Source organism: Liolophura sinensis, chromosome 2 (genome assembly GCF_032854445.1).
Source record: "Liolophura sinensis isolate JHLJ2023 chromosome 2, CUHK_Ljap_v2, whole genome shotgun sequence".
Taxonomy (NCBI): domain Eukaryota; kingdom Metazoa; phylum Mollusca; class Polyplacophora; order Chitonida; family Chitonidae; genus Liolophura; species Liolophura sinensis.
This window is the reverse complement of record NC_088296.1, coordinates 16,245,789-16,317,877: the sequence shown is the minus strand read 5'-3', so window position 1 is coordinate 16,317,877 and position 72,089 is coordinate 16,245,789. Positions and strand designations below refer to the sequence as shown.

At 39.9% G+C, this 72,089-nt stretch overlaps 4 protein-coding genes across 5 annotated transcripts; 2 read left to right on the top strand and 2 right to left on the bottom strand.

The window, feature by feature from the left end:
- Nucleotides 1-31,139: 31,139 nt before the first annotated feature.
- LOC135462701 (zinc finger protein 678-like) lies at nucleotides 31,140-37,026 on the bottom strand. 2 transcript variants are annotated; one of them, XM_064739924.1, is made up of 3 exons: nucleotides 36,903-37,026; nucleotides 34,453-34,714; nucleotides 31,140-32,995 (listed from the first exon to the last, which is right to left on the bottom strand). In XM_064739924.1, the coding sequence occupies exons 2-3, from the start codon at nucleotides 34,657-34,659 to the stop codon at nucleotides 31,991-31,993; spliced, it is 1,212 nt and encodes a 403-aa protein (XP_064595994.1). In that variant the 5' UTR covers nucleotides 34,660-34,714; nucleotides 36,903-37,026; the 3' UTR covers nucleotides 31,140-31,990. The 2 variants fall into 2 exon arrangements, with proteins under 2 accessions (XP_064595994.1, XP_064595993.1); XM_064739923.1 differs by lacking the exon at nucleotides 36,903-37,026 and having other exon boundaries at nucleotides 34,453-34,861.
- A 4,006-nt stretch (nucleotides 37,027-41,032) lies between these two features.
- LOC135463188 (antistasin-like) lies at nucleotides 41,033-49,601 on the top strand. Its single transcript, XM_064740504.1, has 4 exons — nucleotides 41,033-41,096; nucleotides 41,644-41,742; nucleotides 47,643-47,744; nucleotides 49,169-49,601. The coding sequence occupies exons 1-4, from the start codon at nucleotides 41,048-41,050 to the stop codon at nucleotides 49,204-49,206; spliced, it is 288 nt and encodes a 95-aa protein (XP_064596574.1). The 5' UTR covers nucleotides 41,033-41,047; the 3' UTR covers nucleotides 49,207-49,601.
- Nucleotides 49,602-51,854: 2,253 nt separating this feature from the next.
- Nucleotides 51,855-55,257, bottom strand: LOC135462532 (antistasin-like). Its single transcript, XM_064739758.1, has 5 exons — nucleotides 55,212-55,257; nucleotides 54,426-54,530; nucleotides 54,016-54,120; nucleotides 53,616-53,720; nucleotides 51,855-51,934 (listed from the first exon to the last, which is right to left on the bottom strand). Exons 1-5 carry the CDS (start codon nucleotides 55,255-55,257, stop codon nucleotides 51,855-51,857), a joined length of 441 nt encoding a protein of 146 aa, XP_064595828.1.
- An 8,193-nt stretch (nucleotides 55,258-63,450) lies between these two features.
- On the top strand, nucleotides 63,451-70,093 carry LOC135463197 (antistasin-like). Its single transcript, XM_064740512.1, has 5 exons — nucleotides 63,451-63,558; nucleotides 65,075-65,170; nucleotides 65,723-65,818; nucleotides 68,134-68,223; nucleotides 69,399-70,093. The coding sequence occupies exons 1-5, from the start codon at nucleotides 63,495-63,497 to the stop codon at nucleotides 69,410-69,412; spliced, it is 360 nt and encodes a 119-aa protein (XP_064596582.1). The 5' UTR covers nucleotides 63,451-63,494; the 3' UTR covers nucleotides 69,413-70,093.
- Nucleotides 70,094-72,089: the final 1,996 nt, after the last annotated feature.

Below are 72,089 nucleotides of genomic sequence, written 5' to 3'. Positions count from 1 at the left end.
TTCAGTAATATGATGACCCCATGTTAACGTATTGAAGTAGAATACAGACCTATCATGTCATAAAGAAATCTAATATTTTAACATCAGAAAGTTGAACATTCAAAATAAGAAAGTCGAAACTCTTAAGATAAAAAAGTCGAAATTTTACGACTAAAATAAAGAGAAGATGTCATCATTACTATTACCATGCTGGCAGACCTTCTCACGCACGAACGGAGTGGAGGCCAGCATGAGCTGAACTCGAACTCACAGCGAGGGTGTTGGCCGATGAAATAAAACACATACTACTATGATGTAGAGACTGTAAAAGGTTCCATTCAAACTTACCTGTGCAGAGTTTGCCCTCCGTGGTGAAACCAGTTTTACAGGAGCAGATGTAACTTCCCTCAGTGTCGGTACAGATGTGAGCACAGCCACCGTTCTTGAAGGAGCATTCGTCTATATCTAAGAGAGGACAGAGAAACCTACGTATAATTATGGTTTATTTGATTGGTGTTTAAAGCTTTACCCAAAACCTTTTCATTTGTATGACATTAGTGTCGAAGATTCAGGGTTGAAGAAACCGGAAGGTTTGGAGTAAAGCAATGAGCTTCGGAAGGCACCACACAAATCTCGTAACCTACAGCGGATGCGAAACTCGCAGGAGCTGAATTCGAGACAATTAATGGAAATTCTCATGTGAGGTAACATCAGGTAAATGCAGTTCGAAAATGCCACCATATTTTAAAATAATCTAAATGCTTTGTATGGCAGCAAAATTCTTTTAAAACGTTTAAAAGGACAGTTTTGTCTGTTATTTCACCGTTAATGTTCACTGATCCAGCGCGTATGAGGGTCAGATTAACATTTAATCGAGAATTGTCGACATCGAAAATTATTGATCTTTTCCTATAAATAGTTCTCTTTATTGGTATCGATAAATAACCGTATTTATCGATATCGATAAATGAATTATAGATATTATTTAATAAAAATGGAATTAATCGCAAGGGCACCAACACTACACCTACTTGTACAGGTAGGAAGTTGGAATCCCGGGAGACACGCACAAACCCCTGGGGATACACACGTCCCCCCGTTTGGACACTGGCCAAGGTCCCAATCTTGATTGCAGCGAGCTGAAAAGCCAAATGAAGCCATACATTTAATTGATTCACTGCTTTACAATGATACTGGTTTAATTCCTCTTTTCTCTAGTTTTCCAGATACCTTTGTGTGACCCCGATTTTAATATATTATTTTGATTTTATTATTATGTATTGTAGACGATTTCGCCCGGCTTAATGCTAACCGAGTCAGTTTGACCTAGATCTAGGTTTGTGTACATGTAAAAGCTTGCCTTGTTTTCCAGTACATTTAACTCAAGCGGTCTTTCTCAATACTCAGTGTAGATGTACATGTATATGCTTTCTGTGTATAGTAAATAGGTTGTCCATTCTAGAATCAGCTATGAGTAACAGGCTTATTGTGTATGTCCATGGAAACTAGAGGATTCCAAGATGATGTTTGAGCAAATATATAGCCCTGCTTGCTAGTGTTAAGTTGCAGTTTAGAAATGGGCAGAGCGCAACAGCAGTTTCGTCTGTCGGAAAGTCAGTTCTGAAAGATGATGGGATTTTGTTATTGAGAGCTTTATAGGCTTTTCTGCCCACGTACGCAGTCATTTTGAAAGCTATATTTTTACTGTACGATGACACATCGAGTGGGTGCTTCGTCGCCCACTATTCTTGTGTTTGGGATTTTGTTCCCAGCTTTTATTGCTCATCGTTTCTTTGCACTGTGAACTAACTTTATCCCAATGCCACTGGAGGTGACGTGGCTCTGGAGGTCGCTTAATCCGTGTAAAAACCGAGCAGGTTTTCCTCTACGATAATGATATTTTTTGCATTTTCAGAATATGTGCTAAGCACTGGTTTGGAACAAATCTGGTAAATTATTTGTTTGACTGGTTGTGTTTTTAAAGTATCCTTTAGCATCACTTGATATATTCTTAAGGTAAGAAAATGCTGATATATTTATTGAAAACAAAAAAACAGTGCAGTGACGACAATTTGATAGTTGGCAAATGGTCACAAGTAACCGGTGAAATAAAGCGTCGTGTCAATTTACCTCGGAAAGGTTAAAATAGCAACACCTTACACCCCCTCCTCCCCCCAGCACCACGGTCTAAGCAGAATTAGTTTTAAAAAACTGAAGAGATGTGTTTTATTTTCGCTTCCGTACTGTTACTAAATAAGTCTTCCCTCGGTATATTTGGGCTATCCGCAATAGCTATAGTAGCAGGTGTAATTTTGCAACATTGTGGTTACAGAGCTTTATTTCATCTGAGTCGGCAGAGGAAACCCAGGAAGTTGGCAAAGAGCACTCTCAGAATTGGCAGAGGAAACCCGATAAGTTGCCGGAGAGCACTCTCTTAATTGCCAGAGGAAACGCAGTAAATTGGAGGAGAGCACTTTCACAATTGGCAGAGGAAACCAGATAAGCTGCCGGAGAGCACTCTTTGAGTTGGCAGAGTCAACCCAAATTAGCGGAGCATACACCGTGAGAAACTCAGTAAGTTGGCGGAGAGCACTTGGCAGAGGAAACCCAGTAAATTAGTGAAGATTGTAGAATGTAAAAAATGACCTGGCAGGAAATGTAGAGAATGACCTGGCAGGGAATGTAGAGAATGACCTGACAGGGATTGCAGAGAATGGCCTGAGAGAGAATGTAGAGAATGACCAGGGTGGGAAGGTAGAGATCGACCCGGCAGGGAATGTAGAGAATGACCTGGCAGGGAAAGTAGAGAATTACCTGACGGGGACTGTAGAGAATGCTCTGACAGGGAATGTAGAGAATGACCTGGCAGATAATGTAGAAATTCATCTGGCAAGAAATGTGGAGATTGACCTGGCAGAGAATGTAGGATTGACATGGCAGAGAAAGTAGAGGATAACCTGACAGGGAATGTAGAGAATGACCAGGGTGGGAAGGTAGAGAATGATATGGCAGGGAATGTAGGGAATGATCTGGCAGGGAAAGTAGAGGATGACCTGACAGGAAATGCAGAGAATGACCTGACAGGGAATGTAGAAAATGACCTGACCAGGAATGTAGAGATCGACCTGGCAGGGAATGTAGAAAATGAGCTGAAAGCGAATGTAGAGAATGACCTAACAGGAAATGTAGCAGAAGAAGGGAATGCAGATAATGACCTACAATGATCTCTCTATGATGTTGGGAATGACCTGGCAAGGGATGTAGAGAATGCTCTGACAGGGAATGTAGAGAATGACCTGCCAGGGAATATAGAGAATGACCTGACAGGGAATGTAGAGAATGACTTGACAGGGAATGTAGAGAATGACCTGCCAAGGAATATAGAGAATGACCTGACAGGGAATGTAGCAAATGACCTGGCGGGAATGTAGAAATTGATCTGGTAAGAAATGTAGAGAATGCTCTGACAGGGAATGTAGAGAATGACCTGCCAGGAAATGTAGAGAATGACCTGCCAGGAAATATAGAGAATGACCTGGCAGCGAATGTAGAAATGGACTTGGCAAGGAATGTAGAGAATGATATGGCGGGGAATGTAGAGAATGATCTTGCAGGGAATGTAGGGAAAGACCTGGCAAGGAATATATAGAATGAGCTTGCAGGGAATGTAGAGAATGGCCTAGTTAACAGAGAATGTAAAGAAAGACGTGAGAGGGAATGTAGAGAATGACCTGACAAGGAATGTAGGGAATGACATGAAAAGGAATGTAGAGATCGACCTGGCAGGGAATGTAGAGAATGACCTGACATGAAATGTAGCGAATGACCTGGCAAGGAATGTAGGGAATGACCTAGCAGGGAATGTAGAGAATGACCCGACAGGGAATGTAAAGAATGGCCTGACAGACAATGTAGAGAATTGCCTGGCAAAGAAATGTAGAGAATGGCTTAGCTGGCAATAAATGTAAAATATGATATAGCTGGTAGGGAATGCAGAGAATGACGTGGCATAGAATCTGACCACGAATGACCTGGCGGGAAATGTAGAGAATGACCTGGAATGGAATATAGCTACGAATTACATGGCAGCCAGTAGTATCAGATTGCATCTTGATGATCTGGATCATGAAATCTTTAACCTTTTACTGATTTTGACATGATTCGAACCTTTACCTACGCATGACCTTTTATCCGGAAGCAACTCAAATCCGTTGCGGCATTCGCACCGGAAGTGACCCATCTCGTTAACACAGATGTGATCACAGTCATTCCCCTTGGCGCATTCGTCTATATCTGAAAGATTAAATTTGTCAAACATTTATTCATTTATTTTATTCAGGCAACAAAACTACAAGGGCTATCCATACATGTTTTTGATTAAGCTCACTGTTAATAGCACCTTTCCGTTAAAGTTTATAAACGCGTCCTGGTGTTCATTTGTGCTATGTTCAGCAATTAAGAATATGCGTTTATTATAGTGAGCATGTGAAATATTGACATAGTAATGTTGTAGGTATTTTCAATAAACACAGATAGTCCAGTAAGTATGATTTTATATTAATATGCAGAGAATGACCTGACAAACAATGCAGAGAATGACCTGGCAGGGAATGTATAGAATGAGCTTGCAGGGAATGTAAAGAATGATGTGAAGGGTTTATAAACACCAGAATGACCTTGCAGGGAATGTAGAGAATGGCCTGGCAAAGAATGTAAAGACTGACCTTGCAGGGAATGTAAAGAATGACCTAGCTGGCAGAAATGTAAAAAATGACCTAGCTGGCAGGGAATGCAGAGAATGACGTGGCAGGAAATGTAGCTACCAATGACCTGGCAGCGAGTAGTATTAGTTTGCATTTTGAAGATCTGGATCATGAAATCTTTAACCTTTTGCTGATTTTGACATGATTCGAACCTTTACCTGCGCACGACCTTTCATCCGGAAGTAACTCAAACCCGCTGCGGCATTCGCACCGGAAGTAACCCATCTCGTTAACACAGATGTGATCACAGTCATTCCCCTCGGCGCATTCGTCTATATCTGAAAGATTAAATTTGTCAAACATTTATTCATTTATTTCATTTAGCCAACAAAACTACACCTGCTATCCACATATGTTTTCGATTAAACTCACTGTTAATAAACACATTTCTGTTAAAGTTTATAAACGCGTCCCGGTGTTCATTTATTTGTGCTATGTTCAGCAATTAAGAATATGAGTTTATTATAGTCAGCAGGTGAAATGTTTACATAGTAATGTTGTATGTATTTTCAATAAACACCGATATCCCAGTAAGCATGATTTTATGTTAATATTTATGTTTATGTTTATGACCTGGTAAGGAATGTAGAGAATGACCTGACAGACAATGTAGAGAATGACCTGGCATGTATAGAATAGAATAGAATGTAAAGAATGAGCTTGCAGGGAATGGAGAGAATGGCCTCGCTGACAGGGAATGTAAAGAATGATGTGAAGGGAATGGGGAGAATGACATGGCAGGGAAGGTAGAGAATGACCTTGCTGGCAGGAAATGTAAAAAATGTCCTAGCTGACAGGAAATGTAAAGAGTGACCTAGCTGGCAGTTAATGCAACGAATGACGTGGCATAGAATCTGACTACGAATGACCTGGCGGGGAATGTAGAAAATGACCTGACGGGGAATGTAGAAAATGACCTGGCATGGAGTCTAGCTGCAAATGACCTGGCAGCGAGTAGTATTAGTTTACATTTTGATGATCTGGATCATGAAATCTTTAACCTTTTGCTGATTTTGACATGATTCGAACCTTTACCTGCGCATGACTTTTTATCCGGAAGTAACTCAAATCCGTTGCGGCATTCGCACCGGAAGTGACCCATCTCGTTAACACAGATGTGATAACAGTCATTCCCCTCGGCGCATTCGTCTATATCTGAAAGATTAAATTTGTCAAACATTTATTCATTTATTTTATTCAGGCAACAAAACTACACGCGCTATCCACATATGTTTTCGATTAAACTCACTGTTAATAAACACATTTCTGTTAAAGTTTATAAACGCGTCCTGGTGTTCATTCATTTGGGCTATGTTCAGCAGTTAAGAATATGCGTTTATTATAGTCAGCAGGTGAAATGTTTACATAGTAATGTGGTAGGTATTTTCAATAAACACAGATAGTCCAGTAAGCACGATTTTATGTTAATATTTATGTTTATGACCTGATAAAGAATGTAGAAAATGACCTGACAGACAATTTGGAGTATGACCTGACAGACAATGTGGAGTATGACCTGACAGACAATGTGGAGTATGACCTGACAGACAATGTGGAGTATGACTTGACAGACAATGTGGAGTATGACCTGACAGACAATGTGGAGAATGACCTGACAGACAATGTGGAGTATGACCTGATAGACAATGTGGAGTATGACCTGACAGACAATGTGGAGTATGACCTGACAGACAATGTGGAGTATGACCTGACAGACAATGTGGAGAATGACCTGACAGACAATTTGGAGAATGACCTGACACAGATATTCCAGTAAGCATGATTTTATGTTATCAATTGTAAAAATACGATAAACACGTAAAAACATGTGGCATGTTTTCCTTGTAAACATTTCACATTTGTTATGAAAACATGTCATATGTTTAGCCTATTTCGTCGGCCAAAATACGAAATCAAGATTTTGACTGGATAAGACATGAGGAGAGGACTTATAAATCTGGCTGAAGTCAGACTCGTAGACTATATCTGGCTTTACTCAGAACTGAACTCACCTTCACAGTGTGGTGGGGAGAAGCCGTCGGTACAGTTACACACCCCGGGCTGAACGCAGACACCACCATGGGGACAGACACCGAACTCTCCCTCCTCACAAACCGCTGTAAGATCATTGAACGATCAGCTGATTGATTGATTTATTAATTGAATGATGACTGGCTGTCGGGCAGGCAGACAGGTAGATTGAGTGATTCACTGATTTATTACTTGATGTGTTGATTCCTTGCTTGAATACTTGCTTGCTTGATTGAATGCTTCATTGCTTGCTTGCTTTTTTATTGATTGTTTGATGGATTGGCTCGATGACTGGCCACAACGTAGGCAGAGAGACAAGTAGACCGACTAACTCACTGGTTGGAGGATTAATTGACTGATTCTTTCATTTATTGACTGTTTGGACGACTGGATGTGTGTCTTCCAGGCAAGCAGACAGGCAGACTGACTCACAGACTCATAGATTCGCTAATGGGTTAATTGATGTTTAAAAATCAGAATAACGGACGTTGAAAATCTTTCCCTGAGAATACTTCCTTGGCATCACCAACCAGATTAATAATTGAGAAAGGTGCATACAAAGATAATGAAAAAGGAAGTCATTAATCTAAAAACAAAAACATGTTGATTTACGAAGAGAACGAATGCTCATTGCAGCAATGATGAAGTACAAGCAAAATATGAAAATTGTGGTATGAGACTGGATACAATTTGACACCAATAGAACGGTCTTTGAAATGTTTTCTTTAAAATTCAAATGTTCAAAACTTTCGTTGACTTTATGAAATGACAATGAGTCCACGTACTTTGGGTAAAGAGGTTTTATTTTGATATTTTGCCCATTATTGCTTTGAAACGCTAAACATATTATTTTCCCCTTAGTAGTGAAAGCAATCCTTGTCATGTGCTATAGCACGGTTAAGTTTGTATAGGGCTTTTAAAGATGGATATCACTGTTCTTGGGGACTTGGTAGCAATAACCAACAGACCAATTGCCTTCCACCAATGTGGTGTGCCTATCTGTACGTCATACGTGGAACAATTCGTCAGTGACCTAGCAAAGGTCCATAGTTTACGCCATCGTAAAAGAGAAAAAATCAACAAAATAAATAACATCAATAAAAAAGAAATAAACAAAAGAAACGTAATTTTGAATAATGGAAATTGAAATTGAATGAATGATACACATGTCTTCTTGCGCCTGTGTCTTTTCACTTACGTGCACAAGATAGTCCATCTGACAGGAGAATATATCCTTCGTCACAGGAGCAGGAGAAGGAGCCAATGGCATTCTCACACTTGTGTTCACATGACCCTACGCCACCCTCACACTCGTCGATATCTACAGACAAAAGCATATCCTGCGAAGTTAAAATCCGTCGTCGTGAACTTTTCAATTAAGACGGCAGCCAGGTTTATGGGTGGTGAAAACCCGATTAAAACTGATTTTGCAGAATTTAGACAAATCTCTTTGCTTTTGAGGTTGCAGCTCGAGCTGGGTCTAAAAACTACCTCAACTGTCAAGTCTAGATGCCTGGTCACAGCCAGCGAGAGCTTTATTATCTGAACCAGCACGTCAGGCTTGCAAATAAATTTCCTATAAAGTTTGTATAATTTTTTTTCATGTTTTCTCCTCCTGTGAAGTCACCGATTCAAACAATATGTTTCCTACCTCTCTGTAAGTTATAGAAGTGAGACAAAGCGGTGGATTTAACATTATAAGAAAAAGTTCGAAATTATTTTTTCGCTGCATAAGTCTGTGTGTGTGTGTTTGTTTGTTGGCACCTGAGTGTCTGTCTGCGTGTCTGTCCGTATGCCTATCTGTGGGTCTGTAGTTTGTGTGTCTGTTTGTGCGTCGGTCGGTCGCTTGGTCTGTCTGTTTGTTTATTTGATGGCCTGTCTGTCAGTCGGTCTGTTTGCCTGATGGGTTGTCTGTCGGTCTCTTTGTCTGATGGTCGGTTTGTTCGTCGGTCGATCTGTCTGTTGGTCTCTTTGTCCGACAGTCTGTGTGTCTGTTTGCCTGTTGGTTTGTCTGATGGTCGGTCGGTATGTCTGATGGCCTGTTTGTCTGTCTGTTGGTCGATCTGATTGATAGTATGTCTGTCTGTCGGTTTGTCTGGTGGTCTGTCCGTCAGTCCGTCGATATTAGTATATCTGTCTTTCTGTCGGTTTGTCTGGTGGTCTGTCCTTCTGTTGGTCGATATTAGTATACCTGTATGTATGTCGGCTTGTCTTGTGGTCTGTCCGTCTGTCGGTTGATATATCTGTCTGTCGGTCAGTTTAACTGATGGTCTGGTTGTCTATTTGTCGGTTGATCTGTCTGTCTGTCGATGTATTTGCCTGGTGGTTTGTCTGTCGATCGGTTGATCTGTCTGTCGGTCGGTTTGTCTGATGGTCTGGTTGTCTGTCTGTCGGTCTGTTTGTCTGGTGATTTGTTTGTGGGTCGATTAATCTGTCTGTCGGTCGGTTTGTCTGATGGTCTGGTTGTTCGCCTGTTGGGTGATCTGTCTGTCTGTCGGTCATTTTGTCTGTTGGTTTGTCTGTCGGTTGGATCTTGTGAGATCGTCGTTGTCTACATCAGCCAATCTGCGACTATGGAAATGTAATGTGAGTACATACAAAATGGAGGCTGCTTTTGATGTGACACCACTTTTTGGGGGCACATAACCCTGAAAGTATCATGTCATCGTCTTTCCCAGCTTGGATCTTCAAAAATGAACAAACAAATGTTGCTCGTTTGCAGGTAACCGGTATTCCGGATCAACTGACTAATTCATTAATACATTGACGGATGCACTGACTGATTCATTAATACATTGACGGATGCACTGACTGATTCATTAATACATTGACGGATACACTGACGGATTCATTGATACATCGACGGATACACTGACTGATTCATTGATTCACACATTGATTCACGACCTAACAGAACGCAATGTCATTTCACTCCTGGGAAAAGTACACTCAATAAAGTATACTGTAAAGTTAACACAAGTCCGATGTCTCAGTGATGATAGAATGAATTTTATTCTTATAGCATAACAGTAGTTGCATTTAACACAGTATCCTGTTAGCTAGTGTATTACAATTTCTATGTTAAATTAATAGAGAATGTGTACCGTATGTAACAGAATTATCAGCAGCTATGACAGGATAATCTATTGCAATAACGGAATACATTCTAGCATGAATCAGGCAACAGACTTTCTGTTAAAGTTGACGAGCAGTGCTTGGTTAGATAACTTGCGAACAACATCTGACGTACAAATCTTCTGCCCAAGAGAGAGAGAGCTTGCAAGCCAATATAGTGAAATGAATTCAGTGTTAGTCAAGGATCTTCTTGTACATGTACGCTTATGGGACAACAAAAAAGGACCACGCAAGCGCTGTGGAAATCTTTATGCTACATGTGTGTGTGCGTGTATGTGTGTGTGTTTGTTTTTCCTTAAAAGGATGGCAGTTTTCGTTCAGGTCACATTCAAGATCGTGTTTATTCAGGCACTGTTCTCATTTAACGATGAGGTGACAGACAGCATAGGAATATAAGAGGAAATGAACAACAAGGGAAGATATTCTGAGAACCATGTCTAATGATAATGAAACAATCTGCTCTGTGTAAGTAAACTCTGCCCAATTTTTTCTCACCATAATGGTGACCGGCGTCGTATAAATGAATTATTCTTGAGTACGGCGTAAACGCCAATCAAGTAAATAGATAAATCAATCAACAAAGCACACTTTTGGCCTTGAGTTTTGCATTAACGCCTACGTTACTTAGATAAAATTTTCACCACCGCCTGTGTGTCAAGAGAGTATGCAGACGAGTTAAACGGCAAATGCCCGGAAGTAGCTCACCTTTACACGCTTTGTTTTCAATCAGGTATCCCGGCTTACATTCACACGTGTAACTTCCGAGATGGTTCACACAATTATGCTCACAGCCACCATTGGCCTCCAGGCACTCATCGAGGTCTAAAACAAGCAGCAACAAATAATAGCAAATGCAATGGGACGCTATATGTAACACACGGGTGTGTTACACATAGTAAAAATAGACAAATAGACAAATAGAAAGAGTTATCTACCTTGCTTACAGCTTTGGCAAGTGAGCGAGTGTTTGGGGTAACTTTGGCCGGTAAAAAGCTTCTGGCAGACTCCACGGTCTCGCGCAGAACGTTCTATTTGCTTCGTTCTGAATTTGAAGTTCCTGTCACGCACCCATCATGGAATTCTCTAATCTGGGAGTTTTTATCGGCAACTTAATTCCATTATGCCCGAGAAGAATGCGTTAGCAGGGGTGTACTTACGAAAAAAAAAAAACATGCATCTAAATTAAATTGCACCAGTACACAGTTTAAGCAACAACTCGAATCGGGAATGTCCGTTTCCTTCCGGTGTTGAGTACGTACACATTTTTGTCTTTCTAGTTATGCAACACTTCTCACGAAAAGTTATGCACAGTTCTAACTGCGAAGCTACAATTTGGTTGCACATGTGCGCGGAGAAAAGTAGAAGTTTTACGGAAACGTCCTTTAGTCTGTCACTTTCTCTAACATTTAACCAATCACGGAACACGAAGAGCCTCAGTTGTCCTGGTACCAGAACACTCCACGGTGGGCCATATCACTTAGCTACTTAAGAGTAAAACACGTTCTACAACTTTATTTTGCGTGCTGGCAACGGTACTCAAACGAACATGTAAACCTATAAGCCTGCATGTATATATTTTTGGAAATGATACTTTCAGTGCTGCCTAGTGTGCGTTATTTATTTATTTACTAATTCTTTACACACTTACATTGTGTCGGCCACAGTTTACGTGGTACCTAACGCCAAGGTTAGGAAGGAATACAACGACAACAAAATGTTTCTGTTCATCTACATGTAACTTTGTCAAAGTAGAAATGTCATGCATCAAAATGTTCCTTTTCTCACACAGAAGACATATTTACCGTCATTTTCGATAAACACACTAAGATAATTATCTAAATGACAATGACAATGATTTAAATCTAACATTAGCACATAACATCTAGAAATCATTAGGCTAGGTAATCCGCTGCATTGTCACCTAGGTTCTGCCTATTTATTATTGTCTAGGCAGAGGGGTGAAAACAAACCTAATCTGTCACAGACAACTTTTCTGAAGTGCTTGGTTAATCAACTTGTAATAAGGAATTCTTCAGACAATGGATGCGCCATGTCAGAACAACCGGAAACGCGACGTCGACCAGAAATAACTCCTTCCTGATTGGATAACACTCAACTTGGCGGCCCTTTTGATTGTGTCAGTTTGAGTGATTTCGTTTACTATGAACCGCAACATCACAGAAATAAAAAAAAAAGTAATGCCTTTTTAAACTTTCTGTGGGATACTTTATCGATAATTTGGTATAGTGTTATCTTTTGTTTTAAATAGCTATGAAAACATCTTAATACTAGGTACTTATAAATTGTATTGGTTACATTTGATTTATTTATTGATTGATTTATTTACTGATTTATTTATCTACTTATTCGATCAGTGTTTTACGCTGTACTTAAGAATATTTCTCTTATCCGACGGCGGCCAGCATTATGGGGTCGGAGGAAACTGAACTAAGCCCTGGGGATGAATTTGTTTCACGATACTCAGGGCTGCTTGAGTAAAATACTGGAGAGGAATCATCAGCTTATTATCTGTCAACAAACTGTCCTTCAGATCCATACTGGACCTTTCCCCTGAAGTTGATGACAGGGAGACAGACCAATAAACACATCAAACACATGACCTCACTGGCAGGTATAATACATGAAAGCTAAGTTTGTCTCCCCCTGATCAACGATTTCCTATTATATTAATTAATGGATCGATTATTTAACACCATACTCAAGAACCGATGGCGGTCAATTTCATGGGTGGCGGAAGCCGCAGTGCCCATGAAAAAACACCAACTCTTGGCAAGTTACTGACAAACATTTCAATATGTTACGTGCAAAATGGCAGATTATATTGATGTCAGTAGTCATATTGAAAGTAGTCTTTTACGAATGTTGTACTGCGCTAACAATAACTGCTTACTAAGGCTTTAAAATCTCTCTCCAAATCCAGGTTTGACCCCGTATATCGTGTGTACTAACAACTGAAAGATCCCCAAGAGAATCATTTACCTGAACAGTGGAGGCCGTCATTGTCGAGGACGTGGCCTGGTGAACAGGAACACTTGTAACTCCCGACAGTGTTTGTGCAGGATTGCTCACATCCTCCATTTCCTTCAATGCACTCGTCTATATCTGCAAATGAAAAAAAATGATCATTATATGCTTAACATTAATCGTGTCAGGCAGAAACAGAGAGACAAACAGGCAGACACAGAGAGACAAACAAAAAAGACAGATAGACAGACAGACGCAGGCATAGACAGACAACCGATAGACAGACTGACAAAGACAGACACAGACAGACAGACAAAGACAGAGGAGAACAGACAGATACAGAGACAGACACAGATTGACTCAGACAGATGGACACACAGACAGACAGGCAGACACTTCCTGTGACGTCAGAATACCAACTTCATTGTTCATAACACCGCAGGTAGAATTCAGTCATTTCACTGCATTTAACTTGCTTAAAAATCTTTTATAAAGCTAAAAACAAAGATTTTTTGCGTATAGTTATTATCTGCTTTACCCTACTTCCGTCTTTAGCTTTCATTGACTTTAGGTGTTATTAGGCTAGAGTTGACTCATTTGGTCTAATTCGATTCGCTGTCAAGGTATTTAACGCAACACGCACAACTTGGTTTGGTTCTATCAGTTAAGGGGCCTCCGTGACTCAGTTGGTTAGCGTGCTACCGCAGCGTAATGACCCAGGAACCTCTCATCAATGCGGTCGCTGTGACTTCAATTCCAGCTTACTCTGGCTTTCTCTCCGGCCATACGTGGGAAGGTCTGCCAGTAACCGGCGGATGGTCGTGGCTCTACCCGGCTTCCTCCCACCATAATGCTCTACGCCATCGTATAAGTGAAATATTCTTGAGTATGGCGTAAAACACCAATCAAATAAATAAATAAATAAATCTTTAAGTTCACAGTACACCTTCCAGATAATAACTTAACGATGCACCGAAATATCAAAGTATTTACCATTAAAAACCAACAATACACATACACACACAGCTTGGTTTGGTTCTTTCAGTTTACGGTACACCTTCCTGGTAATATCTTTAGTTAACAATACACCGAAATATCTAAGTATTTACTGACATGAACAAACAATGCACATACACACACGGCATTGCATGATTCTTTTTGTTTACGGTATATATTGCTGATAATAACTTAACAATATATCTAAATATCTAAATATTTACGTATATTAACCATGGATTCCACATAAGCTTTCTATCCAAAAATATCTCACCTGCGCATTTCAAGTCGTAACCACCAGAGGGACACTCGCACGTGTCAGTATAAATACATGACCCACCATTTTGACACGTGCCCTCTACGCCGTAACACATGTCTGAAAAAAGGGGTAGAGAAAGTGACTGACTGATTGAATCTGCATGATTGGTTAACCCGCACAGACAACATGTTACCACAAAGGCTCCATGAACAGCCAGACTACAGCATAGAAACGCCATGTGTAAGCTTTCATAGGAATTCCACACTACAGTAGCCTATGTACATACAAGTAACACCATTAAAAAACAAAGCGCTCTAATTTAATGATGATACACGTTCATGGTTTGTGGTCATGCCATAATATCAGTTTATACGGCTAAGTTTTAAGAATTATATCTGTTAAAGATTTGCATTATGTGCACAATAATTTCACATTTCAATCCAACGATCTGGCATTTGATTGGCTAGGGCCGGGCGTAGAGTAGAATCTAATGAAACATCGCCTTATTCTAACATCATAGGATACTTTTTCTCTCAATGGATAGCGTGCTAAAACTTCTTGGGTTTTAAGAATTTGTGGGCTACGAATTCAAAGCATTAATCTATCTATTTATTTGTTTTTTGATTTGACAGTTGTTTAATAACATAAGAATAAATAATAAATAAATAAATCAATGAATCAAGATTTTCTTTCATGTAACGCCTGTTAAGTTCAAAAGTGGAGGGAACTAGCGTAGCCGGTGTAAAGCAGCAATCATGTGAACTCGCAAGGGAAACCCACGATCATCCGCAGGTTGCTGCCAAACCTTCCCACGTACAGCCGGCGTAAAGCACCAATCATGTGAACTCGCAAGGGAAACCCACGACCATCCGAAGGTTGCTGCAAAACCTTCCCACGTACAGCCGGCGTAAAGCACCAATCAGGTGAACTCGCAAGGGAAACCCCACGACCATCCGAAGGTTGCTGCCAAACCTTTCCATGTACAGCCGGCGTAAAGCACCAATCATGTGAACTCGCAAGGGAAACCCACGACCATCGGCAGGTTGCTGCCAAACCTTCCCATGTACAGCCGGCGTAAAGCATCAATCATGTGAACCCGCAAGGGAAACTCACGACTATCCGCAGGTTGCTGCCAAACCTTCCCACGTACAGCCGGCGTAAAGCACCAATAATATGAACCCGCAAGGGAAACCCACGACCATCCGCAGGTTGAAGCTAAACCTTCCCATGTACAGCCGTCGTAAAGCACCAATAATATGAACTCGCAAGGGAAACCCACGAGGATCCACAGGTTGAAGACAAACCTTCCCACGTATAACTGTTAAGAAAGTCAGCGTGAGCTGGACTCGAACTCACAACAACCCCACTGATAAAAAGCTCCAGAGATACTCATACGCTAAAACTCTACCACGGCGGGCCCATGATCTGCAATGGCGCAACTCACTAGCTCAATATATCACACTAATTGATGTCATTAAAAAAGTGGATCTCAAGTGACAGCAGTATCGATAAGAAGGATTAATATTTCTGAATGAAAATGCATGCAAATGAACCGCAATCTCTACTGGTCAGCTAGTACATGTATCTGCAATTTTGGTTGGAGGCTTGTTGGTCGAGTGGTGACAACATGTGCATGACTCTGAGGCCGCTGGTTCGAAACTCACAACAGCTTTCACAGATTTTCAGTTGTAGTATTTGCGCTATATAGATAAATTGTAATCCTTAATAACGATTATACTCCGAGCCTAGAAATTAGCAGCAGGACAAGGCCAATGTTGCGCACTTAATAGTATAGTGGCCGACTGTTTGGTGCAGGACAAAACAGCCATGCAAACAACATTGTCATTTTTTAAAATAATGTCAATAGCTGGTTAATTTGCTATCATGTCCTGCGCCAGATTAAAAAATATTCCAGGCCAATTTGCAGATTATAAAAACGTGAGAAACATTCACAATCCAGCAATAGAGCAAATCGGTTTTCTACTAAATATTGATTTTGAACAATTTATATTCATATGGACATTACTCACAAGCGCAGTAGTGTTGACTTTCCCGCGCACAGCATAGTTGGGGGATAAGGCTGCAGATTTGATAAAAAGAGAGAGAGAGAGGGATAAAGAGAAACAGTGAAAAAGAAAAAAAACATTCATATAAATGAAACTTTTAAGCATAATTTTAATAAATTATTAATATTAAAATAATATTATAATTATTAAAATAATAATTAATAATTATTAAAATAATAATTAATAATTATTAAAATAATTATTAATATTAAATAATATTAACTAATTATAATTTTTGTTCTAGAATGTAAATAGGCTACAACGGTTTGTCACTTAATGTACAAATCGTCTGGACAAATCGTCTGGACAAATCGTCTGGACATAGCCCAGTTGTTTGCTGGCTATAATCATACACTTCAAAGTAATACCCAATTGTTTGCTGGCTATAATCATACACCTCAAAGTAATACCCAATTGTTTGCTGGCTATAATCATTCACCTCAAAGTAATACCCAATTGTTTGCTGGCTATAATCATACACCTCAAAGTAATACCCAATTGTTTGCTGGCTATAATCATACACCTCAAAGTAATACCCAATTGTTTGCTGGCTATAATCATACACCTCAAAGTAATACCCAATTGTTTGCTGGCTATAATCATACACCTCAAAGTAATACCCAATTGTTTGCTGGCTATAATCATACACCTCAAAGTAATACCCAATTGTTTGCTGGCTATAATCATACACCTCAAAGTAATACCCAATTGTTTGCTGGCTATAATCATACACCTCAAAGTAATACCCAATTGTTTGCTGGCTATAACCATTCACCTCAAAGTAATACCCAATTGTTTGCTGGTTATAATCATTCACCTCAAAGTAAAATACCCAATTGTTTGCTGGTTATAATCATACACCTCAAAGTAATACCCATCTAAATGTAGAGGTTTTGATGAGGTTTGTCCAAAGAGTGGATAATTTCGACCACTCTAAATACAGGAAAGCTTTATCTCTGAAATTGACGAAACCTTATTTGCAACCTTGTCGGTTGAACAGATACGACGGCATATGATCATGGACCCTGATGACAACGAGGTATTGTACGAGTCCAAAGCCGGTCTTGGGCGGACAAATGGTAGATTCCCACGCTCTAACCTCTTGGGGACCTTGACCCGTGATAATAATTTATGCAGTCTATCGTTTGTTGAAGATTATTTGTCTTTCACCAGTATGGTATGTATATGTGCACCCCCCCACCCCCCCCACCCCACCCCACCCCCCCAAAAAAAAAACATGACATCAAAACATTATTTATTTATTTATTTCATTGGTGTTTTACGTAGTACTCAAGAATATTTCTTTTATACGACGTCGGCCAGCATTATGGTGAGAGGAAAGCGGTCAGAGCCCGGCGAAAATAAATAAAACAGTTTTCAACTTGTATGGTCATCAGCGACTTGAACAAGTTCCGTACGAGCAGATGCGTTGAGTTAAGCTCTCGTGTATGATAAACTTTCGCAACAGAATCCCAACACAGACGAAGGGATCCAGTTCAGCTGACAGGTTCGCTTGGTTCCCAGCTTATCCCGAAGGAAGAGTTCCGAGATCTTGCCTCAGGCCACTAAAACTGAAATTGCCATCTAGCAGAATGAGCGAGTGCATTGAATTTCCTTACTATTTATGTAGTAAATTTGTCAACATCAACCTCCAAGATATATGTCCCCTAAATTTCGCATGGTACCATGTCATACGTACACTTGCAGCGGGCACCTCTACAATATATCCAAGCATCAACATCTCATGACCACCATTTTTGGAGTTAATTGTGATGTCACCTTAGCAACCCTCAATGGGGTGGGTAGGCCTACATGTACCAACACCGGGCAAAACATTTTCAGTTTTATCCGAAAACAAACAAAATTCGGATATATTTTATCTATATGTGCAAAAAAGCTCAAAATGAATACAGTATCAACAATCTATTGTGTCTTGCAGCAACCTGCGGATGGTCGTGGATTACCCTCGGGCTCTGTCCGCTTTCCTCCCACCATAATGCTGGCTGCCACCGTATAAGTGAAATATTCTTGAGTACGGCGTAATAAACACCACTCAAATAAATGAATAAGTTAATAAAATAAAGAAATAAATCAGTGCTCCTTCACTCTTCAGTTTGGAAACAAATCTTGGATCCAATGTGGCACCATAGACACGGACACCGAGGTGAAAGAGGATAGTATTAAAGGCAATTTTACCTCCAAACACTGAAGATCTAGCACAGGGTCCTGGCAGGTTCCATTATGCAGATATCAAATGAGGCTAATCTCTTCACACTCAAGGCAAGCAGAATACGTCAGGGAACCAGAGGTTACAGCTAGCCGATCAATGAGCCATAAATACATGTATTTGTATCTCTAATGTGTCGCTAACACAAATCGCGAATACATCAGGGAACCAGACAGAGGTTACAGCTAGCCGATCAATGAGGCCTAAATACATGTATTTGTATCTCTAATGTGTCGCTAACACAAATCGCGAAAACGTCAGGGGACCAGACAGTGGTTCGAGCTAGCCGATCAGTGAGGCCTAAATACATGTATTTGAATCCCTAACACAAATTGCGAATAAACTTATGAAAATGATGAACGGAAAGCTTCAAGTATTCCTTTCTGAGAGTCAGATTCTATTCTTTCAAGAACATAGGGGTGCTGGTCTCGTATTTGTACTCACTGCAGTCCGCAATGCTTTGGGCAATCCCTGTGTTTTATTTGACCGTCACATTTTCTTTTTCTTCTGTAAAAATATGTAAACAATCAAAGTTGTTAAATGTTTTACTCCATTAATAATAATAACATTAATAATAACAATAACAACAACAACAACAATAATAATAATAACAACAACAACAACTTAAAAAGGAGAAAAAACAACAACCCCACCCTCAACAACAACATTTATACGAACATAGCTCAAGTAGTCAGGAAGGTTCGCAGAGGGCTTTGGTTCCCTTCACTTCGAAACCTGACCGCCGTTGTATAAATGGAAGAACAAAAAAGAATATTTATGTATTTATTTCATTGGTGTTTGACGCCGTACTCAAAAATGTTTCACTTATACAGCGAAGGCCAGATTTGTGGTAGGAGGAAAACTGGCAAAGCCCGGGGGAAATCCGCAGGTTGTTGGCAGATCGCATAGGAAGCCAGCATGAGCTGCACTTGAAAGGACAGGGACTGCGTTTCTGAGACGCACCTGAGTTATTGTGCTGTACCAGAACGCTAACCACTTCTCCAGCCCCAACGTGCGTCTTGTTGAAATCGATCTATGAAGGGCAGGAAAAGTATTTCACTGACTACGCAAATGCCAATTCACACAGCTTGACGCAGTAATACAGTGCTGGCCTTGAAATACACCCCGATAATGAAGTCATTTTAATGATTTATGAACTTTGACAACGGTCCAAGAATGACCAAGACACTGAGTCTTCTATATTACTGCACACCAAGTGGCAATGGAACTTGTCCCTATACTAAAAATGTACATGTGGAATTAAATACTACGTTTTCAATTCAATGACACCGTTATCCTAACTTAATACACACTTACTGAACCTTTTCGTGACGGCTTAAATTTGTTGACTTTTTTGGTTTGTACGTAATGTCCCTTGCGAATATAGGAATAAAGAGGCATCAGTGTGATAGCCAGCAATTAGTCATATGTAACGGATGAAATGTGGCCTCCTCTCAATTTACCTCATTTATTTATTTATTTATTTGATTGGTGTTTTACGCTGTACTCAAGAATGTTTCACTTATACGACGGCGGCCAGCATAATGGTGGGAGGAAACCGGGCAGAACCCGGGGAAAACCCACGACCATCCGCAGGTTGCTATCAGACTTTCCCACCTAAAGCATTGCTTTACCTCATTTAGGGTTTTATTCTATCTGTTCATGTAAATGCTTAACCACTAAGAAATTACCACCATGGCTTAGGCAGATTTAGGTAACAAAGATGTAGTGAGATTAACTGCAGTCTATTAGACGTCATTGGACTTATTCCAAACATTACACCAGCAGACATGGCCGAATCCTGGTATGCTTTTGGGGTTTTGCGTCGTACTTAAAACTTTTCAATCATATGACCAAGAGGATTCATTAGATATGCGTACATGTATTATATTTTCTTGTGACATGGCGAATCATGACATGACACCGCCAAAGTGCTGCCAGTAGCATGTCAAAGACACCAGGCATGATACCCCACCCAGTCATATTATAGTCACACCGGGTCAACGAGTCCTGTTTCTTGCTCTGATCTCCTATTATCGAGTGCCAAGCGAAGAAGCAACAAGTACCATTTTTCGGTTTTTGGTTTAACCATTGGGCAACCAAAGCAGTCAAGAATGTAATAAAAGACAGGCTCTTCACAGTGACCACAAATTTGTACTGCTGCCTCACTACAACATGGACTTATCAGCTGACATCATTTTGATCATAATCTACATGTACAAAGTTAACCCTCCTCTGCATAAAGATTCGACCTTTTTTAAACAGGATAGAATTGATCAAACGTATTGAGTACTCAACAACATGCCCGTATGCGAAGCGTACAGTTTTCAAAATACTCGAGGTAAATTTCGGAAAAAGAGTTTTCAGTATTGTACCCATGAAGAATAAAACTTGTTAAAGCATTGCTACTGTAAGGCTTTACAAGGTGACTTATTTGTTTGTATTGTATTATACTGTATTATATTGTATTATATAATATCTAGAGAGTGGCCTCCGCGGCCGAGGATGTTAGCACGCCAGCACGATGACCCCTCCCACGCATGCGGTGGCTGAGTGTTCAAGTCTAGCTCATGCTGGCTTGCTCTCCGGCCGTACGTGGGAATGTCAGGCAGCAACCTGCGGATGGTCGTGGGTACTCCCTGGGCTTCACCCGTTTTCCTCCAGCCATAATACTGACAGCCGTCGTATAAGTGAAATATTCTTCAGCACGGAGTAAAACACTAATCAAATATATATATATATATATATATATATATATATATATATATATATATATATATATATATATATATATATATATATATATATATATATATATATATATATATATAGGCACTCCTTATTTAAACCATCTGAACGTTAGACATGTTAGAAGGGCTTGTATTGGTGCCAAACTTGTACCTGTGAACATACCAGATCAGACCCTCTGGCCTGGCAACTTATCATTATTAAAGCTGAGATCAGTAAGAAACTGTTAAATCTGCATAATTTAGAAATGACTTACCATTGTCATAATAAGATAGAATTACGTCTTTTCTGTAAAATTAGCTCTCGTTATGCTGAAATAAATTTCTGGCAAATTGACTGAGACCTAGAGTCTGCATAATTTAGAGACACTTCACTTTGTTCTTCTCTTTAAAACCTGTCTATAGTTATGACTGATGTTTAAATATTAACCTGTTTCTACCATTATACGTGTATTTGTTATTTACGGACGTCCATTGTTTGGGAAAAATGATTCTGTGAAAATCCGTTGAGAAAAAATTTCAAAATTTCTACATTTTTCCTCAATGGATTTTCACCGTTTGACAGGAAGTCAAAATGTTAACCTTTTTTCTCAACATGTTTAACCCTTTCTTGTCAAAATATCGAATTTCTTATGTCAACATTTCAACTTTCTTACGTGTATGTCAAATGCATTTAGGGCATTTAATTAATCATGAAAAACAATAACTATTCTTGCATGTACATTAAAAAAAAAGATGTTAAATTTTATCGAAAGTATGTTGTCTGACTGATGCTAGAATGTACTGTGTTATTATAACAGAATATTGTGTCACATTCAACATAATATCCTGTTAGTCTAACAGAATGGCTATGTTGAATTTATAGAATATGGGTATTACGTTCAGCAGAAGTCTGCTGCAATAACAGAATCCTTTCTACCATCACTCAGAAAACAGACTTAAATTTTTTCACAAGATCACTTTTACGTTTTTTCTTTTCTGTTCGAAAAAAAATTCTTTTCACCATGTCACTTTTACGTTTTTTTCTTTTATGCTCTCTTATTTTCACCATGTGACTTTTACGGCTGCATATAATCTGGGCCCGTATGCAGGATTTATTTTTTAAAAAATGCTCGATGTCGTAAAGAAGTTAAACACGGATTTTGATGAAATTTTGAAGATTTTGATCAGGATGCCAGACTTACAGAGGCTTCCTCACACCATTTCCAGATGCCTGTCACATTATCAGGTAGTTTACGGAGGTTGATGCGCATGGATTTGAATACAATTTGTGCGCATGCGGTTTAGCCTTGGGCAAACGACCAGTCCATTTAACTTTAGTGGATATCCGGATGGAGATCAAAATGTAAAGGAATTCTTTGAACGATTCGTAACTACTGATACATAATACAGAAATAATACAGAGTAATGTCCCTTTGCCTTTAGTATGGGCATTCGAGCACTTAAGCTGTAGTTTGAAGGGTACTCGATCACTGGTACTCTCGAAGGGCTTTTTTATTCTCTCTGATGAGATGTGTGTTTAGTATTCGACGAGAATAGTTCCATTGCATGACTTTATTTGACAATCATGTTTTTGTTTAAATAATTACTAATGTAGGGCAAGACCTCTATATGCCATATCACATGAACTGGATTTGAACTCTGCACTGGTGAGAGGCTCCTGGGTATTCGCACCGCAAGTTTTAAAATATAGTCCCGCAAAGTCTCAGTTATATAACGCAACAGTATGTGACGTTTACTATCTAAACGTGGTACATGTTTGATATAGTAAACATTTTTACATGTTTATCGGTTTTTAGCACTTCATACTAAAATCATTCTTACCGGAATTTTTGTTCTTGTGGAAAATATCCTCCACAGTACTATGTAAACATCTGAAATGTTTATTCTAACAAACATACCCCTTTAGTTACTAAGCTCAGTTTGTTTATGAATAAACTTCAAAACTGTAACAGAAACATGTTTCCAAGCGAAAAACTTTAATATGGTTTCGTCAGTAGGAGTTCTGGCGTTAAACGCTTGTCGTGACTTCACTCTATTAAGAAACCATAATTTCTCCTTCAGGAAGGATAGTAGTCGTACTTTACTAAATTCGTCTGTATACATGTCACATTACATAAACAATCAGAACTAAAATATGGTCCCACACTATCTGCACATTTTGTATCCCCACTCCGCTCCCTTTTCCCACCGCAATGTACAGAAATTATATCACAGAAATTGTTTTCCATGTAACAATAATGCAACTCTTTGAGTGGTTCCGACCTTTTAAAAGGTTGCGACAGAGCTTTTTATGCTTTCTGACATCACTCCTTGCCTCATCACCGTGACCCCAGGTACCTCGGCGCTGTTCAAGGTTTAAGTACAAAATCTGTTAGTGCCGCCAGTGACGAAGAGCGAATGTTAAAGAGCGGCACATGCGCTGTGAGAAATGTGCGGTCTACCTGGTCTGCATTAAACGGTGATGATAACATATAACAGACTACACCAGGGAGAGTAAAACCACCACGACCGATGTGATAGCTCAGAAATGGTCATATTACCGGTAAAATTCGATCTCTTTGTCAGTTTATGCTTTCTAGCTGTTGCTATTGGAAGACCAGTGTCTTGGGTGTTGAAAAGTACATAGATCATTTTTTCTACAGATGGTTAAGAAATTTCTGCATAAATTTGTCATGGATGTTAACTTTCATTACGTAATCAGTTTGTTTTGAATTAGTAAAGGGTTCCCATTCCTTCGACTTGTAAAAACACACAGCATACATCAACATTTGCAGCATACCACCCATACATTTTACAGCGCATGCGCCGGTCTATACCTTTGGCTTTACGTTACTGCCACCAACAGCAAATTTTGTACAGAAATCTTGAACATCGCCGATGTCACTGTGGTCACGGCGATGAGGCTGGAAGTGGAAGCACAAGCAATCCATCTCAATCTTTGTCTCTAATAAAACTTTATTCATCTGCATTCTATTTAGCTAGAGTGTGTACAACATGATTCTAACCAAAACCTGAAACAATTTTATTAATGAATGCTGATTAAATAGTTTCTCGGGAGGAGACAAGTGACGAGGCTAAGCGTAAACAAACCTAAACAAGCTTGTCTACTGATGGCAGTGATGTATAGCGAAAGGTAAAGAGCGACGCATTCGCTGTAAGGAGTATGCTTACCAGCCTTTAAACCATCTCAGCTAACAAACTACCTCAACGCATATACCGTGAGGTAAGGCTTCTGACCCCACAGTGAACATTTAGAATTTGTAACCACCCCCATCCCGTCACCAGATCACACCCGTGCTTTCATTGTACGCGCTTTAAACGTTCAACGACACTAGCGTGGCATTTTACCCTATCTAACGTTCGTTGAACAGTGCTTGTCTGCCACCCATAAAGTTCGCCAGTAACTTGCCAAATGTCAGCGGTTTACGACGTGCATTGCGGTTTCCTCCACCACTGAAACTAATCGCCATCGTATAAGTGAAAAAGTACTGTGTATGGCGTAAAACAACGATCAAACAAATGAATAACTGGGTAAATGGTAATAAATCATATTAAATGGATACATGGGTAAAATATGGACTTGTGTACTTACCCTTTCTTAATTAACCAACATTCAGTGCAGGACAACATTAAATACACCACACAGACAAAGGTGTATAGTTGCATCATTTGCATGCTGCTTTGTGTATGTTCTCAGCTGGACATTGGACAGTTAAAAAGTCCCTTTTGTCCCAATACCAAATTTTGAGCAAAAATACTTCGCCAACTGTTGTCTGTCTCGTTTAGAACGTTGTCGTCTGGATTGTTTCCCAAAGGACTTCGCTTTTTGTTTCTCGTCTCTATATTTTTTTGTCCTTAAGTAGGTCAGGATGAACATTATTCAGGCGAAATCCAAGCCTCGTATTTGTCGTTGTTTACGAGCGCATTCGCATTGTGACATGGTGACGACGGCTGCAGAACGCACCGACGTTTTTGGCATGTTTTCAAACGAGATCTAATACAAAGCCTTTTGCCTGCTATCAATGGTCTCTAAAAGTCATAGTAGAATTCTCTGAATTCGTCAATACTATTCCGTTTGAACTATAGTCATGACTGAGTATTGGTATAGATTAGTTTTTTAAGTCGTTGTGAACAATTTTGGCCATATCGCCACAATATCTTTTTGTTTTCGTCGTCAAATGAAATATAATGCAAAGGCCTTGTCTTCAGTGGTATCTAATGTATTGTCGCTATTCCAGTCAAATCATTCATGACAATGGAACTGTGCTAATTATTTTACTTTTATACAGTTCTGAAATCGTTGTCAACAATTTTTGGTCATATCACGACAATATTCTTTTTTCGTCTTAAAATGAAATATAACACAAAGGCCTTGACATGCTTTCAGTGGTTCCCAGTTCATTTTTACTCTTCCATTCAGACCTGTCTTGACTAATTACTTTGTTTTATGCTGTTTTACAGCCGTTGTTAACACTTTTTGGTCATATCACCGCAATATTCCTTTTTCGTCTTAAATGTAACGCACAGTCCTTGACATGTTTTCAGTGGTCCCTAATTCGTTTTTACTCTTCCATTCAAGCCAGTCATGACTCAGGAATGGTTGTAATTATTTTCATTTAGGCCGTTTGAAAGTGGTTGTCAGCAAGTTTTGGTCATATGATCGCGGGGCCTTTTATTTATTAGCTTACTGTTTAACGCCATACGCAGTCATTTTTGTCTCTTTGATGGTGGTTAGTTTTAATGGGTTAAAGAAACCGGAGTGCCGAGGGTACATAGATCTAAACCACCGACACCTGATAATTTACTGAACTTCCTTCACGTGTGACATTAAAGTTGATGAGAAATGCTGCGTAAATAGCCACACGAGCGTTGTCAACCACTTATATTGCCACAAAAATGAAGGAGGAAGAATCCACAGATATACTATCCAACGCCAAGCTTGAACCGAAGTCCTTCCGCAAACACAAGCACAAATACGGCCATAATCGTGCAGAGCTGCACGTTGCATTGACACACCATGCTGAAGATACTAGGACACGACTCGAGTAGAACACAGTACATGGAGAGAGCGCAAGGCGTGTGTCAAAGAACGAACGCATGCGTCTAGAGGACTGATGCAACATTATTTATTTCATTGGAGTTTTACTTCGTACTCAAGAATATTTCACACATGGTACATGTAGGAGGAATACCGGCCAGAGCGCGGGGGAAACCCTTTAGCGGAAGCCAACATGAGCTGGACATGAACTCACAGCTATCGCACTGGTGAGAATCTCCCGTTTATATTTAACTGCCAATTAAATGAATAAATATCAATGAGGTTGTGTGCTCGGTTCGATTGTAACTGAATTTAAACCAGTGGCTTCCTTCATTAACTGTCCATTCGCAGTGACTTCCTGTAAGTTATGTCCGGTTTTCTCTACGCTCTGCCCGATTTCCCCTAAGCTAAGTTCGGTTTCCTTAAGGTTTCGTCCGGTTTCCTTTGAGCTGCTCGCTTTTCGGTTTCTTTAGGGCCTGTTTGGTTCCCTTAAGCTCTATCCGTTTTCTCTGAGCTTTGTCCGGTTTCCTTTAGGCTCTGCTCGGTTTTTTTCTTAGCTCTGTTCTCTTTCCTCTAGGCTTTGCCCGGTTTTCTTTTGAATCTGTTCGGTTTCCTCTATGCTCTGCCCGATTCTCTCTTGGGCCTGTTCGGTTTCCTCTTGGCTCTGTTTGGTTTCAACTGAGCTCTGTTCGGTTTTCTCTGGGCTCTGTCCGATATTCCCTACGCTCTGTCCGGTTTCCTCTTGGCTCTGCTCAGTCTACTTAGGCTCAGTCCGGTATCCCTAAGCTCCATCCGGTTTTCTCTTGGATCTGTCCAATTTCCCATAGGCTTTCTTCTTTTTTCATTTGGCTCTATCCGGTTTCATCTAGGCTATATTTGGTTTTCTGGTCTCTGTCTGGTTTCCTTAGGGCTCTGTTCGGTTTTCTATAGTTCTGTCTGGTTTCCTTTGGTCTCTGTTCGGCTTTTCTTTTGGCTCTGTTCGGTTTCCTCTAGGCTCTGTCTGGTTTCCTTTAGGTCCTCTTCGGTTTCCTCTTGGATTTGTCCAGTTTTCTTCTGGCTCTGTTTGGTGTGAGCTGAACTCAAGCTCACAGTGATCGTATTGGTGACAGGCTCCTCGGTCATTGTGTCGCCTAAGTCGCACGGCATATAGTACTGGATTTCCGGTTTACGCACGAAGCGATTTAATGTTAACTGGGTATTTTGTGTGTATACGTGAATCCCGCACGTAAAGCGCATGCGTAAGTCATTATGTAAAGTTGTTCTTCATTGGTCTAATTCTGCTTGTTTGGAGAAGATGTCATTGAAAACAATCCACAATATACACACAAGGGAAGGCAAGATACAAGTCTGAAACTTCATTAATACGCGGGTAAGGAGATTTGACGTTACGACAAGGGAGTGACATCCCTTTGAGATGTGACCTTGTCGTTTTTACGGTACGATAAGGTCAATAGAAACCTTTCGCTATAAGTTAGAAGTTTTAATTTGTAACTTCAAACTTGAATTAGTCTACTTTGAAGTTACAAATCGAGCTAAAGGTCTTTAACGTGACAATTTTAACGTGGGGCCTTGTATAGAATATAGAAAAAAAAACAATTAAACAGGTTTATATTCATCTTCTGAAATATGTTCTTGGGTAGGTTTAGGTTTAAAGTATTGATGATATCAAAAATGATATTCTATAGGTAGTTTGATCTCAACACGAAAACTGCCAGGCATGTTAAAAGATGGGGAAGTTGCCCTATCATGCCGTAAAGAGACAACAGTCATTCGCATTGGGACGTCACTCCCACTGGTGTAAATTTTTATTATTTTTATACCCTGATAACGGGCAGCCTGAGATGGAGGCTGTCCGTTATCAAGGCAGCCTCCACCTCAGGGGGAAAGGGCCTGCCATCAGGGCAGGTAATAGCCTTGATCACAGCCAATGTTCGACAGTGCCAAATATTACCAACTAAAATGCCTTCGACGTAATGGATGACAAACTGAAGCACAAGAATAATATATATTATATAAATCATTCTCCTCCTTGGTCATACTAGTTCAGTTAAATTAAACGCTGAGTTCTAATTTTCAACAATTTGTAATATTTACCTGCCTCAACGTTTAATCGTTGAATTAAAAAGGCTGGTAAGTCCACTCCTCAAGGCACTTTGCGGCACGAAGTAGGCATTTAAATCCACTTTGAAACGGCTGCAGACGCCAGTTTCTGAGAACAGGACCTTTATTACCACTCCTGCGAGTATAAATCATTTCCCGAGTCGAAATGTTGTTTGAATCCACACAAATATTTCCTTCTCCCTCGTCAAAATATCTTTGTGCTGTCCCGGTAACTCGGGTGTAATTGAATCTCAGAACCGCGTGTCAATATACACGGAAATCAACCTAACAAGACAAGATCGCAAAAAAAAATTCGAAAATGACAACTAGCGATGAATTCATCGGTCATCATGGATGTAAAATAAAAAGAACAATTTGCCAAGTCAGTCTAGTCTAAAGGTTCCAGTCAAGGCTTGCGGGTATAATGTGCACATCTGCTTCGATTTCCATGTTTTCTGCCTGTGGCCTCAAGATACAATCCTGATTTTGGAGGCACCCAATGCGTCGCGCGTTCGCACAGTGATATTGAAAAGAAAAAAGTCAACACTTTATCAGGTTTTCTGCACATAACTTCTCTAAAAATTGATTAAAACTTACAATAGTCATTGAAAAGACCCATCACCTCTCAGTCCACACCAGAAATCGGCGTGTGCTGCTGCTTTGGAGTGGACTTAACGGTCAACTATGTACGCAAAGTCCCTACATTACGAATTGAGTACAAGAAATTGTTGAAAACAGATCTCAACGTTTAATTTAACTGGACTATGGTCACACAACATATTGCGATCAGATGATAGACAGCCGGTAGTTTTACCTTTGTTTGAATTTTTCGGAGCAATGTTCGTTGGAAAACGAGTGCACGTTACAAAACTGCAGCTTCTCGTTTGCAACGGATTTGACGCTACAAATATAAACTCTCCTGTGCCCGGCTTCTGGTACTGGGTGTATGCATCGTGGTCACAGTACCGCATGGAACCGAGTCACGGAGAACAAAAAAAAACAAAACCTTCCTCACCCACTGGTGGAGCTCATTTGTGGCCGAGGCACGCTTGTCGAGTTAACAACAACAGAAGAGTGAAAGGATAACGCGTGACATCCATCAGACATTACGAGTTGAATTTATCTGTAAAGGAGAAAATGGGTTTCGAGAAATGGTGGCTGCCCGATCGGGCAGACTACGCGAGCCTATAACATGCCCGCAGCGATTTTTGCCTGCATTTGACATGCAGGCGGGCGTTAAGTTACACCACTGAGAATCTCCGTTGTCGCAATGACGTAACTCGAAAACTGCGTATTTGGGGCCTCTTTCACAAAACTTCGTTAGCCGTATTTCTCGTAACATTTTTGGTCAAAGACGTTATCCAGGTTATAGTGCCATGATTTACGAAAAAATTGATTGACGCAGTTTTATGAAGGAGGGCCCGATTCTTAACCTCAAGGCCTTTCATGAACACGGATTTGCCTAATTTCCCACCCGAACGTTTAGTAGGGACCTTGGTAACAACAATCAGCGGCGATATTTGGCCGTTTGAGTCGTCTAACTTTCAATGAAAGTTCCAACTTCCACCAGTAAACTTGCCAAAGGTCCGTGGTTTACGCCGGACTATCCTATTTACTCAACCAGCAAAACTTACAGTCATCATACTAAAATTGCCAAGGTGTTAAACAATGATCAATCAATCATTGATCAGGGGGTGATCTTAACCATGTAATATTTGTATATTAAGGCCACGCATAGTCTGTGTGGAAAAAATATAAAAATAACCCCCACCCCCACCCAAAAGAAAAAAAACGAAAAACAAACAGCCACTTCCGAATCACAATCTGTTTACTCTTGATTAACATGTATTTTATAATACATTACTTTGTGATATCTAATCCTATAATATTAGACTGATACATTATTTATACAGTCGGAATTCTTCATATCAATGATATTTTGGAAATTGAACGACTAACCTAACTGCTTTTGGGTTTCACGTATAGCACTGGTCGAAGTTTGAGGTGTTCACAGGGTGTTGAACATAGCAAACAGAAACACAGGTATCTCGACAGACTGAACAGTTTGTAACACAACATAATGCGTTCTAATATTGACCTTTATACCTAAATAAAATAGACTGACTGTCATATACAGACATTGTTCTCTAAATAGATTGCAAAAATTCACGTCTTCTTCACAGATTTCTATACTTGATCACAGATGTTTGTACGGGATAACAACACGCAGCACAGTCCTAACCACAATATTAGCAGTGGGTTGTGGTAGGATGGTTAAGATGCTGGTCTTTTTATAACTTGTACACACGATGCTGGTCTTTCTGTTCTTTGCAGACACGATTTGGTCTTTCTATCATTTGCACACTCGTTGTTGGTCTTTCTATCCCTTACACACACAATGCTGGTCCTTGTATCCCTTGCACACACAATGCTGGTTTTTCTACCGTTTGCACACATACTGATGCTCTGTCTATCCCTTGCACACACAATGATGGTCTTTCTATCCATTGCACACACGATGCTGGTCTTTTTATCCCTTACAAATACAATGCTGGTCTTTCAGCCGCTTGTACACACGAGACTAATCTTTCTGTCGCTTGCACACATGATGCTGGTCTTTCTATCGTTTGCACACACGATACTGGTCTTTCTATCCCTTACACACACGATGCTGGTCTTTCTATCCCTTACACACACGATGCTGGTCTTTCTATCCCTTGCAAACACAATGATGGTCTTTCTATCCCTTGCACACACGATGCACGAAATGCGGTGTCAGCTCTTGAGTATTCTCCCACTCTCGTTGTTTCTTGGGGCCATGGTGACAACACATACAGTGGACAAACGCAGAACAATTTGTTTGTGTCTAAAATGGATAAAACTACCCGAAACTCAAGCTTGATTTGTAAATAGTCATACTGAAACCACGTACTGTGTTTCAATTCAAAGCAATGAGCCGCTTTGAGATATGTCCGGAAAACTGATTCGTGACAGACTGACAGATTTATGTGGGTATGTATGCATATATGCTTGGGATTTAACGTCGTAATTTTTTCAGTCATATGACAATGATGAGTCATTAGGTGTGAACATACTGTGTCTTCTTGTGGCAGGGTGAGTCCATGTCTACAATGTGGTGACACCACTGAAGCATCATGCCGAAGACACCAGACAGGAGACCCCAACCAATCACATCATACTGACACCCGGCCAACCAGTCCTGTTTTCTTGCTCTAACGTCTCAGTGCTGAGCGCCAAGCGAAGTAGCTATAAGTGCGATTTTTAAAGTCTTTGGTATAACCCAACCTGGGTTTGATCCCGGGGTCTCGACTGACACCTGAAGTGTGAAGGCGTCATATAGGCGTCATGTCCGACATTCATATACAATTCGTAGTCCGTAAATGGCGTTCCATTTCCAAAACAACGTTTAACACTAGCTCCCAAAGACAAAGGTATGTATATATTTGTATAAGAAATTATACAAATAGGAAATAAAGCCGGTAACACACATGTCCTCCCCAGTACCCTGAGGGGATGGGGTGGGTGGGTGTGGGGAGTGTTGGTGTTGGAGAGGAGCTAATAATAACAAAATCATGTCAAACCCACATCTTATACGCATTTCAACGCTATCATACCACAACAGTATCGCTCCAAGAAGAAGTCAACAAGCAGCCTTGCCTTTTGATACACTGCCACTCAGAATCAGGTTCAGATTCAGAATCGTCTGACCGCTCATGCGCACATGACTCAGATTTGACGCTACTTCACCCGTCGAGTCGGACACTTTCGCCGCTTGCCGCTCGGCGTTTATTCGTTGCCCGGCCTTCTCCAGCCGTCTCACATCTTCTTGGTGTCGTTTTTCTCTCTCGTGTCTCTTTCCGTGTTTCTTCAGCGAGCAGAGCCGCGAGAAGGTCTGACGGCAGATCTCGCAAGAGTATGGTTTCTCTCCCGTGTGAATCTTGATGTGGTTTTTCAGATGAGAAGACTGTGTGAAACTCTTGTTGCACACCTTGCAAACGTGCGGTTTCTCGCCCGTGTGAATTCGCCTGTGTTTCTTCAGGCTTAGCAGTTGCTTGAAGCTCTTGTCACAGACGTCGCACGGGTACCTCCTCTCTTCGGAGTGAATCAGCTTGTGCTGCCATAAGTTTGACGAGTATGAGAAGCTCTTTCCGCAGACCTCGCATGTGTGCCGCTTAACGTCCAGGTGAACGTACGTGTGGTTCTTTAAGGCTATAGAGCTTTTGAAGCCCTTCTCACAAAGATCACAGCTGTATGGCAAGTCGCCCATGTGAACCAATTTGTGGCGCTTCAACTTGGGGAACTGCGTGAAACTCTTGCCGCATATATCGCAGGAGTAAGGCTTTGTGCCTGTGTGTATTCGCACATGAGTCGTCATCTTGCTTGCATATTTAAAACCCATCCCGCAGAATTCGCAGGTGAGTGGATTTTCCCCAATGTGCGACGCAACATGAGCCTTCAACTCCATTGGCGTGGAGAAAGTCTGCGAGCACTGTTTACATTGTGTCATTGTTGCACCATGGCTAGCTGGCTGTTTACGTGCGATTTCATGGCTAGAGGCTTTCACCGTGAGTGGATTACCATCTGATGACGGATTCTCGGATTTTTCATCCTCTGATTCACTTTTTTCGCTTTCTATACCAGTTACCTGAAAAAATAAAAAAAACTTGAAAATCAGATGTTGTCAGACAAATGTCACCAATCTGAATTAACCACACACACAAATTCTTAAGCAAATCATAGCACAAAACTTCTGCAGGGTCTAGGGCAAATTCCTGCCATGGCTCAGTTGGTTAGCGCGCTACCGCAGCGTAATAACCCAGGAGACTCTCACCAACGCGGTCGCTGTGACTTCAAGTCCAGCTCATGCTGGTTTCCTCTCCAGCTTATCTATTATCTTATGAAAGTATGGCCAATCACTAGCGCTGAAAGCGTCACGTGACAGTTTGCTGTCACGTCAAAAAACCTATTAGCTCTCGATTGTGAGTGTGGTTGCTTATGTTGGATAGACAAATATCTATGCAATAAATTGGACTTTGCGATTAGTTAAAGTCTTGAATTTTGAACCACACATTTCTGAGCCGGCAAATGAGAACGGCTGCCCGTGTCACAATGCCTACATGTTGGGCAGAGGATACTGCAGTAGCTTGTCAGGGTAATCTGGCAAGAAAACCGCCTCGGCGGAGTCATTACTTGAAGAAAAATATTATGACTTAGCAATATTTTTCCTTAGCAAAGTCCGGTTTATTACAAAAATATCTTCGCCAAACTAAAAGAAACACTGGCTCTTTGAACATGGAACAGAGACGATACTTTACGGTTGTATTTTCTCATCGTCGCATTGTTTTCTACTGATGGTCGTAGGAGAGCGCCTACGTTTTGTGACGTCACTCTAGATAGTTATAACATGGCAAAATGAGTGGCTAGGTATTGATAACTGTTTGCTATTTTTTGCTGATAAGCAGTGTAGATTTTTTTTTACATATTTTTAGAACATTTTTGAAATACTACTTTATTATTAGTTCAGCTTTAGTGACTGACTTTATGTTCACTTTAGGGCGTAAATATAACCAGTAAACACAATAAAGTCTTCAGATATAACAAAATGAGACTGTTTATCAACATTTTCAACTAAACTTTTTTTTATTCTTCCTATATTTATTTTTAAATAAAAAAACACACACACGCTAATGTTTTATTTCTAAGAAAGATTTTCTAAATCATATTAATTATGACCTGGTAAAAAGATGATAATTAACGAAGTGTAGTTCTGCTGATCCAAGACATAATGCAAATGCAGATTTTCTATAGTTTATCACTGGACAATTACATCAATTCTATGTTTTCTGTACCAATTACAATAACACAAATAAAAATTTACCATCTACATCATGTATTATGTACTTTGTGCCTATTGTTAAGTTTAAAGCGTCCTTTGCTAGTTACATGTACTTTAGTATATCATTTATGCTGATTCAGCTTATGACCACATGCCTGACATAAAACTGTTCCAGACAGTGCTCAGTATTACCTGATTTTCACTCGCAAAATGAATACACTGCCATGATTAAAATACTGGATGTTTTTTTTTTCATTATTACTCACTGTTTCCAGCTTCTTTGTTGCTGAGACATCCCCAGGGTCATCATCAGTGAGCGGCAAATTTTGACAGTCATCCGGTATATCAACGCCTGCAGGTCTGTCTTCTATACAGGCGGGTGTAAAACTCTGATTTCCACACAGTAATGAATTACTGGAAGGCACCTCTGTGAAGTCCAAAATGACCTGGATCATCGCTTCAGAAACTTCCATGGTGGGCTTTCTCCAAGAGGGTTTGAATGGTACAGTAACTTACCTATCAGACAGACTAGAGTGGTAAAGAAGAAATGTCAGCAAACAGCAAACTTAGTATGCAGGATCAGAGTAGAAACAGAGCAATAAATAACAAAAACAGCTAAACAAAATGCCTGGGGAATGTTGAGGTTTGGCAGACTTAACATTATGGTTAATTTACTTATTTATTTGATTGGTGTTTTACACAGTTCTCATACAGGATGTCGGCCAGGGAGGAAACCGGGCAGAACCCAAGGGAAACCCACAACCATCCGCTGCTTGCTGACAGACCTTCCCACATACATGTACAACTGGAGAGGAAGCCAGGATGAGCTGGACTTGAACTCAAGGCGATTGCAGTGACAGACTCCTCTCACAATGGCTTCTGGGTCATTGTGTTTTACTACTCAGCCAATCACCTGGCAATGCAGGCCACTAGATTCCACATAATCATGGAATTATGCATTGTTTGCTTTGAAGAGTTTCTATTGTTTTTTCAGAGACAGTGAAGGGAGTTGCTTTTACACAGCTAACAGTGAGACAATGATATCTGGTCACTTTGTACCCAAATCACTTCACAATTTTGTCCTCAGGTTATTTTATACCTTAACAGAATACAACTTGAAGAATTATCAAACTGAACACCACACACATGTACTATTGGCTAGGGCATAAAGTGAGTTGGGAATCACTAGCTTGCTACCGAAATGGTTTTTATATATAGTTAGTTTGGCCAAGAATGGCCCCAAACCAATGTCAAATTACCAATTACCAAATTTAAAAACCTGATGCAGTTACCTGCCCTTGTCAAATATGTCTTGGTTCTCAGTACAGCCATTCACTTTGAGCATCACCAAGGAATCTCCGGCCCATGTGGCTGAGGAAATAACCGATCAACATTGTGCTTGTGATACATCAACGGATGAAAAGATAAGGAACACAAGTGTCAACAAACTTTAGACTGTGGAGACGTATTTCATGGGTAATTTTTGTCTCAAATGCTGTGACAAACTGCCACGGCAATTGCATCAGGCTTTCAAATGGAATAAGCTCTCATGTTGGTTTGGTGTCATCCCTGGGTGATCACAATTTGGCCAAATCCAACGTCGGAGCAATCTCGGACTAGTCAGAATGTTACGGTACCAGAAGTAAGGAGGGAGACCATCTCGCTTGCTGAATTAGTCTTGCTCCATAAGCTCTCATAAAGTATTTAGTGCACCATCTTTCTTCTTGACTTCTGACCCGTCTATCTTTTTACCACTCACCAGTGGAGCTAAACTGCGAACTTATGAATGAGTGTTACTTTTTTTTTCTAATTTAAACAAACAACACACTACCCAGGTTGAATACTGGCCAACAGGTATCACGCAAAGAATAAGGGTGTTAAGTGTAATTTTCAAAATTAAAATGAAAGCATGAATATCGAGAATGTTTCCCTCTGGTAACAGAACTGTTGTTTAAATGATCTTTACCTTGTTCGAAAAACCACAACTGAGACAAATGTAGCAAGTGACAGTTTACTGGACGTGGCAAACATTTGCAAGATTGCAAATGTAAGCTGGTGTCCTCTCCACTAACTGGACATGCGCATTCTCCACTGTCTGGTAAAAAAAAACAGTGCCTCTTGACTGGTGAAAATTTGACATTTACAAACACTGAATGGGGAGGGTGTAAATGGAGATCCCATATCAATTACACACAGCATAGGCTGGCAATGACCAAGTCAAACAACACTGTACCACAATGGTTTGTGGCTTACACTTTTCATCCAACACTGGAACGTTTTTGTTTGAGTGCGTTATAAACTATTTTTTCGTCTCATCTGTACACTGCAACCCGCTCTGGGCTCATTGATCGATGTTATATTTTACCTTGGTTGGAGATTCATCCATGCTGAAACAGGACAAACTTAAAAGTATAAATTGTTATTGTTGTAAATCTCGTGTCACACCATGCTTTTGGTGAATTCAATAAGCAAGTAAGAAAATTGTGTCAAAATTATTTCTGGGTCATAGAGTGTAATTAATGACGCTCGGTCATCCGCTAGGAGGTGTAGTTAGCTCCGGAAGTTTCAATGAACAGTGAAATTATTTGGGTACGAAATGACTTGGTACGAAAGGGTTTGACGCGAAATGATTAGAAGGGCTGTAGTAACCGACATGTTAGTTTGACGGGTACAGCGTTGTTGTGGTTTTCCTCGATGACAACGTCAAATTTCTTACCTGTCTACAGCAGAATCTAACTCCTTGGATCCCACTGACATGCGAATATTGCTTTACATTACAGAATTACTGCATTGTATGCAGGGGTTACTGTGGTAAACGTACAGCAGAACATCTTTTCTACACTTGCCGCAAAATTGACGAGAAGACGCTAGTCTTCCAACCGGAAGTTTGTGCGAGCAATCGCTGTGGTGTCTGTGGGGCGATATTCTGAGGGCGCAGTGAAAACTAAAACCCGCACGATTTTCGGAAACCCAGACTTGAATACTATAGAAACGTTATAGCTTGTGTGTAGTTAAATGAGGATGTAAATGTGCACTTGACTATCCACTGATTTAGCTGCAGGTCATTCTGAGGGTAAAATAACGTTCGCAGTGAGCCTATTAGTTAGCCCGCAACTAGATGAGAATATTACACAGATTAAATACACAGGGACGGCCCTTCTATTTTCTTAAAGTGCCTCACAACCATCACTCCGCAGAATATGCAGCTAGGTTAGCAGTAGGCTACCACGGATATTTGATGGGACATAATTAGCTTACCTAAATTTAAATAATTGTGGTGTCAAAGTACGCGTTCAGGACTACATGTAGGCTTAGCCTTTGCATTGTTTTAATTTATTAATTAAAGGGTGTTTTACGCCCTACTCAGGAATATTTCACTTATACGACGGCGGCCAGCATTATGATGGGTAGAGGCAGAGCCCGGGGGAAACCCGCGACCATCCACAGGTTGCCGACAGACCTTCCCAGGTACCATTGTTTTAATGTTATTATTTGTGAAATATGATGCCAACACTGACAGCATTTTGAGTAATTCTACAATAGTGATAAAAAAATCCATATGACATCGCTAACTGAGGTAAATAGACAATTATGTGGCCGTATTTCATATGTTACGTGTGGCCATTTGAACATATGAATAAATAAATGAATAAAAAAATAAATAAATAAATAAATAAATAAACAAATAAATAAATGAGTAAATAAGTAAAAAACAAAGTACATAAGCCACAAGCAAACAAACAATTAAGGAAATGAAATATAGACCCATGTGTGTCCTTTCACAACTCATGCTGATTTCCTTTTACCGCGAGCGATCACAAGTCCATTGGTATCTACGGTATTTCTGCGAATCGCTATAGGTAGCTCAAGTTTAGCTTTAAATCATGACAGTGGCTAGGGGCGGCCAGTGGTAAAATGATGTCATGAAGTTTTTGTCCAATTTTCTGCATTAAGAAAAGTCACTTAAACCAACCGCCCATACATGAGATTTGTTTTTCGTCCTTTTATTTTAGCGGGCATGGCTCAATTAGCAAGTCTCATACGACTACGATTGAGTCCTCCGTACGCAAAGCGCGTTTTTGACGAGATCTGGCCCAAATTTTCTAAATCTGTGCCATGTATGTAACTTTACAGTATCATGCGTTGTGTTACTGCAGTCGCAAGCCTCACTTGGGCATGAAATAATGTCGAGATTATTTGTAAAAGCATAGCGATTGTCTCCTGTTGTCTGTGATGTTCGCACAGAGAAGAATCAGATGCCTGCAGTGTAAGTACCGCTGTGACGTGACACGATCAACGGTGGCTCGACCTAAGCGGAGTAGATTTTTTGATGTTTGATGATCAAATTCTGTCGTTTTTCTTCCGTTTTCCAGGTTTCAACCAATCGGAATGGATTCAAGGGACGTCAAACTACCCATCTGCAGTTTGGATTGAGTGAGTGAGTGAGTGCCTGGGGTACGTCGTACTTAACAATTTTTCAGTCATATGACGACGAAGGAAAACTTAGGGTGTATGTAATGTGCCTTCTTGTCGCAGGACGGATTTCCACGGCTCTTTTTATCTAGTGTTGCTTCACTGAGACGACTTACCGAAGGCAAGTAAGCCGTCTCGCCCGAGCCATTATACTGATACGGGTCAACCAGTCGTTGCACTATCCCGTCGTGCTGAACGCCAAGCGAGAAAGTTACACCTTCCTTCTTTCAAGTCATCGTCTTAGATTCGACTCCGCAATCTGATCGGTCAAGGGTCACGAGGCTACAGGGAGAACAGAGAGGACTTCCACAAATTTCGTATATGGCCTCGTATAAATGTTAAAGCACCACAAAGCGATGTCATTCACGACGAAATTTACCAAATGAAGAAAATGATTTACGAAGTTTTGTGAAAGTAAGCTCAGCGCATTAGGCGACTAGACCACCCAGTGCCAAAGGGCGATAGTACTTGGTAACACATTTGATCATTTGTGTGACATTAAGAGTTAGCAATAATTGTCATAAACAGCAGGTTAAAGGTATGTTTTAGGACACCTGACCTTTGGAAACATGTACATAGGCCCATGTTAAAGGGACGCAGTAAAAAATATCCATTAAGTGCGTTGTTAACAAAGAAAGCTGTGGAGAGGGCGTCGACCAAGTAATAGCCCACAATTGAGCATTAAACCTCAATTGGGAAAAGGTTAAAGCGTGATGTTATTGACCAAAATAACCTTATTTTCAGATGAATTAAATGAAGTGCGCAGGCAAGTTTGTGCATTTGTAAATCAGCGATATCCTGTACACAGACTGTATCCTGTATTCAGAGGGTATAACATCTAAGACATAGACACATTTGCAAATGAAACCACTGATATATGGCTATAATGTACACATTTGGCAAAAGGGACCATTGACATAGGGATATAATGTACACATTTGGCAAATGGACGCATTAACACACGGATATTATGTCGCATTTGGCAAATGGAAATATTGACATACAGATATAATGTACACATTTGGTAAATGAAACCATTGACATATGAATATAATGCACACATCTGGCAAATGGAACCACTGGAATATGCCTATAATGTACACATCTGGCAAATGAAACCATGGCATATGGTTATAATGTACACATCTGGCAAATGAAACCGCTGAAAATTGCTTATAATGTACACATCTGGCAAATGAAACCAAAGACATATGGCTATAATGTACACATCTGGCAAATGAAACCAATCACATATTTTTATATAACGTACATATACATGATGAAGGTATAAATGATGGAATTATAAATGACGAAGGTATAAATGATGGAGGTATAGATGATGGCGGTGTAAATAATAAAGGTATAAACATATGCAGACTGAGGAACAAATGGTATCACAGCCTGGATATAGGCGTTTTGAAACTTGGATATACATGTTTCATGACATACAGGCCTATCCATTAGGGTATAGAGGTAAAACGTCCTGAATATCGACGACAATATTTACTGAACCACTGGCGAATACAATATAAGTGAATACAATATAAGTGAATACAATATAAAAGTATAAATGTACACAGACTGAGCTAACCAAAGCATTACCACCTGAATATAGACAGTTTTGCAAATGAAACTATAGGCATAAATGGGTATATCACGAATAGAGGGCATAACATTACAGATATAGATAACTTCAGCCATTTAAACCTCTGACCTATCTGGAATGGATATATCATGGAGGCACAAGTGCATACAGATAAGGCTGCTATAGGGGTTTTTAAGCACTTGAATATATGCATGCTTGGAAAAGAGATTACTGGCGTAAAATAAATATATGTAAAACATTATTGTACATTTTCATAATGTAGAAAACAGCCTAGATATTGTAAGATTGGGCTACTTAAACTCATTAAATTTTTTTTTAGTGACATACTTTCAACGGGCTGTAAACGAGAGCTAAAAATTTCTAAGTTTGCACCAAACGATTGACCATCCACATTGCCACAACACATTAGGCCTAATGGTTTGTTTATTTATTTGATTAGTGTTTTACGCCGTACTCAAGAATGTATTTCTCTTATAACCACGACCTCCAGCGTTATGGTGGGTGGAAACTGGGCAGAGCCCGGAGGAAACCCACGACCATCCGCAGGTTGCTGCAAACCTTCCCACATGCGGCCGGAGAGGAAGCCAGCATGAGCTGGACTTGAACTCACAGCGACCGGATTGGGGAGAGACTCCTGGGTCATTACGCTGCCCTAGAGCGCTATCCAACAGGCCTAATGACATGTGGGTGAGCATAGTACACATATAATGACATATATATAGCCCGCAGTTTTGAAAGGGCATTTTCATTCACTTGCAGCATAACGAAGCCGAAAAAACGACATGCTGACTAGAGTACTGATATGCGCTCTTCTCCTCGCTATAGCGGCGGGTAAGTTACTTCGACAAGAACTATTTTTAGTTTCTTTGGCAACTCCGGCTGAATGGAAAGCTCACAACACAAGTTCAATTCCAAGCCTGGGCAAAACCTGAGATTTGAAATTGTTAATTTTGGTACAACATTGAACGCTGTGATTGACACCGTCTCGCTATTTATTTATTTATTTATTTATTTGATTGGAGTTTTTCGTTGTACTCGATGATAATTCACTTAAATGACAGAAATCAGCATTGTGAAGGGAAGAACCGATCATAGCCCAGGCAAAGCCACAATCAACCGCAGACCTTGACACGTAGAAGAAGGAAGCCAGCATGAGATGGGCTTGAACTCAAAGCGATCGCATTTAGGAGAAGCTTCTGGGTCGTGGTTCTAACCACTAAGCCAAGGCTTCCCAAAACAATATAAAGGCAGGCTTATTAGCAACAGTGGTTTAGGATTAATATGGATCATGAAAGTATCGAACATATTTAGGGTGCCAACATTTGATTTGTAGTACGCAGCTATTTTTCATGCTTTCCTGTTTTCCGTCATATTCTAGCGAGAACAGCGGGAAAATGCCCACCGGTCTGCTGGAAATTCTGCCCGTTTGGAAATGAAAGAGACAACAAAGGATGTGAAATCTGCAGATGTCGTCCACGTAAGTGATTACACGTGTAAATAGGGAAGTCTTTTGTTCTGACAGGCTTATGGCCAAAATAGGGAGAAGGGAACAGATCCAGCTGACAGGGACTGGGGAAAAGCATCTGCTTTCAGGAGGAGAGATATAGCGCCTGTGCTCCTAGTAACGGGGACGGATTGGGAAGGGGGTGGAGCCTGTGCTTATATAAATGAGGGAACAGTTTTAGGAGACTTTATCGCGGTGGCCTAATGGTTAAAACGTCCGGGAACCATGGATCAAATCCGGGTCAGGCCATACTAAAGACTTTAAACATGGTACTTGTTGCTTCTGGACTGTCTTGTCTGGTGTCATGTAGATCTTTGTTTTGGACAGGCTGAGAAGCACAGAGTTTTATTGTTAACAAACACTATAAAACACAGCACTGCTTTAAAGTCACACTACATGTATTTGAATTAGCGTTTTGCTTTATAACCATTTTTTAGAAATATTTCAAGGTATTCATCCACGTTTTGTCATGTACAGTGATTGCCTGAAGGGTATGTCTGTATACTGATATATGGGATTAACGTATCAGACTATCTGTTGTATTAGTTCCAGCTAATATACGTCAGAATATATTCAAGCTCTCTAGCCGTCTCTTTGTTGCTGACACTTCTCCGGATGGTTCATGTAATGTAGAGTAAAGAGATTTATCATGTTTTGCTTAAATGGTTTCGTAGCGATGATATTAGCGAGTGTTCGCTAATGGCGGTTGTATGTATTTTCGTCTTCTGTATATATGGTATTGCTATCCCTTCGGGGAACGCGAAAAAGACTGTGCAGAGGAATTCCTGAGTCTTCCCTGTCAACATCGTGGACTGGTTGCATCGGACGGACCTCACACACTGAGGACAAGGGCGGACTGCTTGTTGCAATCTCTCCTCAGTATTTGCCGTTCACGAATAAGACGGGGCGTGTCGTGTCAGCCGAACAAAACTTAAAGACTTGTCCAAGGAAGCCTCAGTGTTGACAGCGGCACATTTCCCGGCTGTTCCAAAGCTAGGTATCGCCTCTGCCGAAAACAACGCTTGCTCTATCGTCGCCAGTCATCTGCGAGCTGGAGAGCTGTGCGGACGTATAACACGTTCAGCGCGGTTCATATACAGCTCACCCACAAGCCAGCGTCTGTGGCGGCGTGAAGTCGAGTCCGTGTTCAGATTTTTTCTTCACGCTCTAGATTACTATCTACTCGAACTGCCTAAAGCGGGGCTTACTGACATCTGGGAGATGACCAAACCGACGAATTTATTAATAAGTGAAAACGGACCTGTACAGGTAAGTAATGGACTGCTTTGTTTTTGGCTCAGCTTTCTATCTTCTTGATTTGTTATCCTTTCTCCTGAATTCTGGATGGTATACTAATAAATTTATACTAACTAGGAAACTGTTTAAAATACCAGTGTATGTCTTCAACAATTTGTTTCTGTTGAAAATACTTTCAACAATTACTTGCACAATTATAAGGGGCCTACGACGTTTGTTCACAGCGGTTTTCTCCAGTATTTGTGGCAAATTTTGTATTTGACAGAATCAAATCAAATGACTGTGAAAGGAAATTGCCTTGTTTTAACTCCATTTTCGCCACTTTTCTGACTTTGTTTCTGCATTGTAGCAAACGTTCTCGGGTCACGGATTAGATGAACTAAAGGAGATTGTGTCAATGTTATCGTCAAGCCAGCACCTGTGTTGTGATAAAGACTTGTTCTGTTACAAACCAAATTGTGTTTGACACATACTTAAATATGGCTTCATGTTTCAGGAAGAAAAGTGGACGTACAGCTATGGGCGCAATCCTCGACCAAGCCTGCCAGATGAGACTAAGCCGACAGGATATTCCCTTACCGTTCAATGTCAGATACTTTAAGATCGTGGGCTTACTGTGCGTCCTTCTCGGGTGCGTGTTTTCCCCAATTATGGCCAAACAGCCTGCCTGTATCGTCAAGGGCCATCTGTATACGCAGCTACCGTGGTACGGCTATCTATTCCAGAAGACGTTCCGAAAAGAGATGGCTAAGATTCAATACCAGCTTTCGTTCCCGTTAAAGGAATGCTGTCTTAATTTATTGATATATTACGACGACCAGCTTCGGCATCTGAAGGAGGGGATGACCTGTCATGAACGGGAGGCTATTCTCTCCCCACAAAACAATCAGATCATTCCCTTGTCATTGTCGAACAAAACCAAAGGCTGTGTGTTGAGGAACGACACGGAGGAACCGATCGTCATCTGTGTCGGAGAACGAACGTTCGCCTCCAGCCGACCGAGGACGTGGTATTTCGCCGTCAGCAAATGCAATAAGCAGACTCCTACTAGTTTGTGGTATTACTTTAATATTAGTGGGTATTACAGTGAGTGCGATGCAGAGCCATTGGCTAAGACCTACATCCCGCCTTCCCGGGATCTGGACGATTGATAGCTTTATTTTCACGGATTACAGGCACGACGCGTGCCGTTGTCAACAACCTTACGGAAAGGCATAAAGGAGTTTCCCCCTGAAAAAAGGAAATACTAATCTTTGTCTTATCTTTGCTTATGCTACAAGGTGCTGTGGACAAAAGAGGCTTTTGGCTTGATTAAATCCATATACATTCTCCCCTTAAGGACAAAGTCCTTGTATATATGAGACGAGCACGGCAATAATATAACACTCTTAAAAGATATTTAAAATGTTTTGTGTATAAAATGAATATTATGGTTTTGCGGGAGATGAAGAAAGTTATGCCAAAAACATAAACTACAAAGAATAATTTTTAGGCATATTTTGTGCCCTCCAATCCATGCACATTTTCTATTACTGATTAAGAATTTCGGCAATGAATTTGCAGATAAATTACAAAATGATTCCTCATCATGCTCTGAGCGTCAGTATTTTGGTTCTGGACTATTATAATGACATCGAGCCGAAAATAATGTGAGATTATGAAAATACAGGGTGTTACTGAAGCACTATAGCTCCCTCTGCAAGATGTGGAATCCCGTCCGCCTGCTACTGACCGACTCCCGTAAGTCAGTTAGGCTCTCCCTGTATATTGAAATGGCATTCCACGACAACTCTTTTTTTTAAACTTCATAAAATCAGATTACCAAGGGTCAGAGTAATCATTGTAACATAGTAATAATATTAACGTGATTCGTCGTACGTGATCAGAGGAACATTCCAGCCAAGTGCCTTAAACATAGTAATAATATTATCGTCATTTGTCGTACGTGGTACCATTACAAGGGTCAGAGTCTGTACGTGTAGCGAGGAACATGACAGCTGGGTAGGTTTTATATAGTAATAATATTGTCGTCATTCGTCGTACGTTGTGCCATTACAAGGGTGGAGTTCGTACCCTTATACGGGCACCTGATAATTAATAAATGTCATGCGAGAAAATATTCTGAGGTAGTTGGGTTTGGCAATTGACCTGAAACTGTTGCATCCTGCAAGGGAACACCTGTAAAATTAACAATTAAAACGCCTTTCGTGCAGCCCATTTTTTCTGCTTCTCGGATGTTTCCGTGTATAACTTGCCAGCTTTCGGTCCAAGGAGAAGCTAGTGTTTTCTCTGGCGGTGCTTGTAGGAAAACTAAGCCCATCCGCAGGTTGCTGTGAGGCCTTCCAACTGACAACCTGAGGGAAAGTCAGCATGACCTGGACGTCAACTCAGATTGACGGCATTGGTGATAGTCTCCTTGGTAACTTTGCGTATTTTTTTATCCGCCATAAGCCTGTTCAAAACTGTGCATAGACTGGTGTCAAGGTTTGCCTATATCAAATACGTTAAATACTACATTAATCCTTCAGAGAATTTGGAAGAAGTCTACACCTGATGAGAATGACTGACGAAGATAGCTTTCTGTTTCGGATCCCTTTGGCCAGCAGACACCCGTAAAGTTGTCGTGGCTCTTGTGGATTGAACAAGATCTAGATTCAAGTTCATGTTTTAAAAAGGCTTTTAGAAGGCTATTTGAAGCCGTGGACATCATAGCACTGTTGTATATGAAGGCAATAACTGCGAAAAACAAAATCTTAACGACGCTAACTCGTACCTTGACTTCATGAGGTTCGAACAAACATGGCGGATATAGGATTGACGTCTCGATTCAAAAGTTTCAGCGGCTGAACTGTTGCTTCACAAGGGTTTGACATGTGTTAAACCGGCATAGAATGTGGGTTCCATGTCTACAGAGCATAAAGATAGACACGAGTTGGCAGCCCTGCCATGAAACCCATTTCGGGTCATACCAGAGAATTTACAGAATAGCAATTCTTGCTGCCTCTCCTGGCGCTCAACACTGGGATGATTTGTTCTTTGTAAACCATTTTTATGTTAATAATTGGTCAACGGTACCTCAGGAAAGTTTTTCGCTCAGATTGCTAGTTAAGTATTGTTCAGTGGCGGAAGCACTTTGTCGGCATATACTCTCCTTGACACAAGACGACACAATATATATATATGACTCCTCTTCAAAACTGTTGAAGTCCAAAGCAAGCAATACACACACACACACACGTACACACACACACACACACATACATACATACATACATACATACATACATACATACATACATACATACATACATACATACATACATACATACACACACACACACACACACACACATACATACATACATACATACATACATACATACATACATACATACATACATACATACATACACACATACACACATACATACATACATACATACATACATACATACATACATACATACATACATACATACATACATACATACACACACACACACACATACATACACACACACACACATACATACACACACACATACATACATACATACATACAGCACCTGTTAATAGGAATAGGGAATCGGCTCCCGTTAATAGGATTAGACAAAAGGCTCCTTCTACCAGGAACATGAAAACAGCTCCTGCTAAAAGGAATAGTCAAACAGCTCATGATAAAAGAAAAAGACAAACAGCCCCTACTAATAGCAACAGGCAAACCGTCTCTGCTGATAGGAATAGGGAAACAGCTCCTGTTAAATGGAATAAGGAAACAGCTCCTGCTGCTTAAAATAGGCAAACAGTCCCTCATAACAGGAATAAGCAAACAAATCCTGTTAAAAGGAGTAGGCAAACAGCTCCTGCTAAAAGAATTAGGGAAACAGCTCCTGCTAATAGGAATAAGAAATAGGAAAACAGCTCCTGTTACAAGGAATAGGGGAAAAGGGAGAAAAGGAATAAGGAAACAGCTCCTCCTAAAAGGAATAGGCAAACAGCTCCCGCTACTAGGAATAGGAAATAGTTCGTGCTAATAGGTTATTAGGAATAGGGCAAAAGCTCTTGCCAATAGGAACAAGGAAACGGCCTCTGCTAATAGGAATAAGCAGAGTCTGGCGGAAACCCACAGCCATCCGAAAGCTGATGGCAGACCTTTCCACGTATAGACGGAGGGGTAACCATCATGAACTACCATATTGATGAGAGACTCTTCGTGTAGTGCGAGCGAACTAACCACTTTGTCACGGAGGCCCTTTCGTCGGCGTACACGAAAAACATACCATTTGTTTACAGGAACATGGAACGGGTGTCGCTCCTGGGAATAGAGGGTGTAGGGGAAGAACGGGTGTCGCCCGTGGGAATAGGGGAAAAACTCCCTGTTTTACGAAATGGGGAATACGTCCCGTTTATTGGAACAGTAATAAATAGATAATATTTATCTATTATTTGATTGGTGTTTCACGCCATACTAAAGAATATATCACTTATCACTTATATAACACAATATTATATTATAATAACAAAATACATTATGGTATCACTGAGGCTAAAGACTTTCTGTTAAAATTAACAGATTAATTTTTTGAGTGTATCGTATAAATTTATTTATGTTTCAGCTCCACGAGCGCTCGAAGACTGCCCTCCCCTGTGTGGAGACGCTTGTCCGTACGGTAACGAACGGGACAAGAATAACTGTGACACGTGCCTCTGTCGGCCAAGTATGGAATTTAGTATAAGTTTACCAGTAGTAGGGTTGGGGAACTACTAGAAGTCCATATAGCCACAGTTCATTAGTCCCTCCATGGAGCTGCTGGTTAGTTATTAGTTATTCGAATAACTAATAACTAACTAGCTGCTAACTTTAGTGTGCTCATGGAGCCACGGTGCAGGTGGTGCTCGAATTCCAACTGTACATGCTTAGTTAGGGTGTATTGTTCTTTAAGTTTTGTTGTGACGTATTGTTGTGACGTTGTGAGTTGTGAGGTTAAAGAGGCACTACAATTTCAAAGTCCTCTTATTTTTAAGACAGCTTTCCTAAGTTATATATCCAATTACAAGGAACGATATTAAAATTGTATGTTGTACGGCATTTCGCCTTTGCCTGACCTTACACGTCTATACCATACAAAACATATCATATTACACACTACTCACGCTTTTCTGTGCAAATCCTCAGTTGGATAGCGCGCTAGCGCAGCGTTATGACCCAGAAGCTTCTCACCAATGCCAGCTCATGCTGGGTTTCTATCCGGCCGTATGTGGGAAGGTTTGCCAGTAACCTGTGGATAGTCATGGGTTTTCCCCGAGCTCTGCCCGGTTTCCTCCAACCATAATGCTGGCCGCCGTCGTATAAGTGAAATATTCTTCAGTACGGCGTAAAACACCAAGCAAATAAATAACTAAATAAATTTCTGTATAAATCAGTTAAGACTGGTCTTCTGATGACGCCATACGATAGCGTCTCGAACAGACGTCGCGGTTTTCACACGTAGCTTGGGTTTTAATCTTCACTTAGTCATGTCAAGCACATAGTATTGCAGCCTTCACTCTGTTTCAATCAAACGTTTTGCTCTTTGACATGGCTACACTGGTCCTTGTATATGCATTTAATTGTCTGAGGGCAACACGTTCTCTGCTGAGCTGAGTTTTACATTCTTCTGACGTTTTGATATTGATAACTCAGACTTTTTTTTTATTTTTATATTTTTTTATTATATTTATTCTTTAATTTTTATATTTTTAACAAAGAATTACTGAGACAGAAAAAAATGTAATGATTTTTGAACATAAGATGATAAAAGTTAAGATCTCTGAAATTGAAATCTCACACCATGGTGGGTTTTACACATAAAAATAGTTCGGAAATGTTGAGCCCCTAAAAGTACCTTTTAGTGTATGAAAACGGGTGTCAGTGGACCAGAGGATCGATATTTATTATCGATATTTATTATTAAAAATTGGACATTCTGAATCATCATTTTGGTATGAACACTTTGTATGATAAAATGAATGTTTGAGCACGATCTGTTCCTGTATCTGCCGTTACACAGCGTGCGTGGCCGTCGACGCATCAATGAAATATTCTTTAAGGTAACTTTGGACAGGAATTAAAATTATTCGGCACCATTTATATTTGTTTCAGTTCCTACCAATGAATTAGAAGACTTAGAGGAGATTTGACAGCTTATGCCAAACAGGGAGAGATGACGTCATGTCTGCAAAAAATAGAAGAACAGTCATGGGAAACACGTATTGCAAGAATAGAAGATTCACAGAGAGCAGTCATGTGAGAAACACTTATTGCAAGAATAGAAGATTCGCAGAGAGCAGTCATGTGAAACACTTATTGCAAGAATAGAAGATTCACAGAGAGCAGTCATGTGAAACACTTGTGAAATGTGCATGTAGATTCCGGTAGATGGAGTAAATCGATGGCGTTTGTTATTTATACGTTTTCTCGGCTTTATTTATTCGGCCATGTAACTGTTACTCAATAAAACAAATGTATGTGTACATCTAACATGTCGAAAGGTAGTACACACGAATTGAAACGTCATAAAAGAAATACTCTTCTGCATTTTACCTTGACTTCTTTCTGAAGGTGATTAAACTTTCTCCGTAATACCAGATTTTAACGCAGAATTTTACCTACAGCTAGAGAAGCGCGGATTTCTCCCGGTTCATTTCATCTGAAGAGGTTTTTAAAAATTTCCAAGACGTTTATATGCACTTGCTAAAGATTCCTCACGTTAAGCAAACAATATATTCTTAAGGTTCGAAAAAGGATCTTATTTAAAAAAGCTTCTAGCGACTACCTTTGAAGTTCCAGTGATGATCCGCTCAGCCAAACTTTATATGACCTACTCATGGTATCACGGTACTATATATGGCCTATTTCAATCGTATCGCTGATTTTCTTGAAGTAGATCCCCAGCGCTGGGCCTTCCAAACTGCAGTGGCTCAAGTCACACCTGTGTAACTCTCTCTGATCAGTTGGTTAGGAGGTTGTCACCTATTTACCTAAGGGAGGTGGTTTTCTCTGGTCACTCCGATCACGCCGGCGATGAACTAATCCGTCGTCGTACAAAATAAACAATTGTAGGATGTTTAGTACCAATCAAATGAATTAATATTGCTATCGTGAAAGATGAGAACTGTTGCTTCCTAACTGTTGCTTCCTGTGTGCCTGAATGCAAGCATGCTTGGTTTTTTTTCGTCGAACTTTACAACTTTTCAGTCATTTGACGACGAGGACTAATTACGTGTGTGGACATATACCGTGTGTTTTTGTGCCAGGGCGAGTCCATGCGGCCAAACTGCTGCCGCCACTGAAGTGTCATGCCGAAGACACAAAACCTGATATCATATCCCAACAAGTCACATTACACTAAAACCGGGCCAACCAGTCCTTTTCCCCTTTGCTCTTGCTGATCTTAAAGGGGTCTACTTCCTCCCCGGCCCTACGTGGGAAGGTCTGCCAGGGACCTGTGGATGGTCGTGGGTTTCCCCCGGGCTCTGCCAGGTTTCCTCCCACCATAACGCTGGCCGCCGTGAAATATTCTTGAGCACGGCGTAAAACAGGAATCCAATAAATACATAAATAAAGTGATCTAAAATAGCACAAATTACAAACCCGCGAACAATTCTCTTTATTTGTGAAGTAAAAAACGTGGTTGAAGCAGCCATAAAAGCTTCTATGTCACGCTCATGAGATGGCTACTGAGCAGTATCCCGCCAAAAATGCATTGGTTATAAAACTGATAGACATTCTGTAGAAGACAGATCCTTTCATTTTTTTTAATTAGACCACCAGAGCTAAAATATCACTGTATTACTAACGATATGTGACCACCAGAACTAAAATATCACTGTATTACTAACGATATGTGACCACCAGAGCTAAAATATCACTGTATTACTAACGATATGTGACCACCAGAGCTAAAATATCACTGTATTACTAACGATATGTGACCACCAGAACTAAAATATCACTGTATTACTAACGATATGTGACCACCAGAACTAAAATATCACTGTATTACTAACGATATGTGACCACCAGAACTAAATTATCACTGTATTACTGACTATATGTGGCCACCAGAGCTAAAATATCACTGTATTACTGACGATATGTGACCACCAGAGCTGAAATATCACTGTATTACTGACGATATGTGACCACCAGTGCGAAAATATCACTGTATTACTGACGATATGTGACCACCAGAGCTAAAATATCACTGTATTTCTGACGATATGTGACCACCAGTGCTAAAATATCACTGTATTACTGACGATATGTGACCGCCAGAGCTAAAATATCACTGTATTACTGACGATATGTGACCGCCAGAGCTAAAATATCACTGTATTACTGACGATATGTGACCACCAGAGCTAAAATATCACTGTATTACTGACGATATGTGACCAGCAGTGCTAAAATATCACTGCATTATTGGAGATATGTGGGGGGTGGAGAAGGGAAAGTGTGCAGATGTATATGGGGGTTGGAGTAGTAGAAGTGTGTGGATGTACATATAGGGGTTGGAGTAGTGGAAGTGTGCAGATATATATGGGGGTTGGAGTAGGGAAGTGTGCGGATGTACATATAGAGGCTGGAGTAGTGGAAGTGTGGGTATGTACAATTAAAAGAAATTTAAAAGCGTCTAGGTTAAAATTTAAAAGTGTCTATGTTGAAATCAAAAAGTTTCTATGTAAAAATCTAAAAGTGTCTAGGTTAAGATCTAGAGGTGTCTAGGTTAAATCTATATTCTCCTTTGTTTAAGGAGGAAACCTTACGATCTCGACAATCGTAGATGTCACAGTGGTTCTCGTCTGTCACAAACCCAAGCTGACATATCATACAGGGGCGGACAACTCCTGAATGGTGTGTTTGTGGCTGCAGAACACACAATATGGATATGAAGGCATGGTTTATCATACCTACGATTTAAAGTCGTTTTCGGGATTTCCGTATCAGAATGACGCAGGAGTCTCTCACCAATGCGGACGCTGTAAAGGCCAATCCTGATCATGCTGGCTTCTGCTCTTGTCGTGCGTGGGAAAGAATGCTAGCCATATATTTCATTGTTACTGCGAATGGACAGTGGTCTCCCCCGAACTCCATGTAAGTCAATACCAGAGAGCGCCGCCAAAAGTTTGTTGTCATCACGGCCTCGAGAATTATGCAAGTAAGATTATCTTGAAAAGGAATGGGGTACCATTTCCCTTGCAATGGCGACAACTCGGCTCTTTGGCAAACTTTAGCAATTGGTACTATTTTTAGGAACGAAAATATGATGCGCCGTACCTAACAATGCGACAACTTTTCCGATGCTTTCTCGCTTGACGTTGAATAGAAAACGAACACGGTGTATGAAAATGTGTAATACGGCGCTGGCAAAATCTCATTCCTGTTTGTGTGGCAATTTCTGCTGTAACATTCTTTAAAAACTGTGCTATAAATATATGTGTTGTCCAAAATAACTCAAGCTGTCAGAAAGAGGACATTTTCCAATCCAGCCTATTCAAACACCATCGTCTAATGCCTTAGCTCTCACTGAAATTGGGACCTTGCTGACGATAAGCGGCTAACGACGCTTGTGTGGCTCTGTGTAACAGTCTGAAAGACCATTTGTCTTCCGCCAGTTTATGGTGTGCTTACCTTTACATCACTCGTGGGAAACCTGGTCAGTAAATTCCCGGAGGTCATTAGTTTACCTTCAACAGTCCGGTTTCTGCTGTACCAAACTGACCGCCATGATATAGGTTTAAAAATTCTTCAGTGTAGAGTTAAGCAACATTTTCAATTTTATTCAGCAATTGAAAAAAATAATGACATATTGTTAGTAAATGTTTTTATTCATTGTCATTCAGTTGAATCATTTATTTCATTTTATTCACTATACATAGATATAACAAGAGTATACATGTAAGGTAGCTTTTGGCGAGAATAAAGGTCAGAACTTGACGAACATTATTCATTGAAGGAATCATAACTGGTGTAGAACAAATGCTCATATTTCCATTTCTCCTTTTTTTTTGAACAAAATGAAGTTATAGTTGAATTCTATTATACTTTGTTACGTAACATTAATGGGTTGAGAAGATCAAGAGATCAAGTGATCTCTACCTATGCTAATATCTGTCTCCATCGAACTGTTGAAAGATGACAGGGCTCTGAAAATCACGAGGACCCGCAAGAAAAAAATAATATAAAAAAAATAACTACATATAGAAAATAACATTTCAAAGTTTTAAAGGTATCAGGCAATCTTTCTCAAAAACATTTTTAACGAACAATGTATCTAAATGGAAAAACAAACCAGACCGTCAGGTCATACCCTCTGGCAAGTTACTGATGGACTTTCTCACGTGTAGCGTCCAAATATGGACAACATAATGGTGGATGGCAAGTGGTGTGCGACAAATCTTAGTGTGCGCAAAACGCCACAAGGGCGTCATCAAGCACTTTCCCATCCAGGCCACTTAAATAACGGAAGCAGGGGTCTTGTCTAAGTGTCTAAGATAAAACATACGTTTCCGTTTCTGTAAGATGGGGAGGGGCTCATTATACTTACTCTCGCGGCACTGGCAGAGGACACACCCATTCTCGTCTGTCACGTAGCCATGCTGACAGGCCATATCACAAACGGGCGGGCATCCTCGAGACTGTGGACTCGGACCTGGAGTACGGAACAATACACATGTAATCACCATTTATTACACTCCCCCCTTAAACCACTGGGCTATGGCAAATTAATGATCAGCTTTCCCACATGTGAGGTGCATATACACGAACAACATACTGGTGGCAGACAAGTGGTATATAACGGAAGTTTAAATGGTAATATGGGCGTCGTTGAGAGTGTATTGTCACCAAGGCATCTTGAACATTTACAGCGGGAGAGATATCTAGGTATCTATAGGTAAGTCAATATCTACATTTCTGTAAAGAGAAAAACGTTTCAATCTACTTACTCTCGCGGCACTGGCAGAGGACACACCCATTCTCGTCTGTCACGTAGCCATGCTGACACGCCATATCACAAAGGGGCGGGCATCCTCGAGACTGTGGACTCGGGTCTGGAGTACGGAACAATGCACGTGTAGTCACCGTTTATTAGGAGTTCCCGGGATAAACCACTGAACTTTGGTAAATTACTTATCAACTTTCCTACGCGTAAATTGCATGTACATGAGCAGCATATTCGTGGAAGGCAAATGGTATAGAACGGAAGTTGGATTTCTTACATAGTAATATGGGCGTCTTTGAGAGTGTATTGTCACCAAGGCATCTCGAACAGTTACAGCGGGAGAGATATCTAGGCATCTATAGGTGAGTTAATATTTACATTTCTGTAAAGAGAAATACGTTTCAATCTACTTACTCTCGCGGCACTGGCAGAGGACACACCCATTCTTATCTGTCACGTAGCCATGCTGACACGCCATATCACAAACTGGCGGGCATCCTCGAGAATGTGGACTTGCGGCTGAAGAACCAAACAATACACATGTAGTCATTAACTAATTATTGGATTTAATGTCATCCTTAATATTTTTCTGACAAAGTAATACAAAAAAAGGAATATAAATCTAAAATTCATGAATAATAAATCCATTGATGTAATACCTGAAACGTGTTTTGGTCAACACATTGGTTTTCATATATTTATTTATTCATACACAGTGTGCACGACTATTGAAGGAGAAAAACATAATACACATACCAATTATTCTCTCTTTATAATAAGGTTATAATACTTGACAAACCCCGGACCCAAAGTCGTACTGTAACCAGCGTGAGCTGAACTGAAGTCAGTCAAATTATGGGTCAGTTTTGACCGTGATCTTGGCCACCCAGCGGGCTTTGCGACCCAGCGATGTGGCAGCACCGCGCGGGTGGCATTGGGTTTCCCCCGAGCTCTGGCCAATTTCCTTCCAGCATACTTGCTGGCCGCCGTCGCCGTCGGTTGAGCACGACGTAAAACACCCGTCAGTTAAATAAATAAATAAATAAATAAATAAATCATAAATGCTTTCAAATAATACAACATACAGCATTTTATAAAGCCATACACACCTAACAAAACAATGTGAACATTGCTGATGAAATTAAAACTGGGAATGAAAAAAATACATCAGATGTGAGAAATCACTTTAGTAAAACTTACCCACAAAAACAGCGACAAAAACAGCAAATATCCACAGCCCATACATGATGCTTGGCTTCACTTCGATGGAGCACTAAAGAAAGTGTCGCCACGTGCAAATGTTTACCCATATATTATGCTTCTCTTTAACCCTGATAAATGACGGCATTCTATGTAATATGTAAAGTTTAATAAATATGACTTGTTACGCCGTTACATGGCCATAGTATTATTTTCTTATCGGACATAATTGGTGGAATTTAATACTAACGTAAACTGACGTAAACTTTAGTAACGTGAAGATAAATCGCACTTTGACGAACTTTAGTATTTGGAAAATACGTTTTGGAACTAAAATATTCTTCATCACAGCCACCAATGTAACATAATATAGACACATGTATTCAGTCTAAAGTATGGTGGAGAGAAATTGCTATAGGCAAGCTTGACAATAGGCCAAAAATAATGACCTTTTCACATGTTCGCCAGTTACATAATTGCAGCTGTAACTTAGTCGTTGTTTGACGTCTCTCTGAAAATAAATATACATGTATAAGCTAATGGCACAATTTAATAGAAAATCCTGGTATTTTGATATTGTTAATTTGTTTATGGTTTATACATAGAATATTTGTGTTTTACCCTTTAAAAATAAAGCTTTTATGTGTATGTTATCAGAATTATCAAAGGAAACTGTAATGGAATCTAATTTTTATTGATATTTTAATTTTTTTTACCCCGAATTAATTGCAGTCAATTGTTTAAATTCTCAACAGGGCTGATTTTTGGATGTCCTCAAAGTCACACTGGGATTTTTCACATTTGAATAAAATTCCTGAAAAATTTGCGATTGCATTGTGCACGTGTTCACAAAGATGTGAAAGTTGACGAATGGTCACACGTATCCGATGAAATTTATTAGTCGTCGCTGGTCTAGAACTATTCAAGAAGCCGTGTTGTTATCACATTTAGTATACGATAACTGCTCTAACAAAAAACCCCAAAATAAAGCAGTGTTGGGACGTCTGTGAATAACATTGACGACAGTAGATTCCAGACGATTGACTTTTTTCACGAACTGTTAAAAGACATCTCAAGACTCAAAATTAAATGATGTGCCAGACGTAACCGAGTTCATGAGGTTCTCTAAACCACATGACGTGCCGGTTCAAACCAATTCTTAGACAAAAATTTCGCGCATTCACCGGGTCTGCTTATTCCTTCGTTCTTGGTCAAAATAAGCGGTCGTTTATACACTAAAATATTAAGCTGTTAATCTTAACATAAAGTCTGTTGTTTGAATGGTGCTAGAACGTATTCTATTACTATAACGAATCAATGTGTCATATTCAAGTTGATATCATGTTAATATAATAGAATCTTTATTTATTTATTTATCTGATTGGTGTTTTACGCCGTGCTCAAGAATATTTCACTTATACGACGACGGTCAGTATAATGGTGCGTGGAAACCGTGCACAGACCGGGGAAAAATAGAATCTTTATGTTGTGTTAATGGGATATGTGTGTTATATTTAACAGAATAATCTGTTCCAATAGCAGAATACATTCTAGCATCATTCAAACAACCGTCTTTCTCTTGAAATCAACAGATTAATTTTTGAGTGTAGTAATTTATAGATTCAAATCTGCATGTCTACATGTACACCGACGTCACGTGACGGAAGTTCGTTAGTAGCATGTCAAGGGCACGTCGTTTAACCCAAGCACTCCGGGTTTTTTTTCTTCTTCAAAAATTGACCGTGATGGTCATCGTAGAAATGACAAATTCTTGCCTTTGGTGTTAAATAACAATCAAAAATATAAATAAACAATTAGTAAAAATAGACATAAATCTTTAATTTTCCTGAATTCAGGCAATTAGATTGGTCAGCTTCATCAGTTTATATACTCCAATAAACGGAGAGAAAAAAATGAAGCCACGCCCACGTAGGAATATTATTTCTAACGATAGATCTGAGAGAAATTGAAGGTACATGATGTAAAATGAGAACATTGTAAATATATCTGCTTTCGTTTGTGTTATATTCATCTTCACGCACAGGGGATGAGTGAAAATTCTACTGATAATTCTAGGAGGATTGAAGATTGATAAAACAGTCATAATTCTAGGAGGATGGAAGATTGTGAAAACAGTCATAATTCTAGGAGGATTGAAGATTGTTAAAACAGTCATAATTCTAGGAGGATCGAAGATTGTTAAAACAGTCATAATTCTAGGAGGATTGAAGATTGTTAAAACAGTCATAATTCTAGGAGGATTGAAGATTGTTAAAACAGTCATAATTCTAGGAGGATTGAAGATTGTTAAAACAGTCTTGCCTGCCTCAGTAGGATCACACGGTGGCACGGGCACGGTCAATCCTGTTGAGTGGGGTGCATGCTATGAGCAGCCAAGTGCGAGTGAAGTCGCCAAAAGCTAGTTCAAGCCAGAACAACTATACTACAGCCTATAACATATACTACTGTTTTTGAATAACCAAGATTGAAATAGTGAGATAACGTCTGTATGTTACAACTATATAACTGCTAGAACGCTGTATTAAAAATGGAGACCGTAATCAGCGGGACAAAAGGGAATCAGTAGCATATTTCTACTTCAGTTTTTCGGAAATTTCTAATGTAATTTTGTCCATTTTATGGAATAAATTCTTTTTTACGCTGTTAGCCGACCATTTTTGGTGTACAGGTGCAAGCTTGGAGTGAACTTTGGACGGGCATTAGTAATATTGGATAAGGTTTGAAAATCTTGGCGAGAGGACACAAGTTGTCAGGTAGTGGTGACGCTGTGAGTGACGTCCCCTTGTCTTTGCTACTTACCCATATAGGTATGACATAGGAAGGTCTAGCTTTTAACGGGTAACCTGTGTACAGGTTTTCTAAGGATGCTTTCTAAAACTCTGGGCAAGGTATGCAGCAATACACCTTATTGGTCATGGTTTGGTTTTGGCTGAGTTAAAGCACTAAACATTACATGTATCAATGCTGCGTATGGAAATGTAAGCAGAGGTCTGAAACCATAGGAATAAGTCATCGTCAAACCGAGCAGAGTTGCCCCAGATCATGGAGAGTAGCCCAAGATCATGGAGATTTGCCCCAGATCATGGAGATTTGCCCCAAATCATGAAGAGTTGCCCCAGATCATGGAGAGTTGCCCCAGATCACCGAGAGTTGCCCCAGAACCAAGGCGCAAGAATTCCTACCGTCACCTGCACATACAGCGAGTATATATATGAGGAAGGCGTGCTTGTTTATTTACAACCGAGACCGAGGTGATGACATACGCGCTTTTAATTCCAATAAGGTTTACTGGAAATCCATGAATGTCAGGTGTGTGATGTCAGTATATGCATACAACTAAAGTATGCGAATTGTTTAATGTTTTGCCGAAAAAAATAAGAGAAAAACAAAATAAAAAACAGAAACGAAAGTCAATGTCCACCGATATGTACTTTCTTAGAGTAAGGGTCATTGTTGTAAACAATCTGTGTTCACGTATCGGATCAACCTCTCCTTGAAATACAATAGACCAAAGTTTTTACAGTTATAAAAGAAATACACAAAAATTGCCACTTAGGAACGTTATCTGTGGAAACATTTTTGCGAAATGTGAATTCTATTCTAGTTTATTACACAGTACATTAGTGTACAATGCTGTCGGATTGGCTTACAGAAGGTCGCTATGTTATCGTATAGGACGTCCGGTGATCTTCATCTGTATCAGTATTTGCCTCGCTGGAGCTATTACAAGATAATATTACACTCAAATCCTAGAGGAAATAAGTTGTAATTGTTTCACGTCATACTGAAGAAATTTTTTCCACTTACAAAATGGCGGTCAGTTTGATGGACGAAACTTTAATGCCCGTGTGAGTCGTCTGACCTTGGACAAATTACTGATAAACCTTGCCACGCGTGACATTGCGGCATGTATGTAAACAATATTGTTAGAAAACAAGTGGACTTCACAGTAAAGTATATGGGGAAAAACGAAAGAGGCCACATCAGGGGTCATAAACCACTTAGTGTCTCCAAGATCGTCAGAAAGAGCTATAGCCAAGGAGGTGTATAAGTGTCTGGGTTAAAAATATACACGGGCCTCGGTGATCGAGGTGGTTGGCATCCCAACGTGGCACTATGTCCCAGGAGCATTTCACCAAGGCGGTTGCCGTGAGTCCAAGTACAGCTCATGCTACGTTCTTCTCCGCCCATACGTGAGGAGGTCTTCCAGCATCCTGCGGATGGTCGTGGGTTTCTCCCGGGATCTGCGCGTTTTCCACCCACCATAATGCTGGCCGCCGTCGTATAAGTGAAATATTCTTGAGTACGACGTAAAACACCAGTCAAATAAAAAAAGGATTTACATTTTCTTTATTAAGGAATAAAGCTTTTCGGTCTCCTAACGGTCGCGGCACTTGCAGATTGTCACACCCGTTCTCGTCTCTCACCTTCCCATGACGGCACTCCATTGAACACAGAGGTGGGCATCCTTTGAACGTTGAACTTTGTGACTGGGGAACGGAACAATACACATTTAGACGTAGCTCTACAGGGCTTAGTTTATGTACAGACATAGACCCATATGCAGACATTGACTTATCATGCACTATTTGATCCAGAACACGCTTACAAGACCAAACACTAAATGACGTAAAAAATGGACAGGGATTACGAGCAACGCCGTAATACAGCGGACAACATCAGTAAATTGAGAACAGCACACTGCGAACCGAGGAGCGCAGGGCAAGTCGATGCCTGCATATAGGTATATGTTTCAACTTAAACATAGCCCCATGGAGCTAATGTAGACGTGGCCTATCATGCCTTCTGATTTAAGGGGAAGGTGCAACGCCTGTTTTCTTCTTGATATACAGTATATGAAATGGACTAATATATAAAAGCACCAAACAGTTTCTTGGGGAGTAAAAATGGCTTCAATCTACGGTTTTCTTAAGGTCCCCGGTTTCACTCTGGACGTTAAGTAGCCTGCTGTCGTGACGTCAACCCTGATAGCTGTCAAAACAACTTCGTTGGAGAGCCCGAACTAATGAACTATGATGGGTTATAAAGAAACATGCTTCACAAATCAATTTTGTTTTCTCTTTTTGTACCATATCTTTCTTCATTTTCCTTTAAACCATACTCTTTTTTATAGGTCTTTTTATGCAGCCTTTCCAGACTGGAAAGAGGATAATCTTGAAAAAAAATATTGGGGTACCATTTCCAGAGCAATGGCGACTCTGGTCCAAGCTGAACTGACCATTTATTCATTTATTTAATTGATTGGGGTATTACGCCGTTCTCAAAATATTTCACTTATACAACGTCTTCCAACATTATGGTGGAAGGAATCCAGGCAGAGCCCGGGGGAAACCCACGACCATCCACAGGTTGCTGGAGGAACTTCCCAAGTTATCATGAGTTAGACCTATCGTTCTATTGCAGTACATGTGTAATATTTAACCAGACTGCACACAAACGGTCATCGCTAAGGCAGGAATGAACAGTGGGCTACCAAGGCAGGAATGAACAATGGGCTTAAAATGGTTTAAAATTTTATACAGATCTTCCAGATAGCATTTGCTTACCTACGTAAATGATTTCTTTCCAGAATTAGACCTACCAGCTCTATACACTATAGCTTTCTACATTTTTTTCAAAGTGTCCGGTAGTATAGTAAATGTACGTTAAATCTAGTGCTGCGTTAGACGCTTAACGCCTCAGGGGTATTCTTAACACACGTTAAAACAACTGTAATGCTAAACTTCTCTGTTAACATTTACAGCGCACTAAGCGTTATAGTCAATACCATTCGTTCTCAGCATTTTTTGTTCTCCTAACTATACGTTAGTTATTGTGCTCGATAAGAGTTTGTACAAAAGCGAATTTGTGTTCTTATTATAAGGTAATTATATGCAGACGCTTTATTGGTTAAGCCGTCCTGCGCTGCATGGGTTGTATACGATAGTCATCGCGGTGTACTCAGTGCTCAATGATTACACAGCCTAATTAAAACCCGACTAGGCAGAACCCTGAACCTCACTCTATCTTATCTCTACCGGGCACACGCTTTGATTATGTCCGCGTTCATAGTTTGACCGTGAGAATAAATAGCTAGTCAGGCTTCTCGAATGTCTATAACATTTAACGTCGTAGTGCTGTTACAGAAAACATACTGAAACGATTTAAAACCGTTCCGTATTCAGTACATATTATTCCAACAAAAGTTGCACGCATAACCCGGATTGTTGAGTTCGAATTATGGCATGAAAACTGCAATAAATGCTATGCGCACGATGGTCTTGATTCTTGTATGAATGTGTATTACTTTATATTATCAGCGACTTTACCATAAGGCAGATTTGTCGATATCCACCTTCGAAAAGTTTTTAAAATGCCAAAGACGGGCTAGGCTTGGGGCGTGACCTAGACAACTGCTTCCCCCACTGCCATATCGTAGGATTGTATAGGGCTGAGAAGGGAGACTTGTCCCGAGGCGGGATCGACTATAAATTTACTACGACGAGTGCTTATGTCAAACCTGTTTTTTCTTCTGTTAACAAACACAGACGCATAATTCGAGATCCACGCGTCGGAATAGATTCGCCCATCGGTTCTGAGCAAGGTTAATGACCAGTCAACAGCGGTCATATACTAAGAGGACCTCACCCGACTGCCATACACGTATTAAATATTGGAGTTGACCACCGGATATTTTTTGGATTACGTTATTAGTTTATTTTTATTATTCCCAAATCGCGCTGTGTCGGTCTATAACAGACTCCATAACTACTAATCCTACTAACTAAAATACTATATTTTGTATTTTAGTCTTAAGAACTGAGATCCGGATCGAACTTTTGTCAAAGCATTTCCTTTTCTAATTCAAAACTTCCAATGGATATTACATGTTGATAATATGCATTCATGGTTGGATTGTATATTTCATTTAACATTTTCAAAAAAAATAGCAGGATCTAGATTTGAACTTGCGATTACAAAATGCTTTTCACAAATATGGTAAAAAAAAACACTAGACGCAGTAAACGTGTACTCAAGGTTGACTCCAGTTTGATGCGTATCTTTTAAAACTGTCATATACTGTATAAATTCGAACGAACCAAGTTATCGGCAATTAACATTTTTATCAACAATACAGTTAAATCCTTCAAATAAATATAATTATCCAGATATCAAACAATATTATACCAGTCTAATCATTAAAAGGTTGGCTTATCGAATTCTGTCGGCTTTATTTACATTATACTCCAGGTAAGTGGGCAGATGACCTTTCAGTTAATTGCTCTGTTTACTGGTTTCAAGGTCACCTTTATAACAGTATTGATGTAACCTTGTCAAAGACCGATCCAAATCCGCTACATATTTATGGTGCTGACTCACTAAAATGCCATGTAAAACACACTAGATTATGACACCGGTCCATCAAGCACTTTACTTATCCCTGAGCGCTGAGAGAAACGCATGTGTGCTGATTGCCAGTCTCAAAGCCTCATACTGGTTAGCTTTTGGTCAAAAACCACCCTTATAAAACAACATAACTCTGATTGTCCATCCAGCACTTGACATATCCAGTTAAGCTTAGCGCTAAGAGAATAAGCGTGTGTCTTCAAAGCCTTCCGGGACACACAGGGCATCCAGGGTACAGTGTCTATCTTGTTACCGCGGTGCCTCCCATGCACCAATGCAGTCGCTGTGGGTTCACTAATGCTGGCTGAAATATATTAAAGTGTCTGACCTACTTTGTTTTCCTAATTGTTGTTTATCAAATAGTAGCAAAATATATGCCACCCCGATCCCCTCCACCACCTACATGGCTTTAGCAAAATTAGGTAAAACAAAAACGATTATGCAGGTGATGTTAATATCAGTTTATTGGATGTCATACGTTTAGAATCACACAATATGTTATGTTACCAACACATTTAAAATCAATCGTGGCCACCAACATAACTTTACACTTCTATTCTGACAAAACTATTGTTTCCCTTGTCAGGGATTAAACTCTCTCCCCAAACCCATATTATTCCTCTATAAAAAAAGCGATATAATTAAATCCATACCAAGATCATTAAATCTGACATTTTCCATTTAATATAACAGGGCAAAATTATGACTCTAATCATTCTATCTATGGGCGGATTGTTATGGTCAATTACCTGATATAGGTGACCGCGGTAAAGTATAAAAGTCTCAGTAATCTTGATTTTAAGATGAATCAGTATCTTTGACTTCAAATAGTGCTAACCACAGCCACTCTTAATCATGGTAGCGCTGCTCGTTGTTGTTGCTCTTTTTGCCACTGCTGGCGCAATGTCACCTGTACAACGTAAGTGGTAGTCTTTTATTGTCTCTCTTAAAACACAAGTGTTTAAATGTTGACGACTTTTTTAACGTGTTAAAATGATAGTACATCTTAAATGGTGTAAAAGATGAGGGTCATTGTTGTTGTTGTAAGATAATCATGTGCAAGATAATCATGTTACATTCTAGCATTTGTAGGCTAACAATGTGGAACAAAATACCTACACATTGGGGGCCTCCCTGGCTCAGTTGGTTAGCGCGCTATCGCAGCGTAATGACCCAGAAGCCCCCACCAATGCGGTCGCTGCGAGTTCCAGTCCAGTTCATTCTGGCTAGCTCTCCGGCAACAACCTGCAGATGGTCGTGGTTTTCCCCCGGGCTCTTTCCGGTTTCCTCCCACCATAATGCTGGCCGTCGTCGTATAACTGAAATATTCTTAAGTACGGCATAAAACATCAATCAAATAAATAAATAAATAAATATCTACACTCTAAAAACAAGTGTTTCGTTGATAAAAACTTTCTTCAATAAACTCAGATAGTTGTGTTCTTATGTGTAACAGGGCAATAAACATGTAAAAGTGTGGATACAGATGTGTTTACATTGAAAACATTTTTACATGTTGTTCGTCGTGTTGCTATTAATCACACAAAGTCATGTTTACTGGACTATCTGTGTTTATTGAAAATATAGCGATCAAGATATAGTTTCTGATCGTTCGACCAGTTTGGACAAGATATTGTCCGATTTGGTCCAGGTGGTTGAAATGCTGTTGTCTACTGGTCTGACTCTCAGGTCACCAGCTTGAAACGCAGTATGCGCTTAATCCGTTTCCGAAAGAATGTATGTAAATATAAAATAATGATAATATTATAGCACAGTCTGTTGGGAACATTGTCTTTCAGGACACATACTGGAAGAAAATCAGATATAGTGCTTTATTTATTTTAAAAATAAATTGGGTAGTCTTGAGCAAACTAAAGCCGCAGTTGTTACCGCGGTGGGTGACATCCACCATGCCATCAAATTGGATTGGAGATTCTGGGTAAAACTACATGTGTAATCTAAATTTTGCTCATATTATGGAATAGCCCAAATAATTATCTTTCACAAATTATTACCCTCTTCTGTTTAGGTGTTACGGATCAAAATAGGAAATAAAATACCTAACATTTATAAAGTGGGTTGCATTTTAACTTTAGAATAATTTCCACGCTATTTATATGGAACAGGTGCGAGTCTGATATCTAGTGAAAGGCAAAAATTTGAGCTATCCTTGGCATATACAAAAATTTTGTACAAAACGTTAGACTGATTTACTCAAAACGTCAATGTTATAAAAAGGACGCCAGCCTATGTGTACATATCATGTACCTATGTTTTATCATGTACATGTAACGCGTTTAAGGGATACGACGCCTGCGTTCAAATACAAACAGCGTTTGCACATTAATGGGTCTTTTTTTATATATAAATGCACGGCATGTGTCGTTGATATTTGCAGTGTAATAAGATGTCCACGGCAATGTGAACATTTGTAGGTCCTGATCATGAATGTGGCCCCGTCTGCTTTATCTATTGTCCTTTTGGGAACGTTGAAGACGAGTACGGATGCCCCTTGTGTGATTGTCTACCACGTGAGTACCAGTGTCTCTGGGCTTTATACAAGTATTCTGCGGATTTCAACAGGATGTTTGTTTTCTGATTGAAGCATGAATGTATTTTATTATTATAACATAGATAATAATACATCAAAATCAACATAACAGCATTTTACTATAATGCAATCTTTACATTGACTTAATCGAATATGCGTGAAAAATTTAACAAAATAAATTGGATATATTCTCTTGTCACATTGTTCTAGATGCCAAAATTTTTGGAGTGTAAATCAGCCTTTCATGAGACTAACACACACCTTTATTATCATCAGCAATATAAGGTGCCACACTTTGGGAAGTTCACCAGTACGACGTGCCAAAGGTTGGTGGCTTTACTCCGGGCAATCTAGGTTCCTTCACTCATATTACTGGTCTGTCATCGTATGACTATATAGGTTCTTGAGTGTAATTCCAAAGAACAATAACAAAGGATGATAATAGGTTCTTGAAGGTAATTCCAAAGAACAATAACAAAGGATGATAATAATAATAATAATTAACGTGTTTCTGGAATGTGTGTAATTTTAGCCCCAGAACCCGAATGCCCTCCAGTCTGCATGATGTACTGTCCATTCGGGAACGTCGAAGATGAAAACGGATGTCCAATCTGCGAATGTCAGCCACGTAAGTCTTCAGGACCCAGTTTCACAAACTGGCGTACGACATTTTTTTCATCGTACATTTGTCGCACGATATTTTGCACGTCACTATCACCGTACCATAACCGGCCCCGCTAGCAGAGTTGGTAGAGCGTCCGCTTCAGGAGCGGTAGACCCAGGGTCAATCCTGGATCCACACCTAACTGCAACAAGGAGGCACATTACATGCATTCTAAGGATTCCTTCGTCGTCATATGACTGAAAAATTGTTAGGTACGACGTTAAACCCCAAGCACTCATTCACTCACTCACCGTACCACTGTCCTATACGTGCGATTATCATCCAAGTATGACATATTTGTGAAAATGGACTCAGACTAACTGAGTGTAACCATTTTATGCTAAAACACGCATTCCTCGTGCACGATTGCATAGCAATCATACGCCATCGGTTAGACTTCATTGTTGATCTTTATCTGCATATGGGTAACTATATTATTCAAAATGTTTTAAATGTAAGACTTTGAAATTTCACAGTTATCATTTAATGGATACTGAAATATAGAAGACAACGGCAGGGATAGTTAAAATAGGGGCCAATTTCACACAAAGTTCTAAGTTCAGTAAATTGTTTAAGTCGCTAGTTTTTCCCCACGTTCAACATGCAGTGCTTCTCGACAAAACCTAAATCAAACACTTCATAATTACAGTATTATATTGCCTAAGAAAAATACTTTTGCTTGAGCAAAGAACATAACAAAAATCGCTAAACCTGTCCCCGAACATTTACGACTGTGTAATCGCTAGTAAATGGTTACACGTAGCACTTCATGGTAATCTATGTATTACGTAAAAAAACTTTTTATAATCTTTGTCAGCCTCATTGATGAAATACTTGATAAATATTTCAGATTAAAACCTTTTTTATGATGATTTGAGCTTCAAACTTGAAATACTATTAAGATTGAATTTCATTATCTATTTTGCCATCAAAGGTGAAAAAAATAATAAAAAAATTATAGATAAATTAGCACACCGAAGACATCAGTTATTTGAAAAACTAATAACTAACACAGCAGCGGGTTGGTTATTCGAGTAACTAATAACTAACTACCGGTGAGTTAGGTAAATGAATAACTAATAACAAACATGCTGCTCTTTAGTTATTCCAAATCAAGCAGCAGCGGGTTAGTTATTGAAATAATCAATATCTAACCCAGCAGTAGTGTAGTTAATCAAAGTCAGTTATTCTAATAACTGATGACTAACACTACAGCGGGCTAGTTATTCTAATGACCAATAACTAACCAGCAGCGGGTTAGTTATTTGAAATTAGTTATTTGAGTAACTAACGCAGCAACGCGTTGGTTATTAGAACTAGCAACTGATTAGTTATTCAAATAATTAGTAACTAACCAGCAGCGGGTTAGTAAATCGAATAACTAATAACTAACCAACAGCGGGCAAGTTATTTGAAATCGGTTATTTGAATAGCTAATAGCAAGCACAGTAGCGGTGTAGTTATTCAAAATCAGTTACTCCAATAACTAATGACTAACACAGCAACGAGTTAGTTATTCGAATTAGCAGCGGGTTAGTTATTCAAAAAACTCAGTTATTGGTTAATTCATTTAATAACTGATTTCGAATAACTAACCTGCTGCTGAGTTTGCTATTAGTTATTCGAATAACTGATTACGATTTACTAACCCACTGCTGGGTTATTGAAATAACTAACGGCAGCTAGTTCGAAAAACTAACCCACTGTTGGGTTAGTTATTAGTTATTTGAAAAACTGATTTTAACTAAACGACAGCTGGGTTGGTTATTGGTTGTTCAAATAACTTACTCGGTACTGTTTTGTTACCAGTTATACGAATAATTAATCCTCTGGTTGTTTGTTATTGGTTACTCGATTTTAGTAATTAATTTCGAATAATTAACCCGCTGCGGTGTTTGTTGTTAGTTATTAAAAAACTCATTTTGAATAACTAACTGGTTGCTGGGTTAGATATCGGTAATTCGAATATCTATCCCGCTGCTGGTTACTTATTGGTTATTGGAATAAAAACTGATTACGAATAACTAACCTGCTGCTGAGTTAGTTATAAGTTATTCAGAATATAATAGCTCCTTCATTCACATTATACATGCCTGCATGAATGAATGAATGGTTATGGCTTAGCTCTACATGGGCAATATCTCAGCCATATCGTGGCGATGCCATTGCATGAGTAAAAGAATTTATGAGTATGACGTCAAATAATAATAATAACAACAATAATCATAATATTTTTTATTAACAACGTATTTATGGAATGTGTGTAATTTTAGCGCCAGAACCCGAATGCCCTCCAGTCTGCATGATGTACTGTCCATTCGGGAACGTCGAAGACGAAAACGGATGTCCAATCTGCGAATGTCGCACACGTAAGTCATGTGTTTAACTACTTCTCATGATTTCATGCTACAGACCCGGGTCGGGTCATACCAAAGACTTTGAACATTGCACTTGTTGCTGCCTCGCCTAGCGTTCAACACTGAGAAGATCGGGGTTACACTCTGACCGTATGGACTCGCCCTGCAACCAAGAAGACACAGAACATACACACCTAATGTCTCCTACACTTCATTTCTTTATCTAATTCTGCTTAAGTCATGGTGTTAGTAGTCGTGAAATTTGCCACTGTTTAAGCATTTACATTAACAGTTAGAATGAAACCCAAACTGAGGTAAACTGAGGCCGTATTTCACCGAGTGTCTATTTTGCCAACTATTACACTTTGGTTTCTGCTCTGGCTTTGCTCTCTTTGCTGCAAATTTTTTTCTTGTTTGATATTACACTCAAACACACACGTACAATATTGAATGGATGTCAAAATATACTAGACAACAGAATGGAGAGCAAAGCGAGAACAACGGCGACGGTATGATAGTTGGTACTTCGGGACCAAGTTAATGTGACCATGTTTTCTTCGCAATGAATTACATATACATTACCAGATTGCCCACAAAACGTCATTCATAACATCATTGAATTTGTTTTTATAATAAAACCGTTTTGCAATTCTGCGAGTATAATTTAACTTGTTTAGGTCTAATCTGTATGTATTGGAGTCCGACGGATTATTTGAACGTAAATGCCGCTTAAATAATTTTTTTGTCCTTAAGCCATGGTCTGGTGTTATTTTATGGCTAGATTTGGTCAGCCAGGTGCTAATAGGAAACAGTTTTCATAAAGCGTTGGTGGAGGGGTGGGAGTAGGGGAACTATCTAAAACCCACCAGAGAGAAGTAGTTTGATGGAATATTCTTAACTTAACTAGTTTTTACAGTAATCACTCGTGACTTTAACTGAAATCGTCAAGAATCTACCATATGCAATGTGAACGGAAGCGTTACAGCTATAGATGGTATTAACGTACGGCATTCGATGTTAAATCATTACTTTAAATGTACAGCAGGTATACCTGCATTTGTATAGTTAGTTTTGTAGATCTACTCCATTTGTCCTAGTGAAGTATTTACAGTAGTTTTCTCTGTCGTAAAATGTAGGAAAGGGGTACTAAGAAAGCAAGTAACAGTAGATAATGATCTTTGTTTCAGCTGCACTCTATTAAATTAGAGACAGGACAGATGTTGCAGTATGCACCTGACGGAATTGTGAGACCGGATGTGCAGGACCGGATGGGCGGAACGGATGTAAAGAAGAAGCAAATGCTCCAATAACGCTGATTGGTCATCAGTCTTTAAAAAACATTTCAGCGAAGAAACGAGGCCAATAGCAGCAGAACGACAACAAATGAATATCATTAACAAACGGTATCAAAGCATCATAGTAACGCCTGTTAGATTTGCACCTTATCATGCAAGTTTGTTCGATAAGTGGAGTGTCTCTGAATGTGTCAGTAGAAATAAAATCAATGAACATGTATCAACACGTTTGAAACCAGTTCGAACTCTGCTTTTTTTTCTCATATTGTACATTGTAATATAACCATCCATGTTCGGCGTATGTTCAGTCTTACCTAATTCTCCTTAAACGTTATAAATTGCAAATATTTATGCATTGATCATGAACGGTTAGAATGAAACCCTAACTAAGGTAAACTAATAGGGCTCATGCTGGCTTGCTCTCCTGCCCTATGAGGGAAGGTGTGCAGCAACGTGCGGATGGTCATGGGTTTCTCCCGGGCTCTGCTCAGTTTTCTCCCACCATAATGCTGGTCGACGTCGTATATGTGAAACATTCTTGAGTGCGGCGTAAAACACTAATGAAATAAATAAATAAACTAAACTGATAGGAGAACGTGTTTCACCGGTTACGTATGGTCATTTGCCAACAGTCCATAGGTCGTCGCTGTGCAGACATGTGGAAAAACAACAAGGTCACCACTATTTAACATATTTGGGTATTTTTTTGCTCTCTTTGGGTTTGTTTGTAGAAAATAAAGCGGTGACTTTCAGGATTGATGTTTCCACATCCCTACTTAGTCTTTATCAGGTTTCTTAATGGATGAACAGAGCCCAGTTCTCCTATATCTGCTCTCTTAGCACAATTCCTTGACGATGAAGTCAGGTGTTAAAATCCTAATGTTGCTGCTTCAGATGAGGCCTTCAATTATGAGGGGTTTTTTTACCACCTGGCGAGGCGTTTGTTTCGATGCATCGATCGGGTTCCACCTTGTGTCTCCACCCGTTCCTCGATGTGGAATAACACACCATGCATGTTACTGCAGAGCACGATTTTTTTAACTTATTTTACTTAGTTGATAGCTGTTTAATCTCAAATTAAAAACGTTTCATTTGTGCGATGACGGTCAGTGAGAAGGAAAGGGGTTAAACCTGTGTCCAACGGTAAATTACTGACGAACTTGCGACGTACAGATATGCACACCAAATTCATACTGTTAACAGACAATGCTTATTGCAGCACTTTTTTTATTCTGTCAACACCCTCAATTCTTAGGGCCCGCTCGGTAACGCATTTTCCGTTGTGTACAAACACCAACATGCTCATGAATCTTTCCGTTAAGGCGTGACGGCATGTTTTTATGTGGAGGAAACCGGAATGTGAGAGTGAGGAAATTTGCTAACTCTCTGACCTGGACTGGGTTTGAACATGCCCCTCTTTTGGCATGCGTGGGTGCGGTGTTTGGACATATAAACTTTATTTACTCAAGAAAAATTTTAATGGGCTATCGCGATAAACATAATCCTCGGGCCGATTCGACAAAGCGATTTTTGACTTAAGGTAAACCTCGATATAAAACATAGTTAATGTCTTCAGAGATTTGATCGATCCATCGGTTTAAACATAACATTTGTTATATATTCCCTCTTTTTGTTACCGACAAGGTCGGAAAGTAAGTATTCAAATTGATTAAACAAAGCCAGATTTGAATAGCACAGAAATTTAAAATGCAATTTGAATACTTACTTTCAGACCTTGTCCAACTTTCGCTTTATGGGCTGTGGTTAAAACAAAGAAAGTTTGTTAGGTAGCTATGCGCAGCGAGGTGCGGTGACAACCCCCGATACTGCTTGAGTTTTGTTACCTGTATGTTACCTGTATGTTACCTGTAAACAGAACATTCTACACTAGACCACAGCTTAAAACATCAATTCGTTGAAGAATGCTTTGCGTGCTGACACAGCACAATGACTCAGGGGCCTGTCACGAATTCAGTCGCTGTGATTTCAGGCCCAGCTTATGCTGGCTTCCTCTGAGTTCTAAGATGGGAAGGTCTTACAGCAACCTGCGGTTAGTCGTGGATCTTCTCTAGTACAGTGTAAAACATAAATCAAATAAAGTAAATGGGTGCTTCTGGCAGATAATCAATGAAAATACAACCTATTTGCTTATTGAAAAGTAGAACACCTTATCTTTCTTATCCACACGTAAGTACGTATTACGTACATGTAACGTGGGGGTAATCACACAAAGTCACTATCTATCCCATCATGCTTTCCGGTATTTATAAAGTATATAAGCACAACAGCCGCAAGCAGTATTGGTCTTTAGCACCGCCTAAACCAAGATATCTCCAATCCAAGAGAAAACCAGCATTTCGTTTGAAACAAATCTGACGTAAGACTAAATTTAAACTCAAATTTTCGGAGCGGACAGTAGTCAATTGGGTTAAAGTGCTTGATTCGTAATCAAGGACACACGAAGCACGGGTTCAAACCTAGGGGATTTTTCGCCTTTCTTGGGGCCTTGGTGACAATCACGGATCGACGACCACAATGTGTCCCCATGCGCGGACGGTCACGGGCCCTGTCCTATTTAATGCT

Bases quoted from the DNA above. Each gene is read 5' to 3' on its own strand.
- LOC135462701 (XM_064739924.1), bottom strand. From the start codon at position 34,659: ATGGAAGTTTCTGAAGCGATGATCCAGGTCATTTTGGACTTCACAGAG. The intron at 32,996-34,452 runs GTGAGTAATAAT...TTATTTTTTCAG, and splicing joins CAACAAAGAAGCTGGAAACA to GTAACTGGTATAGAAAGCGA.
- LOC135463188 (XM_064740504.1), top strand. From the start codon at position 41,048: ATGCTGACTAGAGTACTGATATGCGCTCTTCTCCTCGCTATAGCGGCG. The intron at 41,097-41,643 runs GTAAGTTACTTC...GTCATATTCTAG, and splicing joins TCTCCTCGCTATAGCGGCGG to CGAGAACAGCGGGAAAATGC. The intron at 41,743-47,642 runs GTAAGTGATTAC...TTTATGTTTCAG, and splicing joins AATCTGCAGATGTCGTCCAC to CTCCACGAGCGCTCGAAGAC.
- LOC135462532 (XM_064739758.1), bottom strand. From the start codon at position 55,257: ATGTATGGGCTGTGGATATTTGCTGTTTTTGTCGCTGTTTTTGTGG. The intron at 54,531-55,211 runs GTAAGTTTTACT...TTGGTTCTTCAG, and splicing joins TTTTGTCGCTGTTTTTGTGG to CCGCAAGTCCACATTCTCGA. The intron at 54,121-54,425 runs GTAAGTAGATTG...TCCGTACTCCAG, and splicing joins CCTCTGCCAGTGCCGCGAGA to ACCCGAGTCCACAGTCTCGA.
- LOC135463197 (XM_064740512.1), top strand. From the start codon at position 63,495: ATGGTAGCGCTGCTCGTTGTTGTTGCTCTTTTTGCCACTGCTGGCGCA. The intron at 65,171-65,722 runs GTGAGTACCAGT...GTGTAATTTTAG, and splicing joins CTTGTGTGATTGTCTACCAC to CCCCAGAACCCGAATGCCCT. The intron at 65,819-68,133 runs GTAAGTCTTCAG...TTTTAGCGCCAG, and splicing joins AATCTGCGAATGTCAGCCAC to AACCCGAATGCCCTCCAGTC.